Raw genomic sequence first — 62765 nt, 5'->3', positions numbered from 1 at the left:
TTTTAACAATCTCGACAACTGCAATCAATTGTTTTTGATCAGCGCAATACAAACATGATACGATTGGGTACTCGTTTTGAAAATATAGACCATTTACCATTTTCTGTATAAATGTCATTATTTTGTAAGGTTGAGTTGAATCTTTAAACTTTTCTCTTGAAAGTTCAAAAACATCAAAATAAATCCTGACCATGATCGATTCCAGTGCATAAGGAAGATAAATACACAAAAAGAGGGAAAAAAATTGACCTTATTCTTAAACAATTCTATCTTCATTCTATACCCTTAATTACTAGAATATCATATCTGTTCTATTTGTTAAGCAACGAGAATAAATATAACCCCCTTTCCAAGAAGAAGTGTGTTTTAGAATTTGAATTATAGCTAATGAAAAGAACAATCCTTAAAACCAGGAAACATGTTGAATAGAGATTTTGTCTAGAAAGCATATCGGGTAAACAGCGTTTTCTAAGTAGCGGTAATTTCTAAAAAGATGTACCGATATCCAAAGAAAACTTCTGTTGCAATTAAAATAATAAAAATAAATCAAAGATTTGTTCAAATTATGTTTACAATAAGCTTAACCTTTTTAAAGGTGATGACATAACAACCATTTGCACTGTATTATTCTTAGGAAATCTTTTCCAAAAAATTTATGTTAATGATTTTGACCAAAAATACACTGTACTCTGTGATCAAGACGAGGATATATTTGGGTAATTTTATTTACAGTTGATTAAGGGCCTTTAGAAGTAAACAAACACTGTCATCATTTCAGAGAAATCTGTACGCATATAATATTGCAATAGATAAAACTCTCTTTGAACGTTTGTATCATTTCATTTCATTTGTAAGCAATGTTATCTGTTTTTTTTAATGAATAGGCAAGTTTGGTATCAGATAAATTGTTTCGTAAAATTCTTTGTTCATTTTACATAAGATATCAGTCAAAACCGATTTTCTGAAAGTCAAATTTCAGGCTTAGGCTAATATTCTTAATGTATGAATAAAAACACCACTATTTTCCACAATCGGTTGTATTTTTAATTACGGCCCTAGCTTTAAAAACCGATGGACCAGCCAAATGGGTAAAATTTAATAAATAATGTATTTGATTTTATTAATAAGGGGTCATTACCTTAAACACAAGTTTGTGCAAATATGTTAAGAATTTTATAATTGATTGATCTAGAATCCAGCAAGTATGCGAGCAGATTCCTTGGTTTTTCTGTTTACGTATCCAATACAACAAACAAAGATGATGGGTTCCTCTGTTTTCACGATACCAAAAATGATGCCAGCTCCATACAAAGCGTCATGAACATCGCTTGTCAAATTGTGGGCCGGTACGTGATATATTACAACACGAGAGAGGGAAACCTGACCCAGAAGCCCACTTATTCAAAGGAAGCATACATTGAACGTTGTGAAGTCGAAGTGTTTGGTTAGTTGATATACATAGAGAATAGTCTAGTCTTTTTTCATTACAGGATAACTTTCTCTATTACCTCATGCAACATTTGCAAAAATAATTGTGTGACAGTTTTGTATGTGAAACATTTTTGTCTTTAAACTGCGTACAATATTTGTTACACATTTTACGAAGTTGGGGAATGATGCGTATAATCTTTTTTAGTATTTAATAAAATCTCAAAATCTAAACCTGATATTCCTTTAATCAATTATTTAGTATATATGTAATCTTGTTTGTATTCTTGCCTAAAAAGGCTGCCCCGAACTTGGCTTCAAAGGACCGTATTGTGACGAACCTTGTCCAAATAATTGTCAATACTGTAACCCCAAAACTGGGGAATGTATTGGAGCCTGCAACCCAGGATACTATGGTGAACAGTGCAAATTCTACGATCGGAGTAATTTTCTTTACTTTTCATGATCAAATGAGCTTTTTTTTCTTCAAAATAATTATTTCTCACATCCTTTAAGTTTTAATTTTTTTTTCATAATTAACGTTGATACCTAGAGAAAATAGACAAATGATAGAAAGTGTACATTTCACTTTTGACACTTATATATCCACAGCTATTTTAATATAACTTTACACAATTGTTTTCTAGGAAATCTAGCCCTACATAAACCGACATTCCAGTCTTCCACATTGTTTAGTACTACTGGAAGTAAAGCTGCTGTTGATGGTCAAAAAAATGACCTGAGTTTGTATTCAGGTCATTGCGCTGTGACATCAGAGCATCAAAACTACGCTCTCTGGAGAGTTGACCTCCTGCAAAGGCGTAAAATTGAAAGGCTTACCTTACAAGCTTTGACTTCTGTTTCCAAATGGGGTTAGTGATTTTTGTGTACTATGATTTTTACTACATGTATATGGATATCACTTTGTTTTATTTTATTTTTGATTTTAACGCGTTTTTGGTTAGTTAAACAAATTCGTATATATACCATATGATTCCCCCACGCAACAATACGATAGGTATTTTAAACGTTTATTTTTTCTTTTAAATTGTGACTTTATAATGAATTATATGCAAATAATCATCATTTAAATTTAAGATATACGCCTTCTTTTTTGTAATGCATACGTTATGATTAGTTTATTGCTTATTTTGTCTTATGTAAGATATAACTTAAAAATATAAATTTGAATACTGCTTACATTTAACTAACGCAAAATCTACGATAAATGCAATTCAAATTTTGCAACTGAATCTAAATGTTTCTTTTTCACATCTTTTGTTAAGTTTTTACCACAGGTTCACTCGAATTAACGTAGCGTCATTAATAACAATCCACTAGCTCTAAATAAAAAAAAGAATTTGAACGATGTTTGCCAATGTTTACATAATATCAGAGTATTAACTAGAGACGAGCTCGTTGCAAGCAACGATTAGGTCTTCCGTCGTAGCTGCGTCATACTTGTGACGTAATATAAAAATTGATACCTGACCATGGTGCAATATTAGATGTATAAACACTGTGTAAAAGAAACAAAGTACATGTATATAAGCAAATACAGATCTTTAAAAGTTGTCTGAAGTTTGAGTCGCCGCATGTTGTTTTTTTGCATGTGCATTTTATTTTGAGAAACTTATCGAATCATCATAATTGACTCAATATACACAGAATATGGACGACGATTATAATCACACAGTGGGTATGCCCGGTATGAACGTAAAAAGACCAAACATTTTACTCGCATTTTTTATCGAAAGCAAGGGCCAATGAATCTTTTAGAATGTATGCGGAGATCCTGGAAATTTTACAGGGGGTTCTGAAGAATAATTTTGTTTTTTTAGGGGGGGGGGGGGGGGGGGAAGGGGGCATGCGCGGATAAGAAAAATTTTCCTGGGGTGGGGGTTGAGTGTCTGAGTGTCTGACGGTTATTTGAGTTTGCCTGGGGATGTCCGAGGCATTTTTTTGTAATTATATATTGTACATGTAATGGAAAGAAATTTTGCGGGGGTTGGGGTGGGGTCTGGAACCCTCACCCTACTCTTCTAGATTCGCGCATGGGGAAGGCCGATGCCGGTAATTTAACGGTAATTTTAACCATTTTTATTTAATTAATCATTTTCAAAATTATCGGAATTCCAATATTACCTTTAAACGCAGTTAAAACTTAAAATACGAACCATTTAGTCTCGGTGAGTATTCGGCCAACATGCGTCCGCGTACGAAAGAAATGGCAATATTCAAGAAATTTGGATGGACGATCTGGGTCCTAGGTCGTCCATCCGATTCTTTTTCAGACTAAGAGCTACAGAACTGCACTTAGAGAATGTCAAACTGATTATGTCAATTTATTTTGTCTCAAAGAATCAGTTTTTTTAATAAAGTTTTATCTTAAAAAAAAGAAATCGGGCACAATTTTCAATGTTAGCATTTTACAATTTAAAGGTCTAATCAAATTTTGAATGAAGTTTCAAGATACTACTCTTCGTTGTTTTATACGAAATATTGCGTGGAAAAAAGATTTACATCGCATATATATTATAGTACTAATTTCTTCTCTTTTTTATTTACATCAAAATAAATCCAAGAAAAAATCTAAATATTTATTTTTCCTTTATATGTGTTAATGAAAACGTTGATCAGCAAGGGCCGGTTCTATGTAGTGCAAGCACCTACTTAATAGATTGTTACACGGATCTACCACGATGACAAATATCGAAAAGGCAATATTGTGGGTGAAGGATGAAAGTGTAGTTTGTTTTTTAGGTTTATTTTTTATAATTATATTTATCTGGATCAATTTGGTCTGTTGGTTTGTTTTGTTTATTGAAAAGGGGAATAAAGAAAATGAGTAATTTCCGATATGAAGTCAAGCATATATTTTCATATTATCATTGACTTAAAACATGTTGGAAAAAAGAAATATTGCATCAAGCAGTTAGTTATTATGCGCAGATCATGCATTCCTCTATGGTTTTCACAATTGCATGTATCAGTTACTACACGTATTTGCTTACGGAGAAATAAATTTCCAAAGAGATGATATAGTTATCAGTTAAGTTCCAGATTGTCTTCTGCACATGCAAGCACGTGTGTAATCCTGATTTAAAAATAGGTATAATGTCCGGGGAGGGGGGGGGGGGGTCATCGCAACAAAATTGTGTATAAGCGTACTAGAGTGTACATTGTTAATTAATAATTGATGTTGAATTGTTATTAACAAACAAAATCATAAATTTATAATTACAAACACTAAAATGCCAGGGAGTTCTGCTGGACGCGATTCCATTTGTCTTCAATTAATAAAGTGTAGGGATGCCCGCCTACTTAATACATATGCTCACGCGTCAACAGATTAAAAATGACTGTATTTTGGATTTATAAATCGTTCTAAAACATTCGATCTGATATATCGTTGTTAACAATTCAAAACTTTGAACGATTAAATTTGTTTTTATACCTAGTACCCCGACCCTCACGGAAAAATCCATTCAGATCAATGGAAATTTCATTTACAAGACTCCGCGCCAGAATCAGAATGTCTCATTCATTAATTTTTTCGTAGTTATATTGGACGAGTCCAAAATAGGAATTTTAAGACACATCATACAATGTGAACATATGCCATGAATGCAGTTTACTTTGCGTCTATTTTCTTATTTTGAGAGTCCTTTTTATCATGTTTATCATGGCTTGAAAATGACGGAAGGCCCTTGAATGTTGTTATCTTTATGCAGGCACGTAGCATCCTTTTTGAAAGTGGGGGGGGGGGGGGGTAGACTCATCCAAAAAATCTTGAAAAGCAAAAAAAAAAAAAAAAAAAGACTCCCAAAATCTTCATAATCCTTATCCGCGGGGGGGGGGGGGGGTCTGGCGTAGTATGTATATAACTTCAATTTCAATCCTTATTTCCTTATTAAGGTCTTCCGTTTCCAACGGAAGACCTTTCTATTATTGTGCGGGGAAAAAAATTAAGATTATTCTTATTTTTCTTTTTTCTTTTTTGTTTCCTAGACGCGAACTTTGAGGCTTCATATCTTGCTCATTTCTGAACGGTTTTTGCTCAAATTTTCAGGGCTAATGTACTTTACTAAACACTATCTTAAGCTGTTCATAAAATGTAGAATTCCCTTTCCCTTAAAGAGTTATTCCCCTTTTAAAATTTTTTAGGGCCTTTTGTTTCCAGACAAAGGCTCCGAGACTATGATAGCAGGGAATGGGAATCCAACAAATTTGAATAACAGAGACATTGTAGTTGTGCACATCTGTTTTTGTTTTTAGATTACGTTTTTTATTTAGGAAAAGGTAGGGGGTCAAAAAACAGGATTCAAAAAAGTGCAAAAATTTAGACATGTTTTCCTGTATATCTTTTAAACGAAAAATATTTTGTTAAGACATGTAGAATAAAAGTTGTGCAGAATATCAAGGGCTTTCATTTGACATCAATAAAAAAGGGCTGGCCCCTTAAATTAAGGGCCAATGGCCCCTAAAAGTTTTTGCTTAATAACTCAAAAACGATTAGGATTTTGACATAGCTGTCGCTGGAAAAGTTGTTTGTTGGGATCTCATGAAAGTTGTTTCAATGTTATTTTGTAAGTGATTTGTGTAGTATGAGTGTAAAAAGCTTTACATGTTAGCATGTACCTGTTTTCATTTGACAAGTTAACGAAAGACTTTGTGCGTACAACTGGCATGAAGTTACCGCAGAAAGTATGCTGGTTTATACAGGAGGCATTAATTCACAAGAATTTTTTTTTTTTTTTTTTTAGAATACATGCTTTTTTTAGGAGTTTAAGTCATTGTTGTTAAGTTCTTATGGTGCACAATCCTTAAAAACGGGAATTGGAAAACAAAACATTCTTTTTTCCTTTCTAGTAAAACACAAAGTATGGAATTAAAAAAAATATATGCATTACCTTTTTCCTATAAACACCATGCATTTAAAATCTACCTTGAATCAGAGCTGTGTGTGTGTACCATTACGTAAGCTCTCCCTCACCCGCGGCCGAGAAAATTGGTCACCGTGGTCGCGGCTGGACTACCTAGCGGTCAGTGGTTATCTAATACACGAGAGTTGCGTTTCTCATGTACGAGTTTATTTTTCCGCGAACTCAAAATTTTTTTTTAATTTTGATTACACATATTTTTTTTGGATTAAACGATTGGGTGTCAATAAAGAAATCGTTCAGTTGAGTTATAAAAGCAATGTCATTCTCAATCTAAAGCAATAATAAACATAGATCAATTCTGGGTTTTTATTTTAAAATAAAGAACTTCTATTTGATAGAGTAAGGTCATTATACTGCAAACTTTTCAAATCTTCCTGGGTTCTGAGCTGTGCGTGTCTGTTCGTTGTACTTTTACGTAATATATCCTTCGCCCACGGTCGAGGAGATCAACCACGGCTGCACTACGTAGCGGTAAGCGGTTATCTAATACACAAGATTCGCATACCGCTACGTACACTTGCATCCACATGAACGTATTTGAGGTAATATAGCCGTAAATACAAGAACTGTTTTAATTTTATGTTATAAAAGTTTGTCCATCTTGTATTTATTTAATTAAACATTTGAGTGTAAATGAATATTTACGAACAATATTTCTCCAAATCGGAAACATCGTCAGACATAAATTTATGGTTGGTTTGTTTATCTAAAATATTTTAAAAACTGTACTATTAATGTTTGAAATCAACACCCCCCCCACCCCAAAAAAAAAAATAAACCATTTCTCGCACATGGCTGAGGAGATCCGGTGCGAGTGGACAAGTTATCCGCGGTCGGTTCGTGTTCATCTACATGTACCTTATCACGCGTTCATATTTCATATTTTGCACGGATACAACTATATTTTGTTTTATTTTCAACTATTATATTGGTTAAAGATGAAAAGGTAATTTTTTTTTACTTGTAAAGTTGATTAAGCATTGATTTATACGATAGCGTACAGTGTCCTTTCACGGAGAGTATGCTGGTTTATACAGGAGGTTAAATTCAAAATAAATTGTTTTTTGGAATGAATTATCCTTTTAATTGATTGATTAAAGTCATTTTTCTTAAGTCGCTATAGTGCACAATCCTAAAAAAAGCGAGAACAAAAGATGTAAACATTCGTCTTCTTATCTGGTACGTAAAACGCGAATAACGGAATTAAAAGGGAATCTTTGTAATACGTGTTAATTATTCTACTACGTGCATTTTAAATCCATCTAGGACCATAGCTGTGTGTGTGTGTACGATTACGTAAGCTTTCCCTCGTCCGCGGCCGAGAAGTCGATAGCCATGGTCGCGGCATGACTACCTAACGGTCAGCGATTATCTAATACACGAGACTTGCGTTTCTCATATATGAAGTTATTTAGCTGCAAAGTCAGATATTTTTTATTTAGATTACCCAGAGAAGTGTATTTTTGTTAATTTGTATTAAATGATAGTGTGTCTATTTAGAAATCGTTCATCTATAATGAAAGAATTGTCATTCTCAATCCGAAGTAATATCAAGCATTAATCAAATTTGGGTTATAAGTTACAAGAAAAAAATTCTGTTTGATTGATTAGTCATTGTATTGCTAAAATTTTATTTCCCCCGAGTTCTGAGCTATGTGTTTGTTGTGATTTTACGTAACCTAGTCCTCGCCCGCGGCCGACTACTCGCCACTACTTTTAGGTCAGTGGTTGTATTATACACAAGATTCGCGTGTTTGAGTTTATATAGCCGCACAACAATAAGTTTTTTCATATTTCGTTAATGAAGTTTGTTCAACTTATATTAATTTAATCAAACAAAAAAGTGTAAATTAAGAAATTGTTCTTAAAAATAAATAAAAAACGATATCATTCCAAATCAGTAACATCGTCAGACATAAATCAATTGTGGGTTTGTAAGTCTAATATATTCTGAAATCTGTACTAATAATGTTTAGATTAACAGCAAAAAACACAAAGATTAAACTGTTATACGAAGATCATCCTTCGCGCATGACTAATGAAATCGTTAGCGAGTTGACAATTTTACCTAATTTCAGGGTTTAGATTTGACCGTCGCTGGAAAAGTTGTTTGTTGGGATCTTATAAATGTTGTTACAATGTTTCTTGTTTGTTTGTGTGTCTGTGTGTGTAATATGAGAGTTAAAAGCCTTGGATGCTTTCACGCACCGAGCTGTTTTTATTTTGCAAGTTAACGAAAGTCTTCTTGCGTACAACTGTCATAAGTTTAACACAGAGATTGGCCTTTTATACTGGGTGCTTCAATTCAAAACTTTTTTATGTGTATAAATGCTTTTAGTGTGGTTTTAAGTCATACCTGTTAATTTCTAATTGTAATTACCTTAAAGATAGAGAGATACAGAATATATCAACTTTTGCTTTCGTTTCTAGTGAAACACAAAATACAGATTAAAGAAGTCTATTAGTTACACATTTAAGCTATCAAGCTTCTATTTGCTATCAGAGCTACTTGTATGTAAGTGTGAACTGTATGTAAGCTGTCCCTCTCCGGTGATCAAGAAGGTTGGTTGCCATGGTCGCAGCTGGACTAAGTAGCGCTCAGCGATTATCTAATACTCAAGGATCGCGTCTGTTGTTGAAGAAATGTTCTTGAGGGTCTAATAAATGTCGCCGCAATGTTCTTTTATTAGGTGTGTAGTTGAACTGAGTGTTAAAGTTGCAATTATAAACATGTACCTTTTCCCATCTGACGAAAGGATTTTGCGTACAATTTACGTGAAGTTATTACCACTGACGGTGTTCTAATTATTTGGGTGTCCTGATGCATTTGGAAAACGTTGGGTTATATACCAGTATAAGTCATTTTCTGTGAAGTTCCAACAGTGATTAATATGCTAAAACGAAAATAATAGTTATTATACAGACTGCATTTAAAATAAAAAAGGTATTTGAGCTTTCTGTGTGTGTGTGTGTGTGTGTGTGTGTGTGTGTGTGTGTGTGTGTGTGTGTGTGTGTGTGTGTGTGTGTGTGTGTGTGTGTGTGTGTGTGTGTGTGTGTGTGTGTGTGTGTGTGTGTGTGTGTGTGTGCGTGTGTGGTTCTGCCAAACTGGGGGCCTGCCTCAGATACGCAAGTCGTAAAATGGGGACCTCAAATAGTCTGGGGACTTGATTTAAGTCCCCATATTTTTTTATTGCTTAAATAATAAAAATAGCATGTTCTAAACCTAAAAAATATCGAAAAGTATCTAGTCCCATTTTCGGGTTTTCATCAGACATGTGATTACACAGATACCGTGCGGATTGTAGTTGCCATCTTCACTTACGCACCTCTGACGATACACATATTCGAAATGCGCATGCGCGTGTGTATAGAAAACGGAAATGCTATTTTGTTGAAGCGGGGGAAAAGTATGTCGAGAAGAAGTCGGAGGGAACGGGGAAGGCCAGGTCAACATGGTCAAAGAATCATTGACCGGGATGCCTTTTATATTAAAGAAACTCCGAGTAAAGGTATGTTGATTACATGTTTCGATGACATTTGTGATGTAAACTTGAAATACGATGTGCTGTGGAAGAGGGGGGGGGGGTACTCGCACTCGGTGATTTTCTACCATAACGATTTGCTATAACATTAGAAATGAAAATCTTATTAAGACGGGTTGTATAGTGAACTTTCCGAGAAATGCACAATGTATACTTTTTAAAATCCCCTTGCAAATCATGAAAGGAATATCTTTGTGCATAACGCTCAAGTGCGATCCAGGATTTTTTCTCGGTTGTATGCTAGGCCTAGTTTTCCCTGGGGTTGGGGCGGAGGGTTCCAAGGCATACATTTGGTCATCTTACTGTGTAAATTTAAGAAATTTTAATTTTCCAGGGGGGGGGGGAATAGGCCTAAGAAATTTATTTAAAACGTTTAAAAATTGTGAACATACCACATCTATCTATAGTTTGTCCAAATATATTGATGCAGTACATTTGGACAGTTTTTAATAGAAATACACATACCTGTGATAAAGGTGCAATTGAAATAGATGAAAGGGAAAATAGTCAAGATAATTTAATTGAAACAATATCATTTGTCACTCAGAAAAATTCACAGGAACAAAACTTATTTCTTATGGCTTATACAGCTCCAACACAATCTCCTGATTTAGCTATACTGGCGTGCGAACAGTTGTCGCTGAGTACTTTTTCTCGCAAGTACATTGTGAAGTCATTTTATCAAAACAAAAAATAATACCGGTATATATGAAAAATGATGTCGCAATGTACTGGCGAGAAATGGTACTTGGCGAGAATTGGTCGCACGCCAGTATAGCTTCTAAAACTTATGTAGATAATAAAGCTATTCAGAATAGCTTGGTTTAGTTATTTTGACATACAATTTTCATATATGTGTATTTTTTTCAGCATGTAAACTAAATCGCTTTTTAGAGCAGTGATAGTTTTCAACTTTGAACTGTGTCTGTAAACAATGCAATGTAAGGATTACGGGTACTCATCAATTTGTGTTTCTTTCATAGACTTTGCATTCAAACTTCTAAAAGTTTTGGGGCAATTGTATAATGGCCTCCCAGTTACTTCTTGCATGAAATATAAAGAAGGTCAGTTATGGTAAACAAGATAATTATAGGACCAAATGGGGAATGTTGACATCCATTCGGAAGTCACTTTAAATACCTCACAGAATTTTCAACATTATCATGCGGGTCACTTTGCAGTACAAAATCCCCATAGACATCATATTTTTTAGCTGTGTGTTGAAACCTGATAAGCTAGTGGGGGTGTTTCAAAGGAGAAAACTTGGAAATTTTTCATACTGTTGAATGAATGTCATTAGTTTTGAACCCAGAGGTTTTAACAAATATCAAGTAAATAAGCAAAATGTGAATCAAGGATATCTTTAGACAGAGATAACAAATCTAATGTTAAAAGCATGCACTGATCACCTTTGACCTTCAATTGTATTTAAAAATCTCATTGTTAACAATATTTTTTAGTTCCTATTGAGATAAATAAAATAATTATATATTTAGTGAAATAAAAACCGTTGCAAACTAGTTTTTTTAATCTCATAAGATATGTAACACTTTCATTGATAACAATACAGCATACATCCTATTTATTAGCTTTTATTTAGTGTTTCATTTAAATGAATTGAACACAATTTGTAATGGATTCAATTATTTGCCGATCATCGGTTTGTAAGAGACAACCGATTGAACGATTAATCAATATTATCATTTCCAACCAATTTGACAACACTAGAAGTGATGGATCATGACCATGCAATCCCGCTGGTTTGAATCAAATTGCACAAATAAAAATATATTTTTTATGGTTCTCAACTCTCAGAAAATAATGACGAGACTATAAATTCTGCGGAGGGGGCTTCTTGCGATTTAACGCGGATATTAATTCCTCCATTTAATTAGTAATCTATGGTATTTGGGCAAGGGAAAGAAAGCTTGCCAGGCGTTCTTCATGTTTTTGGACCGAGCCCAAATATCGCCCATATTTTAAGACGTTATCATGTATTTTGTTTATCCTGTAACATAATATCACATTTTGCATCTCAAATAAGCTTAATTCGTCAGATTTTGCTGCCTATCTGCAGTTGAAACCATGACACCATGGCGTAAACCAAGCAAGAAAAATGATGTCATAGTGTATTTGAACGTTAGTTAAATGCATGAGGCTATATTGGGGCATTTACCGAATATAGCTTTGGTTTATTGGGTTACCTTTATTTGGTCAATGCAAGAAGTAGTTGCAGGATAAAATATTTTAATTCAATTTGATGGTTTACATATTGATAGGTCCCATGTTGATCTCAAGGGTCTAGAAACCCTAAAAATGTTTAGAAAAAAGTCAGGAAACAATGAAATTATCTTGGGAACTTTGTAAAAATATATAGGCCCTAATGATTAAGTACAACAAAAATATTCTGCAAAATAATTTAAATTTAAGGAAAAAATGTTTTCCACACATTAGACCAATCCTAAAAATTGTTTATATCATTAACAATTAGATACAATAAAGTGATTTTGAACTAGGTTGCATTGGAATAAAATCTTTTTTTTTTTTTGTATAATTTGAGGAACCCATTCTTGTATATAATTTTAAAATTGATCATTTTACTACATAAAATAATAAAATGTTTGTCAGATGCCTAAGGGGCTGTTAAAATGCAGAGTTTGTCAGATGCCTAAGGGGCTGTGAAAAATGCAGTGATATCATGATTCTGTTAATTTGTGAAGGTATAAATAATTTCTTAACCTAACAATTTGTACATGGAAACAGTCTGTCAATATTCCAACATTCGAATTCTATTTAGTATTTCTGAGTATAGTTTGAACTTGTTTGTAATTGTGAAATTCAATGATTTTAGGGTTTGTATTGAGACTTTGTTTTATGATAAAGATAGAAGAGAACAACTGATTGTGTTTAACAGGGTTAATTTTGGGATAATTCAAAACACCCTAACTAATGTTTCTACATCTACAGTTTCTTGAGTGTAAGCTTCTGAATTAAAATCTGAATGGATAATCATAAACCTCAAAATCCGAAAAAGCTAGACCATTATTTTGTAACTCGCAAAAGTTGGCAACCACATGTCTCTTTTAGCGCACAATTTCATTTTTTAATTTGCATACAGCAAGTATATCTTGTAAATTTCAACCCCTAATGGAAGTTCTTTATTTATTTTCAGGAAGAGGTGTATTTACAAAGAAAGAATTTGGACAAAATGAATTCCTATTACCGTATGAAGGAGAGTTATTAGAGAAAGAACCAGATGTAGATGACACATATATTTTTGAATTTACATTCAAAGGAAAGCCTTTTTGGTAAGAAATTTTTGCTGCTTAATTTGTACATCATGTTCACCATGTTTTATTGTTTATGTTAAGAATACAAGGGCTTGGTTGTTGGAGAATGAGTTTCTAGATATTTGTTGAAGGAAAAATTGATTAAAATTGGTAATCTAAGGTGTATGTATTGCAATAGATAAATTCACTGAAAACCCCAGTCTCAATCATGTTAAAAAGTATATTCAATGTAAATTAGAAAAGTAAAAGGACGACACCCGCCGTCTTGGATTTATAGGAGGTCCTCACTTCAAGCTAGTGATAGGAATCGGTGAGATTTTCATAATCAATAATCGACTCTCTGCAACTAACTTATTATCGATAATAATCAAAATTTGTCATATTTCTTAGTTAAGTGTTAAAAAAATGTAAAGAAACAAGATACAATTAACTGACTTGTTAATAGGCCTTTGATATTTCAATTCATTTAATATTTCTTGCCATAAAAATGCTGTATTCAAAAGATGTTCTTAAGTAGGTAGACGGTTCAACACTCAATTTCTTGAAACAAAAAAATGTCCAAACAAGAGATTGTGCTTTATTTCACGGGTAGGGATAGCGCACGTCTGACATATCAGCCATTTTTAAACCGCAGCTCCTTTTTGGTGTATTGATAGTTCGGGTCTCAAATATTCTGCTATATGATATGCGCTTGTCGAGAGGGAAATAAAAACCCAACCAATTAATTGTAATGAAACTTTTTATAATCGAGCACTTAGAATGCGGTAATAATCTACTAATTTTAGATTATAATCAATGATTAGAACATCACTTATCAGTCTACTTCAACATATGTTTTTAAACAAGTTCTATATTAATATCTCCAACGATTTCTGATGAGATCTAGGTGGGAAAATGATCAAATGAATTATCCCTATCGTCTAACTACATCTGTCTGTCGCATAATAAACACATTGTTCCAAAATGGACTAGATACTTGCCAAACTTGTCGAAAGCAATAGGAAGGTTACTTTTGAGTGACGTAAATTCTCCATATAATCACTGAGATGTTCTGAAAACGTATGATAAATCCAGAGAGAGCAAAAATCTGAGGGCTGTGTGAGAAACCTCTTGTTTATTGTATTTTTTTGGATCTCCTCAGTGTTTACATGGATATAGTTTGCATCAACCTCCGTTGCTTTCAATAAGTCTAGCGAGTATCGTAATGTATCAGAAAATCTTTACCAATACACAGCCCTAGTGAACTGTGATTATCTAGCTCTAAAAATGTTTCAGTATACCCTTTTACGTATATAAAGCCTTGTTTTTATATTTTATTACATACACATATATATGTAGAACTTATGAAGTGATTTGCAATTTTAGATATTTTGTCTTCATATCTTTCACTGTGACAATACCAGTTATGCAAGGTTCAAATTTATGTTGCTTATTTTATTTTCATCAAGGGTTGATGCTTCAAAAGAAGATGGATCATTTGGACGTCTGTTAAATGATGATCATATCCATCCAAATTGTAGACCAAAAGTGATGGAGATTGATGAAAAGCCAGTCATTTGTTTTTTCTCTCTAAGGCCATTATCCTCTAATACAGAACTGGTATATGACTATGGCCCAGGCAACATCTATCCTTGGAGAGGAAAGGTAATTACTCCATTGCATATGTTGATTGTGGAAGTTTTTGTGATTTAATAGTCGATGAAAGATTTTCACATGTTGATGTTTAAATTTGTATGTATTTTACACTTTAAGTAATCAAAATTATACCCACACTTTGTAAAGAATGTTATTGTTGTTACCCCTGTTAGTCTGTCTGTCAATCTTTTTTTTGAAAATCTTGATATTGCTTGCTCTTACTGTCTGCACTGTTTCTGAGAAGGCAACTTTTAAACCTTTGATATGCCTGACGTCATAAAGTCAGGCAAAAACTACTAGGGATGGGACGATCCACCGATGCACCGGTGCATCGCGGTATTTATTTTGACGATATTTGGATCGATACATTTACCATTAATACAACGATACCTTACCGAACTTTTTTTAATTTTTCAAAAATATCCGAGCTTCATATATTGGCTATTTTTAGTCCGCGCGCCTAATATGAAAGTACAAAGATGGCGGAAAACCTCGTAAAGTTGTCAAAACTGTTAGGAAGCTAAATATGGAGTGTGGAAAACTTTTGGAGTACTTGTTTATGAAAAACTAGTGTACACGAGACTAAAGTAATTTGTAAATTGTGCAACGCTCATTATGAATATAACAAAATAACTTTGGACATGCGGTAATACATCGGCAGGTTGAATAAATTTTAAACTGTTATTCATGTTTTCATTTAATTGCAATGTATCGTGATATGTATCGTATCGCACCTCATGTATCGTGATATGTACCGAATAGGCTCAGTACAGTATCGTCCAAGCCCTAAAAACTACCAGATATAGCATGTGGCCTTCTTTTTTTGCTGTCCAATGACAACATATATTTTTTTTCTGTAGATGTCCAAAAGAGATGCATGTAATACACATCCTTAAAACGTTTTTCATTTTTTGTGCATTATATTCTGTTATTTGTTTTGTTACAGGTTGTAACTCGTTATCATTAGACTACTGTGGTATTATTTGAATTTGTGAGGGCCAATTTTCATGAACTATGGGTTATTGCTCATTTGTGGGGATGAAATTTCATAGATGCATCGGTTTTCAGTTTAAGTATGATGACTTACCCAGGTACTCTTTCAAAATGTGTTTTCGTCAAGAGTGTAAATTTGTGGGGGAGTGCTACACACAAATACTACAAATATTTAGCCACCACAAATTCTAATGATTTCACAGTACTTGTCCTTTGGAGTAAAGTCAATCTATATACAATCTAGACTGTCTTATGTGACAATCCAACATTAATCATTATTAACTTAGTACATTGTTTCAAATAGATAAAATATTATGTACGGTATCTTTTATCTTAAAACTAGGATTTAATTATTAGCTGTATTTTAAAATTCATGGCCATTAGGCCACATAAAATTACTTTTTAGATTCTCATCCCCGCCCACCTCTCTGAAAATGACCCGCTCCAGTGTATTTCAGGGAAAAAATATCAAGCTCGGCACATACAAACATTGCAATGGCTGCTTAACATGGATAAACGTTCGATTCCAGTCATGTTTTTATAATAAAGATACAAATGTCTTTCTGCATGTGCAGTTAAGTTGAAATTAAAAGATTACAAATGGGTTTGTATACTCATATTAGCATTAACAATTTAAATATTTCAGGAATAGAGCAGTTGTAATTTCTAGGACATGAATGGTGAAAATAATAGTTTTTAAAAGATTATATAAAATAAATCCACCCACCCGCCCCATTATTTAATCCAAATCAAGATGAGAATCTAGATACCGAGGGTTCCACTTAATCTTATAGTCAATTTGCCCGAGAAAAATTATCAGATTAACCATGCAATTATAAGATTAGCCGGTTTAGCATTTTTGTTGTCTTTGATATTGGTATAGAATAAGATATAACTTGTTTCAAGACATAATATATCAATGAAAAATATGTTATGTGGGTCTTGATATGGTCGCATAAGACAGAGAGTTGCTATGGCAGTCTAGACTGTATATGACAATTTGAAAGCTATATATGCAGTAGCAGTCTAAATCCTGCTGAATTTAAAGTTTTTAAGCATTGTGAAGAGTTTTTTTTTTCTTTTGATTATATTTGCATGAGTTTATTTATTTCATCTGATTAACCAATTGCTCAATTTTGAATTGTTTCCATCATGTTGAGTAACATTACAACTTTGGGGACTTGCACAATAAATATAGAATACACTAAACTGAGGACTTAATACACACGGTAAAACTTGAGGATTGGCACATAAATATAGTATACACTAAACTGAGGACCTAATACACATGGTACAACTTTGGGGACTTACACATAAATATAGTATACACTAAACTGAGGACCTAATACACACGGTACAACTTTGGGACTTACACATAAATATAATATACACTTAACTGAGGACCTAATACACACGGTACAACTTTGGGGACTTACACATAAATATAGTATACACTAAACTGAGGACCTGATACACACGATACAGCTATGGGGACCTGCACTTGAATAAGCTGTGTTATGTACCAGGTAATTAACTAGTTACCAATTATCACCCTTGATATAAATCCCTCCAGTTCATTTTAAGTTTTGTCAGTTTAATCAGTTACCATTAAGACATGTAAAAAAGATTCAGTTGTCCACTTTGTTGTATTGCAAGCATACAGCTGCTATTAGAAGTCATACATACATGTCCATTTACAATAAATTGTGTAACATTGAAAAAAATGGAAAAAGTAATGAAGAATAAAGACTTCAGGGATTTACCGGTATATTCACAACTAATCGATTGCTTGGGGCACGTAAAATCTTATTAGAAGCAAGTGAAACTAGGAACTTCATTGACCAATTGGTTAAGTGAAAATTTAAATAAAAATATTAATAAAATATATTTTGTCAGCTTCAAAATAAACTTTCACTATACAACTTTGCAATCGGATACTCAAAAAGACCCCTGTCGATTTTAGATATTCGGATACTCAAAAAGACCCCTGTCGATTTTAGATAAGTCCTCTTTATTAATTTACATAATTAGCTATTAAATTTGATTTTTTCTTACCATGCCAGTTAAATAAATAAAGCCCTCATCTTATAATTATGTTGCATTCTTTTTTATAAAACTGTTTATCGTGATTGGTTAGACAACCTTAATTAATTTTATTTTTGTCCAAAAGTGACATACATATATTCTTTTTTTTTAGTTCGGAATGCTACGGAATCACCAGAAAAACTCAACAGCAGTGTACCTAGGAATGCCACAGATTCTCTAGAAAAACCTGACAGCTGTGTACCTGGGAGTGCTACAGATTCTTCAGAGAAACCTGACAGCAGTGTACCCGGGAATGCCACATATTCTCCAGAGAAACTTGACAGCAGTGTAGCTGAGAATGCCACAGATTCTCCAGAGAAACCTGACAGCAGTGTTCCTGGGAATGCCAAAGATTCTCCAGAAAAAGTTGACAGCAGTGTACCTGAGAATGCCACATATTCTCCAGAGAAACTTGACAGCAGTGTACCTGAGAATGACACTGATCCTCCAGAGAAACTTGACAGCAGTGTACCTGGGAATGCCAAAGATTCTCCAGAAAAAGTTGACAGCAGTGTACCTTGGAATGCCACGGATTCTTCAGAGAAACCTGACAGCAGTGTACCTTGGAATGCCATATATTCTCCAGAGGAACTTAACAGCAATGTACCTGTGAATGCCACAGATTCTCCAGAGAAACTTGACAGCTGTGTACCTGGGAATGCAAAGGATTTTCCAGAGAAACCTGACAGCAGTGTACCTTGGAATGCCACGGATTCTCCAGAGAAACCTGACAGCTGTGTACCCGGGAATGCCACTGATCCTCCAGAGGAACTTGACAGCCGTGTACCTGGGAATGCCACAGATTTTCCAGAGAAACTTGACAGCTTTATACACCATGATTTTGTTGGTGATGATGCTGAGTTTTCTTTTTCGGATTCCAATGATTCTCAAATCTGATTATTCACCTTCAGAAGATACTGATCAGTAAGTAGACACTTTAAAAAATGGAATTTTGCAGATTCTTTTTTTTCTACCTGATCATTATTTACAAGAATAGGTTCTGTAAGTCTATAAAGGATTGTATAAAAATAAGAGTATAATTAATGATTTGAATTTTATACAGAATTGGGTTCATCAGTCTTAATTTGTTGTTTAGTAATCACTATAAAAATTAACATACCTATAGCAAATTCAATATTATTTATATTTATAAATTTATTGGTTAAAGTACACCAGTACTTAACTTTTTAGAAACAGAGTTTTGCTATTTGTCAGATGGAATTAATGCAATTCCTTTTTATAGGGGTTCTAGTGATACAGATGACAATGCAGTTTGTTCCTTGCTACATTTAAAAGATTCATCCAATCCTTCCGATTATGTCAGTGACAGTAATGATTCTGAGAAAAGTATTGATGTTCCAATATCTATCCCTTTTGAAACTAGGTATGTACAAAAACAAGAATATACTGTAGATTCCTTATTTTCAGCTAATACCCTGATCATCCGTCACTTCTGGTCTGCTAAAATGGCATTTTTGGAAAACTGTTTTAAAAAAATTTTAAATTAAAAATTTGGATTTTTTTTCTTCATCAAAATATGTTTTAAACTTACCAAATTTGATTATGGGCAGGTTGTCCGTCACTTCTGAATGTCACTGGAAGTGATTCCAACACATTGCAGAGATATTGCCTCTTAAAAATGACCTTTTTTGGAAATCTTAATTCTGCAGTGTTGGGCCAAAAATTAGTCTGAGAAAATTAATATAGTAACTCGTACCAAATCTGATTCAGAAGAATTGTTAATTTGTACCTAGTAAAATGAATTGTTTTATATTAAGCCTTTTAATTTCCAGTTTTTGTTAAGTAATGCATAAAATCATTCGGGCTTTTAGTTAAGCCCTTCTTAAGATTTTTGGATTTTAATAAAGTTATTGTATTTGTTATGATTTTGCCCAATTAAGGTGGATTTATTAAATTTTAGAAATGAAATAATGTCAACATATTAGTTGAACCCTGTCATTAATTCATAATCAAACAGAAAACCTATTTGTTGCTCGCAATGAGATCATGTCTAGTATTTCTTATATTTTTATGAATTTGCTAAATTTAAGTACATCAGAAGTGAACTTTATAGAAACATGAGTTTTGCTATTTGTCAGATTGAATTAATACAATTCCTTTTGATAGGGGTTCTAGTGATACAGATGACAATGCAGTTCATTCCTTGCTACATTTGAAAGATTTATCCAATCCTCCCGATTATGTCAGTGACAGTAATGATTCTGAGAGAAGTATTGTTGTGCCAATATCTATCCCTTTGGAAATTATCACTGTACAGAAAACCAACACAGAGAAAGGAAAGCAGAAATGGGACAAAAAACATGCATGCAAATTTTGTGGAAAATTGTACCCAAAACTGGCTAGACACTTGGAAACAATGCACAAAAATGAAGTTATTGTAGCTAAGGCTCTTTCCTTACCCAAAAACAGTGCCGAAAGAAAAGAAATTTGGAAAACAATAAGAAATGAAGGAGACTGGGATCACAACTTCAACGTTCTGAAAAATGGAACTGGAACATTAATACCGAAGTATAGAGAGCAGAAGACCAGAGCACATAGTGAATTTATACCATGTATTGGTTGCAAGGGTTTGTACTCCAAAACTTCATTGAGTGATCATTTTAAGACATGTGTTAGTAAGCAGACTGATAAAAAAAATCAAGGAGTGAAAGAAGGTCGTTTTTTACTACCTATTCCAGAACATATTAATGGAGGATTTTACAAAGATGTTTTATTATCCATGTCTCAAGATGACATTTATATGTATATATATCGCGATCCACTCATACTGAAATTTGGAAAGCGCCTGTATGAAAATAAGGACATCCAGGAACATACATCTAACCACATCAGCTGCAGAATGAGAGAACTAGGCAGACTAATTGGAGAAGCCAAAAAGACACCTGAATGGGGTATCCAGAAGATTGAGGATTGTTTTAGTCCTGAGAAATTTAACAATGTTGTGTCATGTGTGAAGTCCCTTGCTGGATTTAGTGAAGATACACATATGTATGCAACTCCTTCACTTGCACTGAAAATAGGGTATAGTCTTCAACGATGTGCAAGGATTTATAGATCAGATGGAATTATTGAGTCAGATATAACAAAACAAGAGAATGGTTCAGCCTTTATTCAGTTGTATGAGTCTGATTGGAACGATCTCATCTCTTCCCGCGCGCGACAAACTTTGAGTGAGAAAAAGTATAATGCGCCAAAAATGTTACCTCTATGCGAGGATGTGTACAAGCTTAATTCCTACCTAAAAGAAAAAATCAAAGAACTTTTGATGAAATTGTCGAATGATTCAGCTTTCTACATTGAGCTGGCAAAGATGACGCTATGTCACATAACTCTCTTTAACAGGAAGCGTGGAGGCGATGTGCAGCGTATTACTGTAGACAATTACAAGCAAGCTATTGAAGCACAAAACAGTGTTCCCTACGATGACGAACTTAAATCAAGTTTGTCAGACGTGGAAATTGAGCTTTGTCGTTCTTTGACTCGAATTGAACTCAAAGGCAAACAGGAAAGAAAAGTTGCAATTTTACTTACTCCAGAGATGATTAAATGCATTGATCTCTTAATGCAGAAAAGAAGTGATGCAAATGTATGTGGAAAATATTTATTTGCTAGACCATCACCCTCCACACGAACACTAAGGGCAAGTGACGTATTGAATGAAATATGTGGGAAAATAGAATTGCGCTATGGAAACATTATAACCTATACAAACCTCAGAAAACACATTGCCACAATGGCACAAATCCATGAGCTTAGTGAAAACGGTCAGGATCAGTTAGCCAAATTCCTTGGCCATGACATAAGAGTCCACAGAGAAATTTATCGGCAACCATTGGATATCATTCAAAAAACAAAGATCTCCAAGATGTTGATGCTAATTAACGAGGGGAAAAATGTCACAGAGATGCTCTTTAATAATCAGGGTGAGTTGTTTTCTTTAAATTATGATAGGCTTATAGACAGGAAAGGATTCAGTGTTGTGAATAGATTATTAAAATGAACTCATTTGTTATATTTCAATGGTGATTATTTATTCCTCCTGTGCAAGTTTGATCTATAGACTTTTGATAACATTTGATTTTAGATTTGGTTTAGTATAGTATGTTTATTGTGGACTGTTGTACTGTAAAATTGTGAAATTCACTGGGAGTGGGGCAGGGGTTGGGGCTTTTTCGTGGGGGGGGGGGGGGGGGGGGTGGGGATAAATTTGGCCGTATAGTGAATGACTTTTTTTTAGGTCAATTAATTCACATGGGTACATGTAACATATTGCTGCCATAATTTAGGAATTAACTGCACGTGTGCATTATTAGCAAAACTGAATGTAATAAAAGTTTACCGTTAAAGTCTGCAAGTTTCTTTTAACCAAAATTAAAATTTGGATTAGGGTTTAGACTCCAAAATGAAGCTTAAAATGCAAAAACGAGACCCTCAGCCAGGTTAATCTAAATGATATGGTACTCAGGTGACTGTCAAGGCCTGTAGGCCTCTTATTAGTTAATGAAGGTAAGAATTCTAATTTCTTGTATATATGATATAAGAATTAATGTTCATAACTTACTCTTATCGTTTTTTGATTATTTTTTCCAGAGGAGGTAAAGGAAATTGACGGGTCCTGTGCTGATGAGAGTGATGGAGAAATGGCTTACCAGACTGATAAAGACAGTCTTCATAATAAAAGCGCTCAAGGTCTGTACCCTTATTTCAGTACACATTTATTATTGGTATATTCTCCTTTTCTGGTATATTATAATTCTACTTTAAACTAGATGCATGAAAAAAAAGCAGTTCTCAAGATTAAATGTTGGGTACATTAACAGTCAAGCTTCAGTCCACACAGGGTCATAGTTTTAAACTAAATGTTTCCTGAACAATATGCATCTTTGAAAAACTTTTTACATCTCCCCCATCCATAACAAAACAGTTCCCAACAGATGTATTTTAATTATCATACTGACATTTTTCCCAAGAATATATTTGTTAGAAAATATGTTTCTAATTGAGTGGAAAGATTTCAAATTCTGATTTACAAAAAAAAACCAATTTTCTTAGTTAATTTGTTTTCTTAAAACAAGACAAAAACAAAGCTTAAATACGACTCATGAATATAGTTGATAAACTTCATCACTGGCATTACCATATTTTCTGTCTGCTCATAATGTGAAGAATTTTCAGTCAAAAATCAAGTACATGTCAAGACCATGTAATTTATACAGAAAGTTTTTATATACTTAGTATCTTTCATATTACATATACATGTATGATAGATGCAGATGACAAATTCCTTTTTACTTCTCTAAAAATATTTAGCCAGAATGAGATATGAAATTATGGTACCTGCAAAGTTATTTATTTTACAATCCTTTATCAATGTATGAATACTATTGTATCGCGCGTGTAAACTGTTCTATCGTGCATTAGTCCTATCCTAACGTACAGTAATCTTATCAGGTTTATCGTTATATTTTATCAGTTTCTCCATTTATCCTATCGTGTTAGCTGTATCCTGCCTTTTCGTAAGCAAGCTATTTTATTTTAAAGTTATAAGTCGTTCATCGCTCCGTTAACAATAATATTGGAACAAATTATGCAAATCTTTATCAAACATTCCATCAAATTAACAATATTAAGCTATATGTATTGAAGTTCTTAAGTCGAAAGATATTTTTAAAAAGAAGACATAAGTAACATTTGGAGATGATAGGATAATGTGTACAATCGAAAATTCTTTGGAACAAGATAACATATGTAACTGTATGTCTGACATATTAAATCGTACGCAGAGAGTGTTTTGAATTACTGTGTAAACATTAACTTGCATGTCATCTAATTTGTTTATTTAATTCAATAAAAAAAAATGATAATATTTAGATAGATTATATATTATTAAAGAACACGCATTGTATTTTGATTATTGATAAAGATAATTCATACATCAATTTAGTTTATTTTTCCAATGAATTTATTCTAACGACGCAGCTCGTAATAATTTGACTTTTTTAATAAAATGAAATTCTGCATAATATTTCTTATTTCCTACATTTTCTTTATCAAATTATGCCATTTTCGGGTAAATCGTGAAGATCATATATCGTGATTATTCGTTAATTATGAACATGCATAGTATATCCTTTCCTATGGTGTATAAATCCTATTGTATCATGCATGTATCCTGTTCTATCATGCATTAAGCCTGTCCTATCGTGCGTAAATTCTATCATTTATCTTGTGAAAAAAAATGTTGCGGTACTGTATGTCTTCTTAGTTATTTGCATTTTTCACATTCCAACCATATCATCAACCAATTTATATTGTAAAACTCGTAATTTTAGGGAAAAGGAAAGCACCCTCTGATGGCAGATCTACCGATGAAAATTCTGCAGGCAAACGTCACAAAACACAGAAAAAACCATGGAATCCATCTGAAATGAATTCAGTCAACAAGCATTTTTCCCATTTTATTGCAATGTCCAAAGTTCCTGGCAAGAACGATATCGAGAATGTTTTAAAAAAGGATAAAATCCTTTCCAAAAGAACTTGGAGAAATGTGAAAGATCAAGTGTACAACCTTATCAAAAAACTTTTGTCTTTATTTACTTTGATAATGAAGTAATTACAAGTTCATTATAGCTTGTGGACATCAATTTTCATATATTGTATAAAGCACAGAAGTGTGAGAATTAGCGAATTTGTAGAAAATACTCCATGTATAGCTTTACCAATACATACTGTTGTCATGTTTGTTGCTGTGATGAGCATTCACCTTTGTAAAATAACTAAGGAATAAGGGCCATGATAACTTTAGCTGGAATTGATTAATACAACTGTAAAACTAATATGGTTTTGTGTTTTTAGTTGACATTAACTTGAAATGACAAAAAAAAATTTTCAGATATTTTGGGTATAGATCTTGATTAATTTTAGCATTGTCATTGAAATACAGAGGGATTGGAATAAATATGACAGTGACTGGACATGTAGTTTTAATGAGCAAATTGTGTACCGGTATATCTACCTTCATTGTTGGTTGTATGAATGACTATGGTTACAGTTAGTATTTGTATGAATTATACAATAATTGGTAATTGATTTGATTTGATGTTTGGAAATAGATTTTGACAAATATATAATGTACTAGAAATTAAGAAAATATTTAGTAACTTTGCATACTGCAAATTATATTAATGAGCTAGATTTGCTATATAAAAATTAATTGTACTGTTGATGTGCATTGATGATAGTTGTATGAACAACAGAATGTGTACTGTATTCACAAGAATTGTAGATTTGTTGAAATGTTTTAATGATAGATATAAGAATTGGTTATTTTAATCAAAATGTAGAGAATATGTTGTATGTACATATATATATATATAGTGTTTTACGATTTCGGTTTTGGAGTGAACTGACAGCATTAGTAAACTCTGAATAATTTGAATTTGTAAATTCACAAATTGCACTGATGAAATGTTGGAGAAGTAGATATTGACATATTTCATACTGTTGAAATGAATTACTTCATTGTGGATGTTGAGAGTTGACGATGATATGAATGATGCATCGTTTACAGCTAGTATGCACATGCACTATACATACGAGGTATTTGATTGTTTGGGATGATTTGGAGATTTGAAAATAAATAATTGGCTGATTTTAAGTAATGTAATCAATATGCAGAGAATGTTAATTAACTGTTAAGTACTACAATTTTATCAATGATTTGTGTATGATCAAATAGTATATTGTTTTACATAGAATTTGTTAATTAATTTGGATGGAGATGTTTTTTAAAATTTAAACTTCTTACAGCATTAAATCCTATGTTTAAGTGGAGTTTTAAACTGACATGAATGGATTAAGTGTATGATAAATGATAACTATAATTGCAACTTTAATTGCAATTTTATCAATTGTATGAAAATATTTGCCAATAAATTTTGATTACTTATATTAGTGTTAATTTGTTGTGGAGCAGTAAGAAATTTATTCATTACATCAAAATGTAAATATGTTAATACGAGGCTCAAATGAGCTGTAATGTTCAGAAATTTATTGTGCTGCAAAAACGTGGTATTGTGATCATGCTGTGTACAATTAAAATTTTGATTTAAATGACATAAAAATACTTATTTTTGTTATAATAACTACGGAAGAAGAATAATGCAACTTTCAGCTTATACCTTGAATAGCCTTTAGCACATACTCTGAACAAAAGTTTATAAATTATAATTTAGTGGTGAATGTAGGATCGGCGAAAAAAAGGTGCAAAATTGCCCTGGAAACGTTTGAAAGTTCAGTAAGTTGTGACTTTAATCGTCTATATTTCATAATTTCAATATAAAGCTTAATATTTGTTAAAGTCTGCAATGTTTACTTTGTGTATTCTATATTCATGTGCAAGTCCCCAAACGTGTACCGTGTGTATTGGGTCCTCAGTTTAGTGTTTACTTTATTCATGTGCAGGTCCCCAAAGTTGTACCGTGTGTATTGGGTCCTCAATTTAGTGTATACTATATTCATGTGTAAGTCCCCAAAGTTGTACCGTGTGTATTAGGTCCTCAGTCTAGTGTGTATACTATATTCATGCGTAAGTCCCCAAAGTTGTACCGTGTGTATAAGGTCCTCAGTCTAGTGTGTATACTTTATTCATGTGTAAGTCCCCAGAGTTGTACCGTGTGTATTAGGTCCTCAGTTTAGTGTATACTTTATTCATGTGTAAGTCCCCAAAGTTGTACCGTGTGTATTAGGTCCTCAGTTTAGTGTATACTTTATTCATGTGTAAGTCCCCAAAGTTGTACCGTGTGTATTAGGTCCTCAGTTTAGTGTATACCTTATTCATGTGTAAGTCCCCAAAGTTGTACCGTGTGTATTAGGTCCTCAGTTTAGTGTATACTTTATTCATGTGTAATTCCCCAAAGTTGTACCGTATGTGTTTTGTCATCAGTTTAATTTAAATTGGATTCATATGTCAATATCAAAAGGTGTACTGTGTGTGTTATTGGCTCTTAGTTAAATATATTTTAAAAATAAATAAATAAATTTATCATGCCTAAGTTCCCAAACTATACACGTAGTTATGTGAGGATTAGGATTTCAGGTTTTTATGTTATCGGTACAAGTATTCCTCGCAATTTAAGATTTTAATCACATAACATTTTTCAAACGTTTTAAATCTCATTTGTTGAATGTTGAAATGATCAATTATCAATTAATCATATATCATTGTATGAATCCTCAGAAAATGGGGATCCATGTGGGATATTAAGATGGCGCCATTGCAGAAAAAATACATAAAACGCTAACGTTGGTAGTGAAAGTTTTTTCTGCAATGAACGTTTCCATTATTTTTTTTAAGAATTTAGTCTTATCTAGATAAGGTCCTCAGTTTTGTTTGATTATAAGGAGCAGGGTCCCCATACTTTACACTCAAGTCCTCAGATTGGCACTTCCGGGTCCCCGTTTTCAAAATCCATTGATATTTCGTTCAAACACAACGATTCACTTTATCTACTCAAATCAGGATACAAACAGAATAAAATGAGTTGAACAATGTCAACTATGCTGTGAAATCTCTTGGTCCCCAATTTGAGATATTTTGACAAGGTCCCCAAAAAGGGGTTGATACACGTATGTGTGTGTGTGTGTGTGTGTGTGTGATTACGTAAACGCAACACAAAAACCGACAAAAATCAAACGCCATCCCTTTCTAATCGCTTATAGGGCAAGCGATCCGCAAGAGCTTTTAGCTTTTAGTGCTTCTACCTTATTACACATGTATTTTAATTAATACATGTAATTTGTACGAACACAACTGTTTGCTTATATCGTTTAACTATATCTTGTTTTGGTGAGAATACATTTCATTTAACGTGTACAGTTGATTTGCAGTTATTTTTACTATAGTGATTGAAATCAGATAGGAATATATAGCGATCAATGAAATAATAGTAACCTATGATTGCGAATCTATATATGCAGGGTCAATTGGAGATAATTACATTAAGCATTCAGAGGTGACATATATGTCTCCGAAACTTTGATTGCAATACAACGCCGAGATTTTGTCCGGTACATGTAAAATACCCGAGGCTGTGGTCACACGATCTAATATATCTAATGATGACTGTGAGAAATGTTCATGTATACGAAAATTGGTCAATTAAGTATACTGATATAACGCACATGGGTTGTATTTGAAAGAAACAATATATTTATAACAATAGCATATATATATATATGATTATTTGATATTTAAGATAATATTTGTAAACATAGGTCGTTTTTCGTCACGGTCGTTATCATTTCATATTTATCATTGCACTAGTAGCTATTACATTATTGGATATCTAAATCGTATGGAAAGTAAATGATATGTTCATAATCACATCTAACATATTAATTTATGTGTTGTTAATTTACTTAGTTTAGATGGAAAGTTGAAAGGTTTTAATGATACGTTGATTCTAGTATTTTTTCCCCCTCAATATACTGAATTTAAAAATTATATACATGTACAGACGTATTTTGCAGTTGTCCTTATTACATTTTTTCATTCCTTTTTTCAATTAAAAACATTACTTTGGGATTTAATAATGTTTTTTGAACGGGTCGCAGCAGTGATAACAACATTTTAGGTTTTCCGCCCCCCCCCCCCTTCAGCTGACAACTTTAAACATAGGTTAAAGATTTTCCTTTTATCAACATGTTAATCATATTAATATATTACTATGTATCATATTTTGTTACGATTTTCTGTCCAAAGCACAATGAAGAACGTATCCGAAATTTTGGGTACATATTCTACAGGGTACGAGTTGTCAAGATACCTTCTCATAAAGCGCGCCATCTGCTGGGAAAAAGCCAACAGCGAAGGCGTCATTGTGATTGTTTGCTTTATTTGTGTTCGTTTAAATTGTGTTTTACTTATACTGCATTATACCATTCCATGTGATAGCTGTAGAGCTCTTAGTGTAAGTACTGGATATTATAATGATGAAACAAAATGCTTCTTATGAATATTCTCAAAGCAACAATGCATCGCATTTTTGTGTTGTTTACGTTTTCGTAAGTTTCTAAAGTGTTATCGGAAACGACGGTTGTTAAACATAATTATGGTCTTATGATTTGGTTGTAATTATTTTATAAACACATCTTATGTGTTCTTACCGGTATGTCAAAAAGAAAATCTTTTGAATTACTATCCGAGGTAGAAATCACTCTTTGAAAGTTAGCCTCGTTTTCGTTTTTTGGGGTCTTCCTTACCATTTCAATCGATTTGATATCGGAAAATTAGTGTCAAATATATACGAAGGAATAGATGGTACTTTATGAAGTTTCAGTGATCATAAATATAAAAGATTGATTTAAACTGAATATAATGTTATTTTTACGTTCTTCTTAAGACCACGGAACATTAACATAAGCTGTAATATTTCCAATCTTGCCAGTTAATGTTCCGTGGTCTTAAATGAACAGTGTGTTGTTAACTGCCATGACTACTAAATTAAATAATGTAACGCTTAGTTCTGCTATGTACATACAATTTATATTTATTTCTTCACCAATCAAGGGCCCTCAGGGGTCATATACATTTGAAAAAAAATATCATGATTATAGCAAATAATGAATGAAAATAATAGCCCACAATGTCCAGGTTCATATTCCAGGCATCAATATGCAGAATGACTCATTGATACAATGAAATATATGTATGGGATTTATGCATTAAACTGTGTGAAATAATGCGTGAACACAACAGCTATACAGAAACAAAGTGGCCTGAAAAAAGAGAGTACCAAGGGATGATGCCTGCACAGTCAATTAGACTGGTCTACTTGTACTCAAAGTGTTCAAGCCAGTATACTTATACATTACATAACATCTCACCCCCCCCCCCACCACCAAAAGTAAATATATTGCATATTATATATGTATTTGTTATACTTTCATGTTAAATACTGAAATCTGATTGGTTAAGACGCAGTTAATAATATTTACTATTACCCTCAGCGTTAGCAACGCACTTGGCAACGGGTAACATTATATAAATAGTGCCTGTTTGGGAGGGTAACAGTTGAAATTGACACCCCGAGAAAACCATTGTCAACCGACGCGAAGCGGAGGTTGACAATGGTTTTCGATGGGTGTCAATTTCAACTGTTATCCTCCCAAACAGGCACTATTTATTTTGTTATACTGAATGTCTTTTTTAAAATTTTTAAGAAAATTTTACTGCTTTTATATAGGAATAACGTGAATTCTACAGCGAACCGTACGCGCATAATTTTCGCGCATGTAACATTTTTTAATGTTACCCGTTGCCAAGTGCGTTGCTAACGCTGAGGGTAATAGTAAATATAATTAACTGCGTCTTAACCAATCAGATTTCAGTATTTAACATGAAAGTATAACAATAAAAAATGTTACATGCGCAAAAATTATGCGCGTACGGTTCGCTGTAGAATTCACTTTATTCCTATATAAAAGCAGTAAAATTTTCTTACAAATTTTAAAAAAAACATTCAGTATAACAAAATAAATAGTGCCTGTTTGGGAGGATAACAGTTGAAATTGACACCCCTTAAAAACCATTGTCAACCTCTGCTTCGCGTCGGTTGACAATGGTTTTCTCGGGGTGTCAATTTCAACTGTTACCCTCCCAAACAGGCACTACCGGTATTTATATAATATAACTATAACCATTATATTCCACCTTTAAGAATCATTTAACTTTGTTGTACAATTTTAAATAGTAAATCTTCATTTGTCATAAGCCAATATAATTTTTGGTCATTTTCCATATATTGAAATTTTTTACAAGAGTCATCAGCTAAATTGTACAGAGTATCTCTTAATGCCTTATTATGATCACATGAGAGTAAAAAATGTTTTTCATCATCCACTGATTTGACATTATATCTAATACAGTATCTTTCTTGTCGAGGAATGCCTTGATATCGTTCTCTTTCAATATCAAATCTATGAGCGGAAATGCGAAAACGAGTTAAACTTCTCCTCTGATCAAAATTTTTAAGTAATCTTATATAGTTCTCTTGGCCAAAATTTCGCTTAAAAGTGCTGTAGCAACTTAGTTTTTTGTCAACGTGTATAGTGAAGTTTGAATTCCATTCTTTAATATAGTATTTAAAAAGACAGTCTCTAAGTGCTCTTTCGAATTTTTGTATTGTTACTGACAGTATATTGTTGGTCATCAATGCTGTTAGTTAAAAATTGAATTGAGCCATACCAGGTGGCAGTATTTTGTTGAAACAACTGTTTTGATTCACAATAAGCATTATACAAAAGTGGAAAGGATTGACTTTGATTGTCAAGTCTGTACCAATAACTTAACATAGATCTTATGATATCAGGGAAATCTTCCCAGTTCAGATAGAACAGCAAAGTTTGTTGCAGATTCATGCACACCAAGTAATGATTTGCAAAACTTAAGATGCTATTTGTCACAAAATTTGTTGGGATAAATTTTGTCCATTGCAAGAGTGATTTTTTTTTGCAAATGGATTAAAATACACCCATATTTTTGCTCCGTACAATAAAATAGGTTTAATAGTACATCTAAAATGTGAATTGTGGTTTTGATGTCCAGATTCAGAGAAATAAAATCCTTTTTTAGTTTGAAGAATGATTTTAAGGCTTTTTGATAAAGCTGCTCTTGAGCAAAGGAGAATGAGCGTCAGGAACAAAATGACACACCTAAGTATTTGTTTTCAGAGACAAATTTAAGTTCAAAATCAGCAGTTAAATTTGGATTTTGAGAATCTGCCTGCTTTATTGAAAACTTTTATCTTTGTTTTTAACCGGGTTTTCCAACGAAAAAATCCGGTTTTTAAAATGGTGAAAATGGCGGGCGGATGGGCGGGCGGCTGCCAAAAGGGTACCCTCATTGTACGGATAACTGCTCCTACAGTTTTCAAGATAGGTAGTTGTTCTTTTGCAGATCAATTGTACATATATCAGAGGTGTGCATATTTCTAGGATTTAGATTTCTGATAATTAATGAAAAAAATACCAGCTTTTGAACTTAGTCATTTTATGGCAAAATATTGCATATAGGGTACCCTCATTGTACGGATAACTCCTCCTACAGTTTTCAAGATAGGAAGTTGCTCTTTTGCAGATCAATTGTACATATATCAGAGGTGTGCATATTGCTAGGATTTTGAATTCTGATTATTTATGAAAAAAATACCAGCTTTTGAACTTTGTCAGTTTTGGCAAAATATTGCATATAGGGTACCCTTTCACCTTATCGATTTCACTGGATACGGGTTGACATGGATTATGGATACAGTTCACATAAAAGAAAACCCGGTTTGCTGTCACATTGACAGCTTTTTACTTGTTGATGTATTAATATAGAGACAACAGTCATTGCAGTATTTTTGCAAGATATTAAGCTTTTGTTGCAAACCATCTGCTGATGAAGATAAAATTATATCGTCTGCATACATCAAGCAATTGATTGGGTTTGAGTTTAAAAACACAGGATCGGCAGACAAGTGCAAGTATTTCGGGAGATCAGTAATGAAAATTTTTAATGAGTTGGGACAAAGATTGTCACCTTGTTTTACACCCATTTTTATTAGTGAATTCTGTGATGTTATGTTCTAGTCTGACACAAGATTTGCTTGATGAATACATACTTTTGATAGTGTTATAAAATTTTTATCCTACACCAATTTTGAGGGGTTGAATTTTAATTCCTGTATGAATGACTGTGTCAAAGCTTTGTGAAAATCAACAAAACAGGCATACACTCTACCATCCTTTGTACTACAATACTTATCAATACATGTAAAGGTTAAGGTTACACAACTCCATACCATATATAATGAAGCAGATGAAATTTGTACAATCTACAGGATTATAGTATAGATCTAATCTAAACATTTATAGTGTGTCCTAAGTGATAGCTTCCATCATATTTTCATGATTTTTATTAAAGATACACGTACCTGTTAAAGAAATATGGTTGAAATAGATAAAAGGGAATATATCCAAGCTATCTACATATAACAATAATCATTTTCCACTCATAAAAGTTCACAGGGACGAAAGCAAAGTTATTAGGAGATTTAAAATGGGAAATGTTTACATCTTTTCTACATCTTTTTTTCCATATGGAAGTACTATGGATAGTTTGCACAATTTTTCAACATTATCATCCAGCTTATTCATGGCTGGAGCAATGCAGAATTGCCATACACTTTTTTTATCTTTGGATGTGTATTTAAACCTTAAGCAGTAAGGGGGCATTTCAAAACCGATAATCTGTACATTTTTTCATATTAGTGGTAGAATGTTATTTGAACTCAGAGGTATTTATAGTTATGGAAAAATCATCAAAATATGTTGAAAGCCAAAACTCAGGACAGAGTATAGGATAGAACGTTGAGCATGAGACAAGTTTTTAGATACTGTAGTATAGAGCATTAACTATATATATGATGCATGTTGGTACATATCATCTTTTTTATGAAAGTCCAAACTTAACTACTTTCATCCTGAGTTCAAATCTTGCAGGGCTTTTGTTTTTACAAACCAAGTTGTATTTGTTAGATATTCACTTTTAATCCCCAAACTGCAAATTTTTCACTTTTTCACTTTTGTATAGTTTATCATTACAACATTTGATTATCAAAGAATTCCTGTTTATTTGATAGACTTTTCCCAGGTGTATTTTTCCACCTTCAGTAATTATACCCCCGCAAACAAAGTTTAGGGGGGTATATTGGTTTCACCCTGTCCGTCTGTCCATCCGTCCGTCCGTTTGTCTGTAGACGCAACTTTGTCAACCCTATAGAATTTTTTATTACTGCATGGAACAGTTTGAAAATTTGTACATATGTTGAACACCATCTGAAAATGTGCACCTGCAATTTTTGTTAAGATCAGACAAGATTTAATGATTTTATGACAGTTTTCATTTTCCTTACTCTATATATTGTACACTAATGTTGAAAAGTAAGGGAGGTAATCCTTACAGATTTTATTAATTATTTAATAGAAAACACTCTAAAATATATTTATATAAATACATCCAGATGGAGTTTTTTTATCTTTATGTCTTAATTAATAAAAAAAAATTATTTTTTATAAGTATTCTATCAGCTGACAATGCAAAGTTTTTGTTTGTCAATGATAAATTCTTAGGAGCTAATAAGAACATCAAAGACAAGTGTGGCTGAATTCATTTGTCCCAAGGGAGCCATAATCTGAGCCATGGTTCAGATGGAGCATGTGTTTAGGGGAAATTGATAATCTGTAAAATGGGTGATGGTTTTGGGGCTATTTTAAAACTGTTTCATGTAAACCAAAAGGTCTATCATTATAAGGAAATAAATAATATAATTATTAATTAATAAAGAAGTTAAACTATTTTTAGAGGTTGTTTAAATTTATTTGTCAAGTAAATTGATGAAGTGACCCTATTGGGCATTAATTTAAATGAAATTCAAAATTACTGATATGATTGTAGTGTTTTGGCAATTTTAAAATTGTTTGTAATATTAAATTTTCTTTTTTACATATTTTTACATAGTATGGTAATTATGGTAATGTTTTGGGAGTTTATTTAATTTAACAAGTTCATCAAAGAAAATCATAGTTCTATGGGATCAATTTTCTGATATGGAGTTCCATTGTGCCATAGGAGAAAGTGAGGAAAATTTGAAACAACTAATTGCATCTGTCAAGACTCTTATTAGAAAGATATTGAAAGTTTTATCTACAGAAGAGCATTGCTTGGCTACCGGTATTTCTATTCACTGCAAAGGGAGGGGTTATTGTCACATTGTTGGTTTTTCTTTAAATCAATTAAATTAAAAAAATATATCATCAAATACATACATTTGTAAATGTATTACTGTTATAGATATGTATTTACAGTGAAATTCTAACAATTTTGATTTAAATTTTTCTTTGTTAACTAATTTTTTTTTTTTTTACAATTCTAGAAATTTTTTTTTGTATGTGTTCCAAACGTTTATTATTCAATTCAATTATTTGTCCCTTTTGGAATTAGCCTAGCGGGGGTATTAGTCCCATCAGGACAGTTCTAGTTTGCACTGTTTGGTGTATTAAAGGATTTAAACATCCAATGCTTATATTTATATTGATTTGATATGTATGCAATATATCATTCAGTATCTTTGCTGTAAAGCAATTGAATACACACTCAGTCACAGATATCACACAAACATGAAACGGACATATTTTATATAGGCTATTTCTCTATTTCTGCCAGAAACGTCATAGAACATTTTTTGTATATTGGGGTGGACATAATTCAATGATTATAACCCTGAAGAACTCGTCAAATTGGTTCTGAAAAGATAATTATTTCGTTCAATTTTACAACAAATAATATACTCAAAACATGTGATGACTTTTGCATTTGTGCTTATGGCACACGTTTTAGCAAAGTGTTTTCATAAGGAATGTTTGGTTGCACATTTCCAATATAAACAGAAGACAAAATATATGTATGATGAATGTAGAAATTGTTTTATAAAAGTACGCATACAATTAAGGTACTATGCCCTTTCTATGATAACAATAAAATGGACAGACTCGTGCAAGTCTTTAATATGTCATATGATCTTGGATGTTTTCAAGTGGAATGAGTAATCCAGGTGATCTTTTCTAATGACTTTTGTCTGTCGTCCTGTGGTTACATTTTAACTTCTTAAAGACTGTTAGGCCAATTGTTGCATTTTTGATGTGAAGCATTTACAGTTAGAAGAATCAATATTGTATGAATTTAGGCTCTAAAACCCCCTGGGTTGTCACAGGCGCAGCTATATATGCAAGGAAAAAGAAAGAAAAAAAACTAAAATTGTTTTCTATGACGCATGTGAGGGAAGAAGATAAAAACATGGTTATGATGTCCATGAAGCCTTATACTGAAATTGTGAAATACATGTCTACTTGGTCTGGGTTTTTAGCTCTAGGGTGGGGCCTATTTTAAAAAATCTTTATTTCACTGTGCATTTGTTGGGAGGGGTGTGGTATATATCTCCTTTTTACTACAACATATCTGTTGAAGAAGACAAATACATTATTATGATGACTTGGAAATTTCCCAGTAAAATTGTAAATGTCATGTTTCCAGGATTTTATAAGTAATTTTCTATCAAACAAATGTTATACTAGAGTTGGCATTTAAATATTGGTCACCTGCCAGGACATTTGTAGTGTTATACACATCTTTTGTATGATGTATGATAGCCGCTTTGTTTTCAATTAGCTATCAAAATGAACAATAATAAATAAGGATTATTTTTTTTATTAAAGACTTGTATGCTTTGAATATCAGGTTATGCATGGTATTCTGATCTTTGAGTTTGATTTCATCAGTGAGGGAATGTAAATTTAAATATTTCATGTAATTTATTTATCTTATACAACCTCATGTCAATTTACATGTATGTTCTTACCACAACGTTGATAAAAATTTAATCAATGCTTTACTTCACCAACATTTGTACGCTGTATAATGCTTTTGACCCATCTGTCAGTCATCTGCTGTTTAGCTCATCAGGTCTGAAAGTTCAAGTAAGGTTCGACATCTATGTTGTGTCGTACCCAAACCTGTTTGTTTTCATCTTCAAACTTTTGCTATTATATATCCCTTTTCGGTAAAATATATCCACTTATCCACATTGAACAATATGTGTCCAAAGTTCTGTAAAATTTGTTATTAATTGTAATTGAAAAAATGAAACTTTTTTTCAAAGTAGATTTTCTTTGGCTTATTATGGGTCAATGAGAATGAAATAATCTTCCTTGTAAGTAAATGCTGCTGTGCCAATATCAACTCCAAAGCTTGTGTATGAATATTTGTAAAAGAATTGAAAAGATAAAAACTGTTAATGTATTTGGAGCATATCTTCTCCTTCCTTTTGTTCAATATGGCTCATACTTCACTCACAGTTATCTTAAATGATTTTTATTATTATTAAGGTCTTCCGTTTCCAACGGAAGACCTTATTGTTATTGCTTTGTTTCTTTTTCACTATTATTTTTATTGTTTTTTTTTTCTGTCACGTTTTCTCAAAAATGCTTCAGCCAATTTTCATGAAATTTTCAGATCTTCTTCAAGACAAAATTTGTAAGAAAAGTACACGGGCTTTTTTTGATCGTCACATCCGGTACCGAGATATTAAAGATTTTACGTTTTTGCTTGTTCACAATTTTTCTCAAAAAGTATTTACGATAGAAACTTCAAATTTTCAGAGAAGGTAGAGAGTAAACGGCCGCAGTGCCCTTCGCATATCCGAACGTCCGCCGTCACTTCCGGTCGTCACCGGAAGGAAATGAAAAACCTTAATTTTTCAAATTTTTAGATTTGAATTTTATTTATGTTTTTATTCGATAGAGACGCTTAAAACACTTCAGAATATGAAATTCGTGTTAAAATCGATCCAGGCATTCCCGAGATTTTGAGTTCAAAAGTTCTGAAGCGAGAGCCCGCGTAGCTCAGTCGTTAGAGTGTTGGACTTGTGCCCAGGCGACCCGGGTTCCATCCCCGAGTGCCGATTATTTGTTCTTCCCTAATTTTCTTTTGTTTAACGATTTTACCTTTAAAATGATGGTTTTTATTGTTTTCCGTTTTATTTTTATCATAAATAAAAATAATAACAGTTTTTTTAGTACAAATATAGAGCTTGTTTTTGTCAGCAGTTCGCATCGCCGCCATCAAAGACATGCCGCCGAAGCGCCCCTGCAGTACGACCGCATTAGAGTTCACTGGGTCGCTTTGCCGGCATCAAAGAAATGCCGCCATCTCAATGACTGTATGCACACAACATTTAGCAATGCACCAACGTTATTCTACATGACCTTAAAAGGAGGACTGATTAGTATTTGTTCACATATATAGATACACGCTTGCATGTATGCATGCGTTTATTGACATTCGTTGCTGATATACTGATTCCCTAAACACTATAAAAAACTAGAAAATAAATCTCTCTCTCTCTCTCTCTCTCTCTCTCTCTCTCTCTCTAAAGTACTTGTACAGGTAACATGCAGTAAATTGGATAGAGGCTAAATGTACATTGGCGTCCAAAAAGTATACATGTATTTATTTCAAGTTACGGGATAATCTATGGATTCAAATAATTTGAAATTCATTGCTTAATGATTGTCTTCATACTGATTGGAAGTCAACGCTAAAATTAAAGATGGTGGACTTTTTCCTTTTTTTGTGCATGTCTATATACTGATACAAATCTGTTGTCTGTCTGGGATTAAGAAAAACTTCCAAAGTTTATACACGTAACTATACAAACGAACGGGTGACTGCGACAAGGTTTGAAAACTGACCAGCCGTTTATGAGTGTTTGAGCCTAAGATAAACAGATGTTAAAAAATCAATAGTTACATCTTTCAAACAACGCTTATACATTGTTCTAACATATGTATATTGTTTAGAAATTGTGTAATTTGTGATTTTTAGAATTTAATAGTCTACGTTTAATATAGAAGTCACCGACCGGACCCCCCCCCCCCCCCCATTCATAAAATCATTTAGTTTTTCTGGCCCGATTTTCCTTGATCTTTGATCTTGGGCCTTTAACTTCAAGTAATTACCATTCTAGATTACTGTACTAATTACCAGACCAATTCGTTCATTATTAACAGAGTTATGAAGTTTTTGGCATTTGAGTTTCAATTGTCGTGATTGACATGTACTGTAAAAAAAATCATAACTCCCAAGCCCTTCACTCAATCCTAATGAAAATTCGTGAAAATGAACCTCGGACACCATTCTTATTGTCTGCCAAATATGCAGCGGATTGAACAATCAAGTCGAAATTCCTGAGATTAAACGGCGCTTGTTGCCTATACCTGAAAATTAAATTTACACAGTACACGCACCGACCCCCCCCCCCTCCTATTCAGAAAATCATTTAGTTTTTCTGGCCTGATTTTACTGGATCTTTCATCTTGAACCTTTATTTTCAACCTAGTTCAATTCTAGATTACTGTACTACATGTAATGACCGAATCCGAGATCCACACCTCAAAATTCTATTTTCGATTTATTTACGACAAAAATCAAGCTCAGGTTTTTTCACCCCCCTCCAGACACCCCTGCGAATGTTATTGTCATTCAAATTTTAGACCACGTGGTTTTATTTTACCCTTTCAGTTTCGCAGTAAAAATCGTACCTCGTGTATAAAGTCTATTTCGCAGTACATGTATCTAGGTTCTTAATATAGGTAGTCAAATATAAAATCTAGAGGTTTATTGATTTTAAACTTTATCTTCATTAATTGGTGAATAAAATGTGTTCTAGAAATAAATGTGACTATACAAAAATTAGTTTTTGTTTGCTGTTGCAACAACTAACATGTTTAAAAGAGATCCCTCCTGAGGATTAATTTTTGATCCGCGCCTGACCTAGTAATAACATCAATAGTGAAACAGACTATACCATTTTATGCAGAATGTTCCTTGAAAATGGCTCGATATACTAAGTTTTAATGCAAAACAGACACCCACTTTTTTTTTTAAAACATGGTATTGCACAACACAAGCATCAAACATGGCTATGATTTTATTAAGCAACCCAATGGTTATATTTTCAACCACTCTACACGTGTTTGAACACGAACGATAACTCTGTTCTGAATATTATCGTTTAATATAAATAACTGCTAGATGGTAAAATAAGACATACATCTTGAAAGCTTTTCCTGTTTTAACATAAATCATAGTACATGTAGGATGTGATATGAAAAACGACCAGTACTTACGTATTTTGAGAATATTATCCGAAAACTTATACTTCCGCTCGAAATTTCACAGGAAGTGAACAAATATCGGTGAAGTCTCGTGAACTTTCATTCGAGCACCTCTGGATTTATTACTTACTTAGCAACGATAAAGAAAACATTCCGAACACATTCGCAGGGGTGCAGACACAAACACGCATAAATATTTCAAATGACCTCGCACTGTTACCAAACCTAAATAGTCAGACATCTTACACTTTGTTTTTCATCTCATACAAAAACTCAGCTCTTCTCCCGGGCGAAAACGCCCCAAATTCAAACACAAATTCGGGAATTATTTCGCGTCAGCCATGTTTTGAGACACCTGCAAAGGCTGTGTGTTCTAATCTCGCCGGAGCCAAGATTTGTTCTTTCTCTCTATTTCTTTCTCTCCTTTTTATTTAATTTCTAACTAAAATAATCAACATAAAAGGGTTGTAGGACTGTAGTACAAGTTGAAAAACACTCTTCAATTAAGATTTAGACAAATACAGTCTTTTATTATTAGGGTCTTCCGTCTTCAGCGGAAGACACTTCTATTCTTATTGTTATTAGGGTCTTCCGTTTACAAAGGAAGGCCCTCTTTTTTTCTTCGGTTTCTTTTTATTACAGGTTATTAGACCTGTTATTAAGTCAATAGACCTCTTATTTAATATGAAATAAAATGGGACTGGTCCTTAAAATTAAGGATCCTACAGGTGTATAATCCTTCATCCATTGCTCTTTTAGATCACATCTGCATTTCCTGATATGTTTCGTTGATGAAGATAAAAGGCAAGGTCATTTCCTGTTCTAAAAATCGGACGGAAGACCTCCTCGTTGCTCGCAACGAGATCGTGTCTAGTTATTATTATTATTATTATTATTATAATTTATGAAACACACAATTTTACAAATAAAAATGCAATCAATGACGCTGTACACACAAATAAAATACATAGATTTGTTATACATGCAGAATTTAAAAATGTTGTCTAAGAAGAGTTCACAGCTTTTTTTTGGTTTTTTGTTTGTTTGTTTTTTTCCCTTACTACACATAGTAATTAAAAAACACACTTATAATAAAATGCCTTTAGCTGGCGCTTAAAAGTAGTAAAATCACAAATGGACAAATGCGATTGTCATTTTGAATACCATATATTTACATTTTCCAGTGTCTTTGCCTGTGATAACACTATGTATTGATTTTGTACAATATAACCCATAATACTATCATAAAGCCTTTCGGGCTTTATTGGATTTGATCACGCCCCGACCAAAATTATCACCTCAAAATACTCAAAGAATGATTCCTTATTCCTTATATTAATCTTTTTTGAAACGTATGTCATGCATTTTCATTTCGATGCTCACAACAACAAAAGGTCAAGGTCTTTTAACCATAAAGATTATTTGCATGAGAGATTTTTAAAGCAATATCTACTATTGGCTGGTCAACATTTTTTGCACTCCCTTATATATTAATTTTCAGTATTTTTTTTAGCAGACATGTATTGAGAATATAGCACTGAATGAAAGCTATATGTCAGAATATTTCTCTTGTTCATAAGTATTAGTCTCATATGGCCTCTTTTCATGCTAAATACTCAAATTGGTCCACTTTAATTTTAAATAAATATATCTAATAGTTTATGACTTTATCAATCTCTAAGAGTTTGGAATTATTCAAGATGAAATTAATTATATGCAGGGTCAAAATAAAAATAATAGACAAAAAAAGCTTATTCAGAGTACTAGTCTAAATAAATTTTTGGACAAGTTCTAAAAACATGAATAAGATGGTTTCATAAAATGTGGGTGCTTCCATTTTCCCATTTGACCAATGAATAATTGGTTTGTTTATTAGATGTTTTTTGTGCTTAATAATTTTCTGATTTATTTAGATGCCTAAACGAAAAAGAAGAAATGCTCGAAACGAGAAAAAGAAAGACAAAATCCGTAAAAGAGGAGAAGTCTATGATGCTCAATCTGAAGCCAAAAATGAGGAAAGAAATGTTTGCTGTTCAACCCATGATGATTCCACAGAGGGGGTCTGCTCTTCATTGGGAGAACCCTTGGCCAAGATTCAGGCCTCTTAGGTTGAGAAAATGAATTCAAGTAATGCTCTGAGTTCTGCATCTTCTCAGGGAAGTCTGAGTACCATATACGTGTGTACGACACCGATCTCTGATTCCGTTTCATTGAGTACTTCTGAGGAAGTATCTGTCTCTGATTCGGTCTGTACTCCTCCAAGGGTACCCTGGCACAAAGATGGCAAGTTGCCATGCCTTGCAGATCAGACGCACTCAGTATTATCAATGAATGATGATATTGATTTCACAAAAGATGCAAAATGTTCTGACTTGGTTACTAATAATGAATGGTCTGACATGGTAACAGAGAAAGCACTATCTGACTTGGTAATAAACAAGGAGCATTCTAACTTGGTTGCTAGCAAAGATCTTTCTGACTTGGTTACTGAAAAAGAGAAACATGGAATAGAAATTTTTTCTCAAAATCATGTCAACGATAACAGCAAAACTTCAACCTACACAAAATCTCCCAAAGCAAATCTAATACTGAATGAGGAGAAAGCTTGTGAGAAGAATAAACATTTTATTCTTTCGTCAAATGATCAAAAAACATGCTTTATCAGAACAGGTGAACAAGATTTAAACACTGTGGTTACAACAGAATTTGACAATGATTTTGATGTTCAAAACCCATGGCCCACTGTCCAAGGAAATTTTAATCAGGGATATGATCTTGTTGGTACAACTGCTGGGTTACAGTGTGTTCCAAACTGTTTATCAGCTTTGTCTTATCATAAACTGAAATCATCCCATCTATGGAGTGCAGCAGACATGGACAAAATTCTAATGACAGGGAATGAATTGTATGCAAACTTGCAGAGATACACAAATATAGCCCATCATTACTTGTTTATTTCTGATCTTCCAAATGCACTTGAAATTCACAATGAGATGTTCTCTTTTGATTTTCATGAGCCTATAAGCACATTGATTCAATCAAAATTTGATGACGAAATACCTGATTTTAGTTTATTCAATGCCAAAAGTCTCAAGGAAGCACTGCAAACATGTTTGTATGAAAGGGATGGGTGTTTTGTTTGTTTTCGTGAAAATACCATGCTTGTCGGGAAACTGAGGGGTAGATATTTCCTATTTGATTCTCATTCTAGATCTGTCACTGGGAAATTAATGCCTGAAGGGAAAAGTACATGCATGTTTGTCAATAATTTATCAGGTGTTTACAAGCATATAATGGATTTGGCGCACTCTATGGAAATAACAAGTGCTATCCAATGCGAGATTACTGGAGTCACTTGCAATTGCACATCCTACAATGTAAGTCTAGACAATGTTCCATCTGATAGGGCTGAAAACATACATATTGGAAAAGATATAGCAATCACTTTCGTTGAACAGCCAATACACACACAATTTGAACATGTTCCTTTCAACGTTAGAAAGCGTTCATGTGAACATTTTCAAATTCCTTTCATAGCTGACAACATTCCACAAGGTGTCAGTATTGGTGCTGCAGGAGAACCATTGCGGTGTCAGAAAATTCCTGGGGATGGGAATTGCTTTTTTAGAGCAGTCTCTTTCTATTTGTCAGGTTCAGATCATGCACATGATAAGATCCGCTTGGAAATGTGCAAGTACTTAATGCAAAATGAAACAATGTTTCAAAAACTCCTCAGATCAAATCTATGTTTTCAAAGCTATGTAAAAGCTATGGGGACATTAGGTTCATGGGCAACAGAAGTTGAAGTAATAGCTATGTCTCACATGTTGAACATTCCAATATTTACATTTGAGGATAGTCAGTGGTCAAAGTACAGTGGCAACCTCATAGACAAAACATGGAGTTCTTTAGATGGCGCAATATATCTAAATCATGTAAACAGAAATCATTATGATGTGGTTGTTTCTGTATTCAACAAGAATCCTGCTGTCAATCATTGTGCACTTAACACAAAGACTAAAGGTTCAACATCATCTACAAGAAATTCTGGAACAGCTATGGAAACAGATAACTCTGAAACAGCTATGCAAACAGATGAAATTGATAGGGAGAGAAAGAGAAAGAGAGACTGGTATAACAAGCGCTATGAAACAAGTATGCATTTCAAGAAACATGTGTTGGCTGAAAAAAAAATGCACAATGCTAAAGATGATGTCAAGAAAGAAAAGTCAGAAAAAGACAGATATAAATACAAAACTGATGAGGAATATAGGGACAAAATATTGCAATCAAGTTCAAGTTCCAATATATACAAGAGAAATGCTAGGTACAGAAGAAATTTAATTCAAAAAGGGAAGGAAAAATACAAAGAAAATGCTTCTTACAGAAATGAATTACTTGACAAAGGGAAAAATAAGTACAGGGATGATAAGAAGTACAGAGATTACTTAAAACAGTGCAGCAAGAGAAAATATCATGAAGATGACAAACATAGAGAATCTGTCAGACAAAATGGTGTTAAGAAATATAAAACAAATTTTTTCTACAGAGAAACCATGAAAGAGAAAAGTAAAACTAGATATGTAACTCAACATTTCAAGACAATTTGAAGGAACAGAACAGACATAAATACAAAACTAATGATGAAGTGAGAGCATCCAAGAGAAAACAAAGCAAAGCCAAATATTCAAGTTGTCCTAAATTTCAAGAGGATTTGAAAAGTCGAAGCAGGAATAACTACATGAATGAGGAGTTTAAGGAAAAAAAGAAAGAGTACAATAAAATGAGATATAAAACCAGACGTGAAGTGAAAAAGAAAGTATTAGACAGCAAGAAAAAAAAAACCTCAGAAGCTTGAACTGTATGAATCTGTATTGGAGAATTTCATGATGAAGAAAAAGCAGGGTCCAAGTTACACATGTGCTTGTTGTCAACGACTTTTGTTTCAAAATCAAGTGCAAAGAATTCAGTCAAACCATTTCGAGAACAAATCAGATTCAATAAGACTTATTGCTGAAAAATGTATATCAGACAAATACATGCATCAATGCAATAAAACCTGTGATAGAGATTGCCCAAAATCATCCCTTTGGTTATGCAGAACGTGCTACAGAAAGATTTCAAATGCACAATTTCCAGCCGAAAGTGCTATTAATAATTTAGAACTAACAGACATTCCTGAAGTTTTGAAAAAACTGAATACATTGGAGAAGCATTTGGTTTGTTTGCACATACCATTCATGAAAATTGCATCCTTACCAAAAGGAGGTCAAAATGCTATTTATGGACCTGTTGTTTGTGTTCCATCTGATATAAAAGCAGTGGAGAAATTGCCCAGAAATGAAGAAGATGACATGATCCTCAAAGTAAAACTTAAACGAAAGCTTTTGTACAAGGGTCATTATGAATACCAATTTGTTAACCCATCTCATATTAAAAAAGCTTTGGATTATTTGAAGGAAAACAATGAATGGTATGAAAACACAACAATACTTCATAGCGAAACAAAAAGTGATTCTGAAAATGAACAGAAGTTGGACGTCAATGAATGTGAAGATGAGGGCAAACATGAGGATCAAAATGAAGAAAATGAAGATACGACTGTCTCTGGAGTTCAGTATCACACATGCCTACAGCCAACAGATATTGGACAAGAAGTGTTGGATCATTATTTTGATGACATATATAACATTGCCCCAGCCGAAGGTAAAAACCCAGTGAAAATGCTTCAGGAGAAAGGAAATGAAGCAAAATCTTTCCCGCACTTATTCCCAGATGCGAAGAATACTTGGACAGAGGAAAGAGGATTAAAAATAACATTGTCTAGGTACTTCAACAATAGGCTCATGCATGCTGACAAAAGGTTTGCACAAGACATTGATTACATTTTTTTTAGTCAGTATTTGTCTGAACTAAAACAGGTCATTGACAAAACTCAAATTTCCCTTAGAAAGTCATTTGAAAAAACAAAAGATGGAACACAAATCACTTCAAATATGCTACAAGACCCTGAATCTTTAAAGAAACTTTTGAAAAGTGACGACGCGTTGCGGTTTTTGCAACCGATAAGGGGTACACCTTCATTTTGGCAAAATGTTCAAAAGGATTTGTTTGCAATGTTGAGACAACTAGGAATTCCAACCTGGTTTTGTTCATTTTCATCAGATGAATTCCGTTGTAGTGAAATTTTAAATGAATTATTGAAACAGCAGGATGATGAAAGGAAAGCAGATGAACTGGATTGGACAGAAAAAAGCAGACTTTTGAAATCAAATCCTTTAATAGTTGCGAGAATGTTTGAACACAGATTTCACATATTCCTTCATGAAGTTATTTTGAGCCCCTTAAACCCAATTGGTAAAATAAAGGATTACTTCTACAGAGTTGAATTCCAACAAAGGGGATCACCACATGTTCATTGCCTGTTCTGGGTTGAAGATGCTCCAAAGTTATTAGAAAATGGGAAACAAGCCGTGTGTGATTTTATAGACAAATATGTAACATGCTCAATCCCTTTAGAAGATGATGAATTACATCAGACAGTTCTTCAGGTTCAACAGCATAGCAAAAAACATTCAAAATCTTGCAGAAAAGGTGGGAAAGAATGTCGTTTTAACTTTCCAAGACCACCATCTTCCCAAACCTTCATTTCTTCCCCAATGGAAGACAACGATGATGAAACTGAAATGGATAAAAATCAAGCAAAAAACATTTTGCTGAGTATTTGGGAAAAAATCCAAAATGAACAATTAGAAGAAGGAACAACTACAATTGACCTTTTGAATGCATTACAATTAACACAAGATATTTATGAGAAAGCTTACAATGTTGTTACTTCAAAGCAGACAGTTGTTCTTAAAAGAAACCCAAACGAGTTGTGGATTAATCAATACAATCCATACCTATTGAAATGCTGGGATGCAAATCTTGATATACAGTTTGTGTTGGATCCTTTCAGTTGCATTGTCTATGTTGTTTCATATATATCAAAAGCAGAACGTGAAATGGGCATGCTTTTGAAACAGACAAAGATAGAGTCTGCTGAAGGCAATATGAATGCAAAACAAACCATGAAAAAGATTGGATCTGCGTATCTCAATCACCGTGAAGTTAGTGTACAAGAAGCTGTATATCGAATATGCAATTTACGGATGCGTGAATGTTCTAGAAAAGTTATCTTCATACCTGTTGGTGACAATCCCACAAGGTTAACGAAGCCACTCTCTCTTTTTAAAAAAAAACACAGACGGATTATGAAGAAGAAGAAACCTCTCTTCAAAATGATCCTGAAGATGAGCTATGGATGACAAGTATTGTTGATCGATACAAAGCCAGACCCCTGACCTCTGATTTCCCCTGTATGTGCCTTGCGACATTTTGCTCACAATTTCGAGTTTTAGCAAAATCTCAAATACCGAAAACAGAACGAGAGGGAGTTTATGAATTGTTAGATAACAAAGGTTACATTCAAAGACGGTCAAAATCAGAACCAGCTGTGATTCGATATCCAAGGTTTAGTCAAGAGAAAAGCCCTGAAAAATATTATCAGTCAGTGCTGCAACTATTCTTGCCACATCGTGATATGTGTCAGTTAAAGCCCCTTGGATTTGATACATACCAAGCCTTTTATGAACATTGACATGTAAGTTTAAATGGAACACAAAATCTAGTCTGTGTTAAGCAAACTGTTGATGAGAACTTGGAGATATGCACCAAATGAAAAAGCTTTAGATGATGCAGCAGAGATGTATGAAAATCTTGGGGATGTTGAAGATGCATGGGCAATGTTATGTCCTGAAACAGAACTAAACAGAGACACTTGCAAGAGGAAAACAGACAAGAGAATAGTTGACAATGAAAACAATCAGAACATCCCAGATCTATCAGCATCTGACATTCCTTATGACGTTCCATACACTGTAACAAAGAGTAATACAAAAGCAGAAATAAAGCCAATGCTAAGAAATCTTAATGAGAAACAGCGAAACACTATGTATTACGTGAGGAATTGGTGCCTTGAAACACTTGATCATAGCAAACCAAAGCCATTCCACATATTTGTTACAGGTGGAGCTGGTACTGGGAAAAGTCATCTTATCAAAAGCATTGAAAATGTAGCAAATGAAATCCTGCAAAAAACAAGTACAGAACCAGACAAAACTTGTGTTTTGCTTACAGCCTTCACTGGGACTGCAGCATTTAACATAGGGGGATGCACAATTCACCATGCATTTGGTTTAAATAAATACATGCCAATCCCATATGAACCGTTGAGAGAGCAAAGCCTCAGTCCTATTCGAGCCGAATTAGGGAATTTGCAAATCCTCATCATTGACGAAGTATCTATGGTGTACAAAAAGCTCTTGTATTATATACATGAAAGACTAGTTCAAATAAAGGGAAGCAAGATGCCGTTCGGAGGTGTTTCAGTCATTGCTGTTGGAGATTTCTTTCAACTACCACCAGTAAAGCAGCGTCATGATGAGAGATTATACATGGAGAACAATTCTTATCCGGAAGATTTCTGGAATGAATACTTCAAACTAGTACAATTAGATGAAATCATGCGCCAGAAGGAAGATGTCTCTTTTGCGCAAAATTTGAATATGATACGAACCAGAACCCTTGATGTAAATCTAGATAATCAAGTTCTCCAAATGCTTAAAAGATGTGTGAAAGATGGAAATGACAATGCCCTCCATGTATTTTCTACAAATGATGAGGTGAATGAATTTAATTTGCATATGATTAAAAAGACGTGTGAAGATATTCTGGAAGTACCAGCTATGGATTTTGAAAGGGATAAGACCAGTGGAAAGATGCATTTACGAGATGCCCCATTTGTTCGCTGTAAAAGTGATGGAATGTCAAGCTCATTGATGGTGTCTGTGAATGCCAAAGTTATGCTGATACGCAATATCTGTGTTGCAGATGGTCTTGTCAATGGGGTAACTGGAACTATTGTCAAAATAGTGAAAAACACAGACAATGATGTAAAAGCCATAGATATCACTTTTGACAATGAAAATGTAGGGAAAAATACAGGACAAAAGATGGGAGAAATGTATGTTGTGACAGTAAATCGTTGCGAAGAAGAGATGAGGACTTCATCGAACAAGAACTTCGTAAGACATCAATTCCCTATACGACTTGCCTGGGCATGTACAGCACATAAGGTGCAAGGTATGACAACAACAGAGATCGTTGTTGATTTGAACCGCACTTTTTCAGCAGGGCAAGCTTACGTAGCTTTAAGTAGAGTTACATCAGAAAAAGGTCTTTGTATATCAGTTAAAAGCGAAGAAATCTTCCATAAGAAAATTTATGCTGATAAGAAAATATCTGATGCATTGTCAAAAATGCCACGTCTCTTCACTTATGAGAGTCAAATTCTACCATTTAGGTCCATTGTATTGATCAATATTCAAAGTTTACGACAAAACTTTCTTGAGCTAGCTCATGACACCAGAATTAGAAATTCTGATTTAATATGTCTGACAGAAACGTGGATGTCAGATTGTGATAGTTTGGAACAGTTTGCCTTGGATGACTTTGTGTTGCATCATGTTTCACGGAAACAGTCTTATGTTGGAGAAAATGAACAAATCAGAGATCTGCATAAAGCAAAATGAGGAGGGGTTGCAGCATACATAAAACAAAGAAGCCCATTTGTCAAGATTCAGATGCCAATAAGAGATATAGAGGGATTGATGCTCAAAGATATAGACACAGAGATAACTTTTGTTATCATTTATAAGCCCAGTGTGTATACAACCAAAAATTTCCTCCAAAGATTGGAACTTCTCTTGAATATACTACATCAAACTTCAAGAAACAATATCATCTTGGGTGATTTCAATGAAAACTTGTTGAGTACTACTACTTCCACACCAATTCAGAAATTCATGAAAGAATTTGGATATCACCAATTGGTAGATTTTCCAACAACAGAAAATAGAACTTTGATTGACCATGTTTATAGCACAATTCCAAATGGCATTCACGTCCATGTCCATGTCTGCCCCACATATTACAGTTACCATGAAGCCATTCGTATTGATATGTCAAGTTCTAATGACTTGTTATAGCTAGCTCTGGACACATAATATGTATTGTTAATTGGTCAGTGCAAATCAAGAACTTAGAAAATGAAGTTTCAAATAATATAAAAAAGGACTTGAATACATAACATTTATCCTTTGAGGAAAGAAATGTGTTTGTCATCGAAAGATATGGAAATAAACAAATGCTAAACAAGTGTAAAATTAGTTAATAAATGGAATATGTACTAAGTATTATGTTTAAAGCAAACATCTCAATTTTCATATGTATTGTAAGCTAAAACATTAATCATGATTGACTTTTCACAAATTCTGTAACTATCCTAAACAATGAATTAATAATGCTTATCAACAAAAAGAAACATCAGAAAACTATCCAGATTCTGAGACAAGCTGTGCATTGCATATTCACATGTACTACTTTTCCATATTCACATGATAAATCAGCTGTCATCAAAGAACTAAAAATGTAACCACATTTAAATATAATCTATCAATTGAAATTATACCAATGAAATGAACAACCAAAATAATAAATATTTCCATTATATATTACGATATATAAATTACCTTATATGTAAGCATGTAAATTAAAGCCTTTAGTATACTAGTATCTTTTATCATTGAAATGATGTGATTTATGAAAACTTTCCATATCAAAATATGTCACTGATCATTATGGAATACCAGTGAAGATGACATTTCCATACCATCATTAGATTAGTTACATTAAATTAGTTATCATCCTGGATCCAAAAATATGCAATGTTTAGAAAAAAGTAGGTGACCATGTTACCCTTGCCAGTTGACATTACAGCCATGAAGTATGGTTACTTTTCTGTTAATGAAAAAGTGATAAATGGACTGCTTTCCATCATATGCTGTATAGAAATATCATCAACATTTTAGTATCAAATAAATAATAACTTTAATAAGTAAATAAATATTTATGAATAAATTCAAAGAAAATCTTTCTGCCACATGTATATGAAACAATGCATGGTGATGTATTGATGCATGCACAACCCAGCTTGACACATAAGAGAGATATCAAAACAATAACGTAATGTCTTGCATGTGATTTGACTCATACCTTGGTATATTTAATTATTGACCCAAATCAATGTAAATCACAACAAAGACAAGATAGTTTATGTTCTTAAAATAAATTTTAAGGGAAAATATCAAAATAAAATGAATATTGAAATCAACCCAAAGCAGAAATCTGCATATACTATGTTTAAAAGCTCAATAGATTTCTATTAATTATTACATATGTATATATTTAATGCCATTAATATCTTGCACAAATCTGATTTCCATCGATCATATGTGGTGGTAGAATTTGCAAAACAACTAAGGAAAAAACTGGTTTATTAACATATCTTCAAACATAAGTTTGATACTGTCATTAATTTTTCTATTAAATTTTTAAAACATTTCCGAGTTTATATATCCATTTACCAAATTTTAACTATATAATTTTCAGGTGATATTTAAGCTTTAAAATTTTTTACACAGCTATGAACAGCTTTAATAAAGCTTTGTTTATTTAAAACAACTGACAAAGCCCAGTGTTTATCATGCATATTTTTTAATTGGCCAACAAAGGATATCTAATATATTAAAGCAACAACTTAGCTATATTGACATATACATCGGCCTTTATCATACATTTGGTCATGAGCTTCTCTTTTGAAGAAACAATCTTATAAATAAGCTTTACTAAAGTATAATCAATATCTTTCGTTGTGGCATTTTCTTTGTTGTTAGGCATATGCGACTGAATTTGACCTCTACATTATCAATTACATTTCAAATAATTCGAAATACAATAATTAAGAAAGAAAACCGAGCGTCACAGAGCTTGTAAGACGCCATTTTGTGTTGAAACCTGAGGCGGATCAAAGATTTATCCACACGCACCAGCGGTGTAAATCAGAGAATTCATACACATTATTTCCTTTACTGGACATAACACAGGGGCCAAGCCCCTTTTAACATTAATTTATTTATGGTTACATTGAAATTAATGTTAAGACGGGCTTGGCCCCTGTGGGACACACTAATACTTATATTTTTTTTTTTTAAAAGCTCTTAATAAATAAACAATATATTTCTTTAATCTTTCAACATTTGCACCAAGATATGTGAAGCACATGTTCCTCCGTCTGTGTGTATGTGGTCACAGAGACATCAAAACGTATATTGCTTATAATACGATTGAATTGCGTTTATGATATAGATTTTATTTATGTTATATTCTTATATTTTCTCTTATATTTATTTTGACTTTTTCACTGTTTATTACTGAAAAATATCGAAAAGATATGAGCGGCAATAATAGTTACTCGAACCTCTGCATATCAAATGTCATGGACAGGGCTTATTTTAGCTAGAAGTAAGTCGACAATAAAAATTAATCCTTAAATTAATTAAATGTACAGAGATTTGACAAAAAAAAATTTTACATGACAGCTTACATGACGGGTGAAATAGAGCAAACTTGTGTATGTGTCGGCAATAATAGCTACCCGTGATCGTTAATTGATTTTGATGAATAATCTTTGTTATCATCGCATGTAATATTGAGACAAGTTTTTCCACATTTTTACTTTTAAAATAGTTATCACATTTTTCCCTATTTCAAGTTCTCCGGATATTATGACAAAAACGGAAAACAAAATGAATCACGATGGCAGTGTTTTCTTTCTCAAAAGATAGTCATGATTAAATCCGTTATTTTAATCACCGCATTTTCGTTCAACCTTTAGAGTGGATTGAATAGTAAATTAGTTACTACAGCTGTTATCAAAGATACATTTAATTCCTGAATTCAATTGCCATGCCTTCATATCGGAATCAGTTATATTACCCAACAAAAATGTTAATTTTGAATATAACCAATGAAGATGGTTAAATGTTTATGCCAATTCTTATATAGAGCAAACTATACACTATGAGACTAAAACCTAAAATATTATCGATGTCTTCCTCTCTAATACTAAGTCTGTTATCCGTCAAATAGCTGATGAAGGAATCCAAAAACGCAGGAACTCAAAATACTAGTTGTTCAATACCAATGCACAGTTCCAATACTGAGTAAATAATATTTTTTTCCTAACCAATGCTATTTCCTGAAAATTTATAACTCAACGTTTAAAGAATATATTTAAAAATAATAATAAACTATCCATCTTTTTATCTCAAGACTGTAACTACCTCTTACCTAAAGTCTATTACATTCAAATTTGATTTCACAAACTCATCACATTTAATTTAATACACAAAGTCCATTCTGATGAACTTTGAAAGAAAATGAAAGACAATCAAAATATTAGAAAATGTTTAATAACATAACCATAAATAACAATATTATATACAAGCTGTAAAGAACTCGCACAATACTTCTGTATGGAAAATCATTTAAAGTGGTATGAGACACCTCCAGATAATAAAGAATTTTTGGTTGAATAATCAATCAAATATAATCTTAAATTCTCCTATTTTTGAGGTCATCAGCTTAAAGCTTAGCACAATTAAATAAAAAGTCAAGTGCAAATCTTTAAGTCTTCATATCAATGGCTCTAAGGCTTTCCTAATATTTGCCTTTAAGGTCAGACGACATGTTCCTCAATTTTATATAACTTCTTCCAGGGATTTGTTCATAGATTACAACTACTTTTACAAGCTTTCTTGCAAAAAATTAGGATACTTTACCAGGCATTTCTGCATAATACTACAGTATACAATTTCCTATCATTATAATCTTAACTGATAATGCACTCAAATTGCTGATATAAAAATAAATATATAGCACAACAAAATTCACCATATTGGAACTCTACCATGGCCAGGGATGGGCTTTGAACTCATAACTTTTAGAACCTACACTCTTGGCCGAAAGCAGCCACTGCTCAAAACACTCAGCCATTTAGGCTCGTATACATTGGAAATAAACATTTATCTCTTTAAATAATAATAAAAATAATAATTTTCATGATGGGCTTTGAATTCACAACCTTTAGAACCTACACTCTTGGCCGAAAGCAGCCACTGCTCAAACACTCAGCCATTTAGGCTCGTATACTTTGGAAATAAACTTTTATCTTTTTAAATAATTGTAAAAATTATAATTCTCATTGCAACTCTTTATTACGAGATACTAAAAATATGCTCCAGCAACGTGTCGTCTGACCTTAAAGAATTCTTTGGTAAAATGTCCTAATGACCTTAAAGAAAACTTTAATAAAATGTCCTAAAATGTCAAAAATCTGAAGAATTGAATTCCCTTTCACAATTTTATACTTATATCCACATTCATATTGACATGTATCCCATACCACTATAAAGTAATCACAAGATAAATATTTATAGAATGCACCAAACTCAGTTTCTTTCACTTTAAAAGCCAAAAATTAAAATAAATATTATCAATAAAAATTTCCAAATAGACGATAACAATGAGAATCTTCAAAACCACATAAGTTTACAACAATTTTCCAACCAAATTAAACACCATCCTACATTCAATAAAAATTCAAAATATTTCATTATTGTAAGTCATTCGGATGTGCAAAAAAAAAAAAAAAGTAAAAAAACATAATGCCAATAAATCCAAAAAGAATACAACATATCTAAACATCTGTTTTCTGATTCTCTAAAATCAAACAAAACTTGACACACTTCTTACTCTATACAATAATGCACAAACCAAAACTTGTAAAAATTCAAAATACTATAGCACCATAATTTATAATAAATGAACAATTAACACTTTTATCATTACTATTTGTCCAGATAAAAATGAAGAAATAGAATTTTCTTAAGAATTACAATGATAACATTAAATCACATTCAGTTATCATCTATGCAACAGTTAAATAATTAGCTCAACTTGTAGAAACAAAACACACCAATGATTTCTGTAGATGGATGTTATCATCATTGATCAAGACAAATATCCTACTTTCAGTTTAAGCTATGGATTTCAAATCCTAAACAATTAACAAACAAACAGAAAAAATGCTTGTTCATTCCCAATATCATTGACTAACATCCTACTCTAAATGTAAACTATGGACTATGGACTAAAAAAACAAATGAAAAAAAATCAACAACATATTCTGATTGTCAAGAAAGGGTAAAAAGAACACATGGTTTTAAAAGTAAAAATAAATCTCACAAAATTGAAAGCTACCGGTAAATGTGAAGATCACCAAAATTCAAATCTTAAATCTCAATTACAAACCAATAACCAGAAAAATTAACTGATATCACATTTTAAAAAATTTCACACTTTGCCTATAAACAGGGCCCTGAGCATAATTCTATATAAATACCTTTACAAAATATATACCATAAAATTATCGACAAGAATTGAAAATCCACCATACCATATAATTTAAAATTTTGTAACAACTACTTATTTGAGAATAGATTTTTATAATTGAGCAAATATTACACCAAAAATATCACATCACACAAAAGACAGAACATAGAAGCAAATTCAAAGTTGTTCACAAAATAAGTTTAAAACCAATAACTAAAAAACAACTGTATTTAAGAAATAACATTACCTGTTATTCAAAACTATCAACAGATAACAATCAATTTGATCAAACTCTCCAATAAAAAAAATGTACAGAATGCAACATTTTCGAAATTTAGTCAAAGGCTCTAAAGCATAATCTGTTTTGAAAATAAATACAAATCCATACATATATAACACAAAAGCCCAAGTTTGTCCTTTAGCCTAAATATCCGCACTGGAGTCATCCTTCAACATAAGATCCACAACATCTTCCAAAAGACGATCATCTCCATCTTCTGATTTTGTTTCTCTTTCATCACCAACTCTATCTACTGCTTCCTTCTCACTGCCAAATGTGAAAAACAGCTATAAATATAAAAGAAAACTTTTCCGGTTCATTGTTTCATCATCCATAAAATCATCAAACCTCCAAAATAACTATTAACAACAAAATCAAAATATCAAATTACGCTTAAATGCTCCATCGTGAACAAATTTTTATTTACCATAAATTTATCCTAATTTTAATCCTTATAATCAATATCATATTTCAATAACTTTTAAAAACTTTTTCTTCCAAATAATATTGTTATAACTTCAGAAAATAACAACATGTCTTACATAGACATTATTATCGATCTTCTTCTTGTCCCCCTGACTTTCACATTCTCCACAAATGTTGATTCTGGAAACAGTTCCTTTAACTGCTCTGAACTACAGGACATAAAGTCCTCATCCACAAGAATGGATAGGTTAGATCTATAAAACATAAAAAAAATACATCACACAAATATTCCATCAAATGAAAAGTCAAGAATGGAGATAAGCTAAACTAATACCATAGCTCTGATTGGAACAAATTAAATTGCACTAAATTCAATGCCTAAAAAACAGTGCAAAGCATGTTTCAAAATATAACTTCAATTCATAATCCAATTATGTGATACATTTTAAAAAAACATCTAAAGGTGTCACACAAAGTTTTCATTGTGATATAGCTCCTACTATTCATCATTACAAAAATGCATCAAAATTTATACAACCACATAATTTATCTCATTCCCTGTAACACAGATCAAAATAAGAAATCCTTACAAGTTGCATTTTAAAAAAACCATTACAGTGCAAAAATAGCTTATCTCTATACCCTCAGACTATTCATTGAGACAAACTCTGCAAATCATAAACTAAGAAATGAAGAACAATCAATAAAAAAACAAATTGAAAATTATCATGATTCTTTCCAGAGGAATATAATTATATACAGAAAAATGTTTGGAAAAAAAAAAAATTTCATACTCATCAAAGGACACTCCATTGACAGTCCCCGAAAAATCTTCCTCTGTGTCCACAATCTACAAATATAAAAAAAAAATAAGCATTTCAAACTTTAATATACATTTCAATTCTACACTGATGAGCTATGTATCATCAATATAAAAAAAGTCAATATTTCAATCATTCTCATTTAATCATTTTATTTTTCCGAAATAATCTTAAATAATAACTGAGTTAAAGCAAAAATCAGTTCATATTAAAATTAAAACTTGTCTTTTATAACCAAAAGAACTGTTTAAATCAATAATATTTAACATTTTTAAATTTAGAATAGCCATTCAATCATCTATAAATGTTATGATTGTTCATAAATAGCAATAGCATCATCTTTTCTTGCAAAAACTTTCTTTATAAATGAATTTTAAAGCTAAAAAAAATGTATTATCTATGACCATCAATAGTACCTTGACTTCAGTACTCACAGAAGAGTTCAATGAACGTTTCTCTTGGTATATGTCGACATGTACACATGTGACTACAACTGTCGAACCAACAGCCACTATGGAATCTACCAACTCCCCCCATAACTTCACTTCAATGGCAGCATTGCCGTCTGATAAAGTCACAATTCGTCTCTTTGTACTGTTGCTATGCATTACATCAGACACCTGTATACAAAAAATAAACAAAACACATGTACAAATCTAACCAATTGTTGTCATTCAGTTTTAAACCTCCATATTCAATAAAACATATAGCATTTTTATTGAACAATTTAAAAAAACCCACAGATTTTCAGGAACACACAGCAAGTCAACAAAAATAATTACACAGGCCCATAACACATGATATTGCTATGTTTCCAATTAAAGCTAAAAAAAAATTGTTAATATTAAAGAGCTATGCCTCTTTATCATGCAATCAAATAAACAAATCTGCCTTAAAAAACTGACCATACTAACGTCTAAGCTCTTGTTCAGATGACTTTAACCATTATCAATACTTCCATATATTGATCATAATTATGTAAACACCATCCAAAAAATCTAAATTACTCATATCTTTAATAATGAAACAAAATAAGATATGGAAATGTTGATAATATATTCCAAAATTATTTGGAAATCAATTACATGTAATATGAAAATTATATAATACATGAAAATACAACATAAAAATTTGCTATCAATGACATCTGAGGTATAACTTACTTTTGTGACCTCTCCTTTCACAGAAACTCTCTCCCTAACATTCAGGGAGTTAATCCGTCCAAGTTCACAAACTGTCATAGGGCACTGAAAAGATCTAACGACTTCTTCTTTCAACTTCTCGGGCTTCTTTGTGTGCATAAGCTAAAATAGAAAACATCTCTTCCCTCTTACTTGAGGCAAACATTATACTATTAGGTTATTTGTCATTGTTTTTAAAGGGGCATGACCACGATTTTGGTCAAATTTTATTTTCCGATTTCTATTGCTTACAATGCTTCAGTAAGGCATTTCTAATAATCAAATAAAATTTGAGAGTAATTCGTAGAGTTATAAGCAAAATAAAGGGCTCACAATTCTTTGTCATGAAAACAAGGCTCGTGCCCTGTTTTTAATAACACAGGTTCAATATACCAGTAAAAATCTTCTTCCATCTTATTTGTCTATCTTTTTATTTATTTTAGGCATGGATAAACAGATCCTAACGTTATAATATTCGTTTTAAGTTTAAAACTGAAATTTTTACTTTAACGTTCAAAATGTAAACAAACGCTTTGTTTACATAGCAAAGAATTTCAAGCTCTGTAACTCGCTTACAACTCAACAAATGACACTCAAATTTCGGTTGCCTATTAAAAATGCCTTTCTGAAGAACTATAAATATTAAAACCGGAAAAATAATTTTTGACCAAAATCATGACCATGCCCCTTTTAGGTCAGACAATATCTATATAATCTATCTCATTTCTTAAAAATGTGTCATTCGACACACCAATGATGAACCAATCATACATGAAAATCAATGATACATGCATTAGTTTTCCTCACTCTACCCATTGAGATATGTATTTTCTAATTCTGTCTTAAAAACAAACCAAATCCATCTTCAAAAATAGCTGGCGTTAGAAAATAAATTCTTGAAAAGTTCAACTATTGCCAAAACATTTACATTAGCAAATAAAGTGGAACAATAAACATGCAACATCAAATATCAAAACTTACAACTGATTGAATTCCAATCTTCAAAGTCCCATCCTGAAGAGTAATATACTTCATCAAGATGAAACTCTTGTCTTTCTTCAAAACACCCATGTGCTTCTCATGTATGATGATAGGACTTATGCTGCCATATTGGTTCACAGATGATGCAGCATATGATGTTCCATAAACACCACCATTGCTGTACTTTCTCTCTAGAACATCTTCTACCACAAATATGGTGATCACACTGTTAATGTAGTTTTAAGAAAAAAGTAACTAAGGCGAGAGATATTTAATTTTTAGTTTTACGGATTTTGTTGAAAAAAATTTGGGTCGGAGGAGCGGGAAAAAAAAGAAGAAAAAAGAGGGCAAACTTTTATTAATCAAAATTGCACATTATTTGCTTGAACTTATAATATTAAGTTTAATTTTTCCACTATCCACTGTGTACTTTGTGTTTGTTTCAAGATCATTGGTATAACCGTACTAAACTTGTTCAGGATAACATTTTCTTTGCTTTTCATAAAAACTTTTAAGCCAAACCATGCATGGCTGACCTCCATCTTAAATACTCCATGTTATAGAGACGCTTACACTTGAATTTAAAAGCTCCCTTTGTCAAACATTTTGCAGATTTCAAATATAATATAGTAATTTTAAAACCAAGATCAGTCAAACATGAAAATTCCAAAAAAATTTCCGAAGATACAATTTTTTTCTCATTATTTTCTTCTCTACAAAATCGAAAAAATTGGGTCGGCGGATCCGTAAAACTAAAAATTAAATTTCTCTCACCTAAACAAAATATACCAAATCTCAATCTGCTTGAACTAGCAGAGATAATAATGTCAAACGTCTTAAAGTTCCCAATTAATCTTAATTATGATATTAACCAGACCAAGGCTTAAAGTCAACATCTAGTAATTGATTCCAGAGTGCTGGTGCTAGAACTTTTATGCAAAGCAAAAAATGACGTCACAATACAAATGAAACGCTGCGCGAAAGCGTGCATACTCGTTCTGTACTCAGTCTCTTTAGTTCAAACAACAGTTTCAAGTTATAATGTGGCGATTTAAGGCACGGTTTATTCAAATGCTCCGTTTCCTATAGATTCCATAACAATTAAAAAAATTATTTATTTCTTTACCTTTTTATCCCAAAATATATATATTGCGCAGTTTATTGAGAAAATATAACTGTAAATAACTATTTATTCTAATAAATCAATCAAATATTTCTCAGCATGAAAAAATACCCCACATATACCTTTAAATATTGCTTAAATAGAGTTTAAAGCAAAATGAGCTGCATTTCTTAGAATTTTATTTTGCTATAAAAACCCCCTTATATGCTAAGTCTTAATGTACTGGTAATCAAACTTTTATCAGAAATAAGTTGCAAAAAATCATCAAATTTTGTCAGAGAAAAGATATCTTTTCTAAGGACCATATAGCAAATCCATTTTTGTACAGGACACCAATAATTCAATTTCGCTCCAATTAAGGCTCCTTGACGGCCCTTTTCTCAAAAATTTGGCGAAAAGAACTTTAAAAAACATAATATTTTTGCCATTTCAGTAGAAAATAAAATTTTGGTTAAACAAGATTCATCATGAAAAATGCAGCCCATATTGCTTTAAGCAAACCATAGAAGTAAATTATGTTATGTATATCCATAGGATTAAATATTTATTATATTTTATTTCCATATGCAGTCTTCACATTAACTATAAATTAAGGTCACAAATAACTTGATGAAATAAATCCCTTTCAATACAACACAAAATAAACCAAATTCAGTAATAATAATGTTACCAAATTAAAGAAATGACTATTTACCTCATCACTCTTCAGTCTTTTGGCTGGTGATGCCATAATCAAAAGACCACTCTGGCACTGCAATGCACACTATAAAAGAATTTAAACCAAATATAATATTAGTAAACTTTCATACGCATAGCAAAATCCAAAATTTCAGACAAAATACTTGAACTGTTTTTGTCTTCATCAAGAAGTTCTGGATTTTCGACATCCCCATAAACCTTTTTTTATTGAAATGTGTAAAAAAAATTAATCTTGACAGGGCTCTACATTAACTTTTTATCCCACTTGTCCATTCCGACAAGTGACCAAAATATTTACTTGTCCGAACTTCAACTTCACTTGTCCAAATTCTTTTCAATATTAAAGATCAAATATTGTCAACTTGAAAACTACAGTTCGGTATTAATAAAATAAAGTCATTTATTGATTATTCCTGCCATAATTAATAACCTGACTTCTTAAATGGAAACTTAAAGTGTCTTTCCTAAATGTACTGGTTCATATAACATTAAACATGATTTGTCAGCAGTAAATTGTCATGGCAAATTACAAGACATTTTAAATTTAGCATCAGGTTTTAAAATACATGTAACTCATATATTGATTTCTCATCTGTTTTTATAAACTAAACATGGAAAGTCATCATAGTCTATCCATGATGAATGAAACCTAATATAAATTACATTTATCCCCATAAACCTTAAGTTTATCTTTGCTACCTGTTCTCCCTTTCTTTTTGATAACGTGTGTTTGGTACTGTGTAAGAACTAAGATCCACACCTTTACAGTTCAATATTGAAAGTTGTTTGAAATTAGTGAACTTCAATCCCGATCAAGAGTAACTCATTTGCATTTCAATTTAAAGTCGGGATCGAAATTCAAAATAACAAATCGATAAACTTATAACAGCACTACGGATAAACTCATCACTAAACTTTCTTTACTTTTTAAAATGTTCGAGACTTCTTAACATAAAAATGCAATTGTCCAGGCAGCAAGTGGCAAGCAATATTCACTTGTCCGTATATTTTTTTAACTGGTACCGGACAACCGTTCATGTCGAGCCCTGCTTAAATTTATTTCCAAGCATTCTTAACTGAAACGCCTTGGTATAACGAAATGCTTAGACAAGAACTAATCAGTACAGCAGCGTAAAAGAAAGACAACTCCAGAACTTTAAAAGTAGCTACACTTCTATCCCAGAAGAATATTTTCAAAATATCATATTGAACTAACAATTCATTCCTCACACAAAAAAATTTGGTATGCCTACAGTATTTACGCTGTATTTTCTTACAGCAAAGCGAAATAATTTTTATTTTCAAATTTAAACAACTTGTGATCTTTAGGTCTTTCAAACCCATATAAATGGTCAAAAATTTGCCGCTCTGACCATAATATTAAGATTGTACCCTTTCTTCTGAACAATAAAAGAAAGGATTTAATAAAAAAATATAAAATGAAAAGTAAATTATTCACAGCTAAAGGGCTGTTTTGCACGTTGGTCCCAGCAGATCTCTAATTCTTTTGAATTGCCTACCCAAAATCATTTCCGGTCTGCGCATTGGTTGTGTCACTACACCCAAAATATAATTTAATATATATTTCAAAACTTTTTGAGAAAACATTTGACGCATGATTTTAGTTTTACATTAGAACTCCCGTAGACAATTTTCATCAATTCATAAAACCAGAAAGACCAAGTATTTCCTATTGAAACTTGGAATTTACATAACCCGCATTAGCAGGTAATATATTTTTCTGCAATGTTGCTACCTTCATATCCCAATGAATCACCACAGAAAGCATTTCATTGTTTAAATATAGATAGAGATATAGCTTTCAGACATTTTTGAATCAAAAAAAGATTGACATAACTATAAATTAGATATATTGAGCAACTCTTAAACAATAGAAATCTTGAACACAAGTTACCAACAGCAAAGAAATCAACTTTTAATACTTTTCATATAATAAACGCATATAATCTCAGACAAAATATAATACTTTTAATGTTTAAAATTGTTTGACAGAAGAATAAAAAACTTATTTAAATTGAAAAAAAACACCTTACAATAAAAATCACGAAATTTTGATCAGTTCCCAATCCTTGGAATTTATGACTGTGTGGTAATTAATTTGCATAAAAAGGGGAATAACTCCAACT

At 32.5% G+C, this 62765-nt stretch overlaps 4 protein-coding genes across 4 annotated transcripts in view; 3 read left to right on the top strand and 1 right to left on the bottom strand.

Annotated features, from left to right (window-relative positions):
- LOC136276202 (dentin sialophosphoprotein-like) overlaps window positions 1-18532 on the top strand; it is a 21339-nt gene extending 2807 nt beyond the window's left edge. The window contains exons 3-4 of the mRNA XM_066087526.1: window positions 18032-18420; window positions 18506-18532. Coding sequence (XP_065943598.1) covers window positions 18032-18420; window positions 18506-18532 — 416 coding nt within the window. The remainder of the gene's footprint in view (window positions 1-18031; window positions 18421-18505) is intronic.
- Window positions 12807-24553, top strand: LOC109620086 (uncharacterized). The gene is made up of 7 exons (XM_066087523.1): window positions 12807-13224; window positions 14655-14850; window positions 18032-18843; window positions 19163-19303; window positions 20047-21863; window positions 22531-22629; window positions 24273-24553. Exons 3-7 carry the CDS (start codon window positions 18533-18535, stop codon window positions 24551-24553), a joined length of 2649 nt encoding a protein of 882 aa, XP_065943595.1. The 5' UTR covers window positions 12807-13224; window positions 14655-14850; window positions 18032-18532.
- A 22852-nt stretch (window positions 24554-47405) lies between these two features.
- LOC136276200 (ATP-dependent DNA helicase pif1-like) lies at window positions 47406-49346 on the top strand. The gene is made up of 2 exons (XM_066087518.1): window positions 47406-48897; window positions 49216-49346. Exons 1-2 carry the CDS (start codon window positions 47406-47408, stop codon window positions 49344-49346), a joined length of 1623 nt encoding a protein of 540 aa, XP_065943590.1.
- A 5098-nt stretch (window positions 49347-54444) lies between these two features.
- LOC105324125 (uncharacterized) lies at window positions 54445-59352 on the bottom strand. The gene is made up of 7 exons (XM_066087513.1): window positions 59333-59352; window positions 58797-59022; window positions 57798-57938; window positions 57051-57254; window positions 56608-56663; window positions 55930-56067; window positions 54445-55654 (listed from the first exon to the last, which is right to left on the bottom strand). The coding sequence occupies exons 1-7, from the start codon at window positions 59350-59352 to the stop codon at window positions 55531-55533; spliced, it is 909 nt and encodes a 302-aa protein (XP_065943585.1). The 3' UTR covers window positions 54445-55530.
- Window positions 59353-62765: the final 3413 nt, after the last annotated feature.

Source organism: Magallana gigas, chromosome 1, assembly GCF_963853765.1.
Source record: "Magallana gigas chromosome 1, xbMagGiga1.1, whole genome shotgun sequence".
Lineage (NCBI taxonomy): Eukaryota > Metazoa > Mollusca > Bivalvia > Ostreida > Ostreidae > Magallana > Magallana gigas.
Note: the sequence above shows the minus strand (reverse complement) of the source record. Positions and strands in the feature narration are given on the sequence as shown.

Bases quoted from the DNA above. Each gene is read 5' to 3' on its own strand.
- LOC109620086 (XM_066087523.1), top strand. From the start codon at position 18,533: ATGCCACAGATTCTCCAGAGAAACTTGACAGCTGTGTACCTGGGAATG. The intron at 18,844-19,162 runs GTAAGTAGACAC...TCCTTTTTATAG, and splicing joins CCTTCAGAAGATACTGATCA to GGGTTCTAGTGATACAGATG. The intron at 21,864-22,530 runs GTGAGTTGTTTT...TATTTTTTCCAG, and splicing joins GATGCTCTTTAATAATCAGG to AGGAGGTAAAGGAAATTGAC.
- LOC136276200 (XM_066087518.1), top strand. From the start codon at position 47,406: ATGAGAACTTGGAGATATGCACCAAATGAAAAAGCTTTAGATGATGCA. The intron at 48,898-49,215 runs GTATGACAACAA...TATGTCTGACAG, and splicing joins TACAGCACATAAGGTGCAAG to AAACGTGGATGTCAGATTGT.
- LOC105324125 (XM_066087513.1), bottom strand. From the start codon at position 59,352: ATGGAGTATTTAAGATGGAG. The intron at 56,068-56,607 runs GTATGAAATTTT...TATGTTTTATAG, and splicing joins AATGGAGTGTCCTTTGATGA to ATCTAACCTATCCATTCTTG. The intron at 55,655-55,929 runs GTAAGACATGTT...CACATTTGGCAG, and splicing joins AGATCGATAATAATGTCTAT to TGAGAAGGAAGCAGTAGATA.